Source organism: Carya illinoinensis, chromosome 11, assembly GCF_018687715.1.
Source record: "Carya illinoinensis cultivar Pawnee chromosome 11, C.illinoinensisPawnee_v1, whole genome shotgun sequence".
In the NCBI taxonomy this organism is placed as follows: Eukaryota; Viridiplantae; Streptophyta; class Magnoliopsida; order Fagales; family Juglandaceae; genus Carya; species Carya illinoinensis.
This window is the reverse complement of record NC_056762.1, coordinates 20,316,141-20,388,229: the sequence shown is the minus strand read 5'-3', so window position 1 is coordinate 20,388,229 and position 72,089 is coordinate 20,316,141. Positions and strand designations below refer to the sequence as shown.

General features: G+C 36.3%; 2 protein-coding genes across 8 annotated transcripts in view; both read left to right on the top strand.

Moving 5' to 3' along the window:
* LOC122282092 (calcineurin B-like protein 9) overlaps window positions 1–2,014 on the top strand; it is a 10,028-nt gene extending 8,014 nt beyond the window's left edge. For all 5 annotated transcript variants that reach the window (XM_043094037.1, XM_043094035.1, XM_043094034.1 and 2 more), the window contains exons 7-10: window positions 33–85; window positions 205–285; window positions 1,418–1,530; window positions 1,625–2,014. In XM_043094037.1, the coding sequence (XP_042949971.1) occupies window positions 33–85; window positions 205–285; window positions 1,418–1,530; window positions 1,625–1,688 (311 nt within the window). In that variant the 3' untranslated portion in view covers window positions 1,689–2,014. The remainder of the gene's footprint in view (window positions 1–32; window positions 86–204; window positions 286–1,417; window positions 1,531–1,624) is intronic.
* A 41,842-nt stretch (window positions 2,015–43,856) lies between these two features.
* Window positions 43,857–52,535, top strand: LOC122280358 (sister chromatid cohesion 1 protein 3). Of its 3 annotated transcripts, XM_043091217.1 has the most exons (16): window positions 44,222–44,504; window positions 44,670–44,926; window positions 45,295–45,465; window positions 45,815–46,076; window positions 46,161–46,207; window positions 46,293–46,342; window positions 46,464–46,531; window positions 46,624–47,087; window positions 47,172–47,295; window positions 47,375–47,511; window positions 47,606–48,114; window positions 48,491–48,530; window positions 48,701–48,749; window positions 48,832–48,955; window positions 51,444–51,587; window positions 52,130–52,535. In XM_043091217.1, the coding sequence occupies exons 3-15, from the start codon at window positions 45,342–45,344 to the stop codon at window positions 51,540–51,542; spliced, it is 2,097 nt and encodes a 698-aa protein (XP_042947151.1). In that variant the 5' UTR covers window positions 44,222–44,504; window positions 44,670–44,926; window positions 45,295–45,341; the 3' UTR covers window positions 51,543–51,587; window positions 52,130–52,535. The 3 variants fall into 3 exon arrangements, with proteins under 3 accessions (XP_042947150.1, XP_042947152.1, XP_042947151.1); XM_043091216.1 differs by lacking the exons at window positions 44,222–44,504; window positions 44,670–44,926 and adding an exon at window positions 43,857–44,199; XM_043091218.1 differs by lacking the exons at window positions 44,222–44,504; window positions 44,670–44,926 and adding an exon at window positions 43,858–44,199 and having other exon boundaries at window positions 48,704–48,749.
* Window positions 52,536–72,089: the final 19,554 nt, after the last annotated feature.

Below are 72,089 nucleotides of genomic sequence, written 5' to 3'. Positions count from 1 at the left end.
ACTGAAAACTATTGGGTGGTCTTGTTCTGCAGTTTCATTTAAACTCTATGATTTGGATGGTACGGGCTATATTGAGCGCCAAGAGGTCTGTTGTTAGTTTACAATAATATTTGTTGTTAACTTTGCATGCAAATTCAGGACCCTTTTGCTTGTTTGCTATGGTTAGCCTTATTGCAAAAGAGGATTTTATATGGATTTTGGCAGGTCAAGCAAATGTTAATTGCTCTTCTTTGCGAGTCTGAAATGAAGTTGGCTGATGAGACCATTGAAATAATACTGGATAAGGTGAGTTGTGGTTGCTGACATCCTAAATTTTGAGGTATAAACTGTTACATGAATATATGCCTGTTCTAGATGAGCCTTCTTTAAACCTTGTTGAAGCCTACGAATTATATATATATATAGATATATATTATCCTTCTGCGCACGGGTGGTTATTTGTTGTATATGGCTAGACAATGAGAGCTAGCCCCCGACTGCCCTGTAGTTCCCTCATTTCCTGGGTAGGAGGGAATCCATCTGTCTTTTGTACAACAGCATGGACCGACGTGTTGGTCCAGTGGTTCAGCCTTGTAAGTCTTTACAGTGGTCTTTGGTTTGAGTTCCTGCATCACCGCTTTGCCCTTTGTTTTTACTTACGAAAAAAAGTCTTTTGTACAACAGCAAGAAATTTACTAGCTACAATAGCCGTTATTTAACTCCTAGGGGTTGGATCAAGTGGTAAGAGCTTTAGACTGCGTTTGGGCAATGAGGTAATATCAAATATTCTGTGAATAGTAGTGAAAAAATAATGATAAAATATTGAATAGTAGTGAATAGTAATAAAAAGTAATGAAAAGTAGTTGAAAAGTAAATGATAAAATAATGAATAGTAATGAAGTATCAGAATACTCTAGTACCCAAACAAGCTCATCTTGGCTGTAGGCACCCTTCAGCTCTAAGGTTTGAACCTTTGGGTATAAATAATTTCTAGGGATCACGGTGAGAAACCGATGATTTACCTGATCCGTGTAATGGGGATGAGTTAGACAAGTCTGTCCTTCAACTGGGTAAAGGCATGTTGTGTTTGCACTGTCTCTTGGATTTTTTACCTTAAAAAAAGATAGTAAGAGTCTAGGTTTAACTCTTTTCTTTTTTCATCCTACACTCCAATACCACTCTAGAGGGGTTGGATAAGACACAGCAGGACATATTTCGTCTCCTCAATATGTTCCCAATCATCCATTAAAGTTTCATAAAGCACCTAGATTGTCAAAAACAAATGTAGAAAGATTCTGCTTTGTGATTTTCTGGGATATTTATGGTATTAGAATTAATGATTTGCTTTTTCACTTATTATTTTTGTCTTTGGTTTTTATTTTGTCCATTATATCATGAACAATGATTTTACCATGGAGCTCATAATGTTTATGGACAGACATTCTCGGAAGCTGATGTGGACCAAGATGGGAAGATAGACAAGTCCGAGTGGCATAACTTCGTTATTAAGAATCCATCATTATTAAAGATCATGACCCTCCCCTATCTGAGGTATGAGACCAATTATTTTTGTTGGGTATTAATCTATTTTAATGACTATCTAGTTCTCATCTCACTATATATATTTTTGTTGAATTAAATGCAGGGATATAACAACGACATTTCCAAGTTTTGTGTTTAATTCTGAGGTTGATGAGATTGCTACGTGAAAGAAAGGAATAAATAGCTTAGGAATACCATGAATTTAGTGTGGTAGATATTTCGATGTAATTCTTTGAGCAATTGAACAACAAACATTGTGAGAGGCAAAAGAAAGAAAGAGTTCATTACTCCTTTTCAGAACGAGTAGGTAAGGTTGATGTGAAGCCGAGGAAGCTTATATGAAGCTGAGGAGGCTTATATCCACCAGCAGAAGAAGGGTGTAGTCGCAGCATTCAGATGGCTAACTCTGGCGATTGTAAAACGTTATATTAGTTTGGAAATTCGTAGCCAATTTTCTTTTTGATAGTATTAATTAAAATTGTAAATTTTTTTTTTTTTTTTTTCAATGGATCATTGCAGGGCCATGATTCAAAGCTTTTACTGCCTTAGTCTGTTTGCAAAGGGCAATTTTTAATTTTATTTTGTTTTCCTTATGAGATCTATTGGAATGGTATGGCCATCAGATTTTATAGAGGAAAGTGAAGTTACAAGCAAATGCATTTATAGTTAATGTGTCAAGAGTAAGGGGTAGCACTTATAGAGCCCAACATTGCAAAAAGGCCCAAGCAATTGTATCACTATCCACGGTCCAATATGGCCACTACAACACGGGCTGCACAGTAAGCAGTTTCATTTTAGGACATGATATAAGAACAACTAAATTACAATTCAAATACAAATTTCATTTAAAAATGATTTTTCTTCACGTTGATACAATCTTTTTTGAAAATACAATGGCTCAAAACAAAAGAAAAATCTAAATTTTAATGCTTAATTGTAATTTAGTTGTAATTTTGTTGTTCTAACAAAATACTTTTTTTTTATAAAGGGATTTTATAAAAGTAAACTTAAAATTAATGTAGCATGTTAGATTGTAAAATTACTTTTATTATAAAGAAAATTTAACGTAATATATGAAGTCATATTTACTTTTGCGGGATATTTTTGTATCCATAGCTATTTTCCGATTTGACTTTGACAACCAACTAAGACTAAGGCTTGGTTTAATTATATAGATGAGATATAATTAGATGAGATAAAAGTTAGAAATTAAATAAAATATTGTTAAAATATAATTTTTATTTTGAGATTTAAAAATGTTAAATTGTTTATTATATTTTATATAAAATTTTGAAAAAATTATAATGATTAGATAAGATCTTATCTCCCAAACCAAATCAAGCCTAAGTTTATATCGAACCCCATTTAATATATAAATGTAAGTTGAGGTATTAATAACATATCTATAATAAAAAGCTTCATTTATGTAAAAGATTATAGGCATCAAACAAAAAAATTGTTTTCAGAAAAATATTGTCAAGTGACAACTGAATACCATAAAAAAAATTATTTTCTTGAAACATAATTATAGGCACCAAGAGTTTTCTGTAAAATATTTGTTTTAAATAGAAAGAAACTAATTCTAAGGCCTTGTTTGGTTATACAGATAAGATGAGATGAGATAAAAGTTAAAAGTTAAATAAAATATTATTGTAATATTATTTTTAATATTATTTTTATTTTCAAATTTGAAAATATTGAATTATTTATTATATTGTATGTGAAAATTTAAAAAAATTATAATGATTAGATGGGATGATTAGATAGTTTGTATAATGAAACGAGAGGGCTAAAAGCCTAAAACTAGGCCTGTTCATTCGGGTTCCGACCCGGGAATCCGGGTAGACCTAAACCGAAACCTGGATTGCAAATCCGGACCGGATTAGCCCGGGTCAGAAACGGGCCGGAACCCGTATGAATCCGGGTATTCTAGGTTCTAGATTGAAACCGGGTTTTTGTTTTTTTTTTTTAACCCATATAAAAGCCTAAATGTATCCAATATTTTCACATATAGCTCTGATTTTTTTATAAAAAACAAAAGAATAAATTTGATTGTGCACTTTAGAGGTTGAAAAATATCATCAACTCCTATATCTAAGTTCCACTTAATTTGCCACACAATAAAAATGCATGTAAAAAAAAAAAAAAATCCAATATTCATCTATGCAAGTATGCATGCATTACAATACAATCCACTACATAATATATTATTTGTTATTTATACATTACATTACGAAATACTAAATTACAATATATGAATTACAAAATCAGTAATTTGATTTCCACACCAAATAGCAACTTCAAAGTGATTGGCCTGAAAGTGATCCTGCAAAAAATGCAAAAAATAAAATAGAATGAAAATGGCATAAATCTGAAAGCAACACATCCTACAAATCCTATTAAATTGGGGAATAATAGATTAGCACAAGTTATGGAAAGAAAAAATCTGCTCAAAGAATAAAAAGGTCTTAAGCGGCTCTTTCTTGAACATTTATATATACCATATACATATATTACTTATAAACCTTCAGGTCAAAACTAAATATCCACATTCAAAAGTAATTCCTGAAAAAGTTGGACACAGTTGATACTTACTAGTACTGATTGTAAAATGTTACTGAATCTGTCTCTGTTTTTTTCCCATCATCATTTCAATTCCAATGGTAAAACGCGTGGGTCCCACCACAAATCTTAGTCCTTATTCAACAAGTATTTTGAAGTCAATAATTGATACAGTTTATTTATTCATCCAAGAACTATTATCTGATATGGGTTTCACTATTAGCAAGCATGAAACAGCACTAATTGAGGAGCCAAAATAACAATATTATTTTCATTATCTTTTCCTTTTTGGTGAAGGGGTTGGCTTGTATGTCCAAATTGGTACTTGCCTTATAATTAGTTCCCTAAAAGAACTACTCTATTCCACAACCCCATTAATTCATGGTCCTTTTCAACTTGCCTAACAGATGAACAGCCTTAAATCCTTTTACACAACCTTCACCTAAGAATATTCTCAAGCAGCTGCTCTATCTCTCCACAACCAAGAAAGAAAAACAACCCATACAGATCTATCACGACAGAGCAAAAAAAAAAAAAAACAATATGGCAGATAACAAATATATAAAACCATGACTATATTTTTTCTTACAACTCCTCCTCAGATGTGTATAAACTCCTAATCATTTGTTTCTTTAAATTTTCTGGTTTCTATGTGTGTTCTTTTTTAAGAAGCATGACCCTCCTTGCTTCCCTTCAAGAATTAGAACCCATCAAAATTCAAGATTCTATGTTTGAGTATACAGCAATATTTCGATATGTAGTTAAAATAACTACTGATAAACCAACAAAAACATTTTGAGTTATTCAAAACAAGACAAAACAAAAGCAGAGAGACCCAGTTCACCAGATCTGCACAAAACTAGCACACATCGAAGTTGAAGGTTACGTTACAGAGCAACCAAATAAACTAGCAAGAAAAACCCCATAGTGCTGTTTTACATGCTATAAAGTAGCTTTCCTTGTCTGTCAGAGTACAATATAAATCATTGAGTTGTGATTTTAAAAGATAGGAACTAACTCATGATCATCTTAATTAGGATCTTGCATAAAGAAGCTGCCCGGGACAAATCCTAGCTAAAACACATATTCTTCTTCTTCTTCTTATATATATATATATATATATATATATATATAAGTGTTTTTTTTTTAAGTGGATCACAAAAAAAAAAAAGAGAAAAAGAAACTTTTACAAAACTTTGCAACCAGAGATTATATCTAACATTATTTTTAACTAGTCTCTAAGAGTCCATGTTGAACAATCATCTTAATGCATGACCGGATCACTAGTGGTCATGAAGCTGTTGTACAAGTACTCAATATTCCCCATCATGTGGTGATGTTCAATTTAACTTAAAAGTTTTATGTAATCTAATTAGCTCTAACTGATTATATCTCAAGTGTACAGATTTTTTAATTCAAGTAGTGTTCTGTAATATATAGACAATCAGATTTGGTCTGTCCAGGATCCAAAACAAAACAAAACGTAGAACAATATATGCTAATGGATCGAGAATCTATCATACTACAGATAAATTAGGGCATGAATATGCTACTGATATTCAGGGATGTCCCATTAAAAAACTGAACAAATCTTCTCAACCAAAGAAAATGTAAAACTTATTAAAACAAATCCAAAATCAACAAACTAAGAAGAAAGAAAACAAACAAAAAATGCTAGCGGCAGTCTAAGCTAAACAAACCCATTTAAATTTTTCGAATGGGTAACCATAGATGCAGAAACTATAGACACGAAATGAGCAAAACAAGATAAATCAACTAACAAAAGCATCTAGGATGAAGACGGTGGAATTACAAAAGCATCTACTTACATATATCGGCACGAACGAGGATGAAGACAAGGCACGAGGATGAAGACGACGGCTAGAGTTTCGGAGAGATTGAGAGAGGGACAACAACTAGGGTTTCAGAGAGATTGAGAGTGTTTTCGGCGCAGAGATAACAGATAGGGAGGGGGAGAGAGTGAGAATAAATCGCGGGTAGGGTTTTTTTTTTTTTACTTTATATATAAACCCGGTTAACCGGGTTATAATACGGAACTCGGGTTTCATACCCGAGTCCGGACCAGGTTATACGGTTTTTGTAAATACGGGTTTCGGCCTGGATTTGACCCGAGCCGAAAACCGTAATCGGAAATCTAGATTCCGGGCCGGGCCGGATTTTATCCGGCCCGTATGAACAGTCCTACCTAAAACCCTACAAATATCTAAATAATATTTTTTAAAGAGTTTTGCTACTCATCATCCCTATACACCACACTTATTTTTATTTTATTTTTATAATTTGTTGATTTTTTTATTTTTTTTGGTTTTATTCTTCTTAAACTAATTAAACTCTTCTACCCATCATCCATACATCATACATTTGTATAGAGAAAAAATAAAAATAAAAATAAGTGTAGTGTATATACAGTATGTAGCGATGATGAATAGAACTTTTAATTTTAAAAGTATATCTACGGCCTTTGATGGAGTGATTTATATTTTTCTTTTAAAAATTCTTTTTGACAGAGTTCTAAACAATTTCTAATTTGGTTTGTGATGATTTGAATTACTCGAATCATGATCAGCCGTACCGAGATTAAGATCTAAGGAAACAAAAAGTTACTTCGGTATACTTAATTAAACTCATATTCACGTAATCTTTTACTTATCAATCCTATATGACTTGGTGAATGTGTTGTAAAGAATAGTTTAATCTGGTATCGTGTTTTTGTAGGCTTCTAATTATCTTTTGCAACTCTCGTGCAAATTCTTTGAAAAAAAAAAAAAATAGAACTCATACGAGAATCTCACATTTTCATAATAGGTCTCACATTTTCTTCAAATGGTCTACATGAAACTTGTACAATTTAAATTTGCATATTGTATTACTGATTAAAGAAATGCAATCAATATCCATTTGTCCATCATTATTTGTTCGAGAATACTTCGTGTTGGCGTATGCATTGCTTTGATAAAAAGGAGACCGAGAAAAAAAGAAGATAGAAATAAAAGAAGAATAAGGTTAGAAAAAATTGTAAAAAGATACCTTAAGAGAAGAGAAAAAGCCCAACAATAAAAACTTTAGACCTCGGATCCAATCCTCCATTTCTCTCTAAAATGTGTCATCGTCTCTCCAAACCCATACTTTCAATCAATCTAGTAAAAGTGTCCATGAGTGGGGGGAGGAGTTTCGTTTCCTCCCTCCCTCTCCTCCCTTCTAAGCCATGGGTGAAAAGTTTTGGTATTTTTTTTCTTCTTTTGGAGAAAAAATGGTGTATTTATCGCTTTCTAGCATCCTTGAACTACGCCTGCCATACCATCCAATTCTCAGGCCACCGATCTATAAGGAGCAAGAAGCGGAGTTGAAGAAATAAGGGGTTAAGTGTGCCTCATGCGTTGCCCCAAGTGGAGCTGGAGCCTTCCACACGTGAAGCTCCACAATTCCTGGGCTTTAGTTCTTCAAGATTTGACCATCTACACCCCTCCACAGGCGTCATGTGGGCCCCAAGTTTCGATACAATTCTTCGTATTTCTCGAATGCCTATGAAACTATCATCAAGTCATCCATCCGTTCTCACTTTTCTTATTGTTGTCCCTAAAGTTTCGAGTCAAGTTACTCACCTATCCAAGTATGTGGAGTAGGATACAAAGACATTCTTCACTTGCAACGATTGATCCAGAAGTCGGGTAACTCCATCTACGACAGCTTTTCACAATTTTAGTAGATACCTTGGACAAACCTCTTAGAGGACTACAAAATAACCATCTTTATAGTTGGTCTTCTCTTGGAATACCATATTGCAATCTATTGGCCACGAGAACATGCCACATATACTACTCTGTTAGTCCCAATTTCATATCCCTATATGGAGATGTATTGGCAAAAACTAGAGTAGGAAGCCGATTGATGAGATAGGTGGCAGTTAAGAAGGCATCAACCCAATACTTGAATGGGAGTTTGGATTGTGCAAGAAGAGACAAACCAGTCTCAGTGATATGCCTGTGCTTTCTTTCAGAGATCTCATTTTGTTCAGATGTATATGGACAGGTTAGACGATGGAGGATACCATGTGTTTCAAGGAATGTTTTGAATGAGGTTGAAGTATATTCTCCTCCATTATCAGTTTGGAACTTTTTTATTTTGTAAGAGTATAATTTTTCAACCAAACACTTGAACTTAATAAAACACATAGTAACATCTAATTTGTAATGCAAAGGAAAGAGCCATGCAAAGCGAGAGAAGTCATCAATAAAAATTACATAGAATTTGCACCCACTTACAGAAGAAACAGGGGAGGTCCACAAATCCGAATGGATTAATTCCAAAGGAGATGTAGACCTACTAGTTGACTCACTAAATGGAAGTTTGTGACTCTTGGCCACTTGACAAGATTCACAAAGTTTAATAAACCTAAAGGAACTTGAGAGAGATAACATAAAACTATTAACTAATTGATGAAGAACAGGTGCAGAGGGATGGCCCAATCTTGAGTGCCAAACTTTGATTGGTGCTTTGACTCCTAGCAATGCAGTGGAAAAGGGAGGAGAGACAGGCCTTGTGGAGGTTTTATTGAACTGAAAATGCTACAAATAAATGGGGTACAAGCCAGCTTCACTCGATCCTTGGAGGAGTGTCTCCTGGGTCTGCAAGTCCTTAACAATAAAGGAAGAGGCAGTAAGAACAAAATAACAATTGTTATCTTGACAGAAATTATGAATGGATAATAAGTTAGAAAAAGCATGGGGACATCTTAAAATTTTCTAGAGTAGAAATTTGGACTTGGAAGAGGAAAAGAAGGAAGAACCAGTGTGTGTGATATGCAAACCTCCTCCATTGCCAACTTTTACTTTGTCTGCACCCTGATATGGCTGATGTTGTATTGTTAAGTTGTCAAGATCAGCTGTTATGTGGTTGTTGCCCCACTATCCAAATACCATGGTTGTTCAACCTCTTGAGAAACATTGAACTGGGCTGCTAGTGCTGCAAGCTGAGATGGAGGATGGCGGCTTTGGTATGAGAAATTCATACGGTGATAACAATCTAATGATTGGTGACTTGATTTTCCACATATCTGACAAGGTTGTCGATTTGTAGAAAAAAATCTTTCATTGGTAGAGGACTTGGAACCTTGCTGATTGGTTGGTGTTGAAGAGTTGTTGGAAGGCTTGACTTGTGGGTTAGAGTAGTTCTGCTGCGGGAAAAACTTCTTCTTATTGAATTGTTGCTGCTTTGGCTTTTGTGTGAAGAAAGCAATGCTGCTGTCTGTTGCAACATGCTTGGTTTGTGATTCAATGAGTTGCTCATAATTAAGCAATTCAGCTTGAAAATCATCAAAGCTGACAAAAGAATCATCAGTTACAAAATTCAATGAAGTAATAAATGGATGATAAGTATGATTGAGACCTCCCACTATATTAGAAATCAAATCCTCTTCATCTACTTGTTTACCAACAGCAGCAAGTTGGTCAGACCAGCTCTTAGCTGTTAATAAGTAGTTAGAGCAGTTTTCAGATCCTTGGTGCAAAGTTTGAAGTTGCCTCTTGAAATGAGAGATGAGAGATCGAGAGTGTGGAGCAAATTGATTGGCCAAAGTGGTCTAGACTTGGCGAGATGTGTTAAGTCCATAAATTGTGGACAAAACCTTCTCAGATAAAGTGGCATTCAACCATGCCAAAATAAACTGATCATTTTTCTACCATAACAAATAGGCAGGGTTGAGATTAGATGTGGGCTTCCCGGTATCATCAATAATAAACTGGGAAGGATAGGGTTCTGAGCCATCAACAATGCTCAAGAGATCATGACTGCGCAGTACATGAATAAATTGAGTAGTCCAATTAGGTAGTTGGATCCATCGAGTTTGACAGAAACTAATGGGGTAGTGTTGAAATCAAGATTTCAAGTTTCGTGTAATTATATATTTACACATGGATTTTGATAATAACAAATGAATTTAAATAATAAAGGAATCTCAAACTCAAGTTGTCTACACAATAGAGTCAAGCACATCAAGGAACCAAGCATGAGCAAGAAGCTTGTTCACATTAAAATCAAAGTAATGTTGTAAATATCTTAAAAATTTGAAATTAGGATTAAGGCTTAAAATTAATATTTTATCATAAAGCATTAAAATAGATTTTCAACATATGCATGAATATTTTGAAAATTAAATTTGAAAAGTATGAAAGATAATTAATTGTCATCTTTCACATGTGCATTACATGATTAAAGGTTTGTACTTTGAAAATATTAAAGATGATTGATTGTCATATTTCACATGTACATGTTTTATTTGAATATTTTCAAAAGTGATTGTTCCTTTTTTTGACTTATGTAAAATATAGATGTTTTTGTTTGAAAATTTTGAAAAGTAAAGTGTGCTCCTTTTGTCATATGCAAAAAGTAAAAAGATTAGGTTTGAAAAATTTGAAAAGTAAAGTGTGCTCCTTTTGTCATATACCAAAAGTAAAAGATTAGATTTGAAATTTTTGAAAAATGAATGATGTTGTCTTTGACAATTGAAAATGAAGAACCTTTTATTTAAATTTTTTGAAAAAGTGAATGATGTTATCTTTGACATGTGAATCTTTTTAAATTTGAATATGAAGTCTCATATGCCTATAAATAGATCATTTGAGAGCTTCACATTTACAACATCCAGAGCATATAACATTCATTCAAAACTTTCATTCTCTCTTCTCTAAGCATTGAGCCTTAATCCTTGTTCATTTTGAGAGATATATAGTTTGCACTTTATTGTTCTTATTTCACTCATTGAGGAGTGTTTTCTGATAACCCACCTACTATCAGCTCTTATATTAGTAAAAGGGTGTGTATAACCATTATACGTGTAAAAAGTGTTCTACACAGAGAATAGTTGAATCACCACGTGTAAAGTGATTGCAAATGTAGAGGGTGTTCTACACGAATCCTTTGTAGCAGTGTTGTTCAAAGGTGTAATAGGTTTCTATCTCCACTTAAAGGAGTTTGAATAGTGAATTTGAGAATCCTCAAGGGGTAGCTTGAGGCGAGTACGTAAGCAGTGGAGCCGAACCACGTTAACATACTGAGTTTACTTCTTTCTTACCCTTACTTTTTATATTTATTGATGTTTCGTATTTTATTTATATTTTATATTGTATATTTGATTTATAATTGTTATTTTTCTTAAATACAACTCAATTCACCTCTCCTCTTGTGTTAGTCATCTAGGCAACAATTGGTATCAGATATAAGATTAACTATCTTCTGAGTTAAGATTTTATGGTTAACATTACAGTTTCATTTGGTGAAAGTCAATCTAGCAGTCGGTCTCCACTCTTTTGTGGAGACAATTACTGATTCTGGAAAGTTAGAATGAGAATATTTCTTCAGGCTCAATGTCAAGAAATCTGGAAATGCATTGTAAATGGACTTTATATTTCAACAAAAGTGGTTGATGGAGTAAAAGTCAAAAAGGAAGAAGAAGTGTTTGATCGTGAAGACGATAGACTTTATACTTTGAATTTAACTGTTATGAATTTATTATTTAATGCTCTCAATGAAAATGAGTTTAATAAAATAATGATTTGCGCTACGGCAAAAAAAATTTGAGATAACTTCGAAGTTACTTATGAAAGAACTTCACAGGTCAAGGAATCAAAAATTTATATTCTTACTTATGAATATGAAATGTTTAAGATGAATGATGATGAATCTATTTCTAGTATGCACACTTATTTTGCTAACATCATAAACAGTTTGACAGTTCTTTGTAAAGTTTATTCCAAGGTGGAGATAGTAAGAAAAATTCTCAACTCTCTATCAAAACGCTGGGAATCAAAAGTGACAGCGATTCTTGAAGTTAGAGACCTCAAGAAGCTCGAAGTGAATGAACTCATCAGGTCACTTATCACCCATGAGTACACATTGAAAAGAAGAAAAGAAGAAGGAAAGCCAAAGAAGAGCTCGGCACTTAAAGTTGTTTCTCACGAAAGTGAAAGTGATGAAGATGAGGAAAATGATGATAAAGATAAAGAAGTTGCGATAATAACAAGAAGAATTCAGAGGTTCTTAAAGAAAAATAAAACTCCTCTAAGAAAATCTTTCAAAACGTTTTTCAAGAAAGATTCAAATTAAAATGACACTTTAATTTGTTATAAATGCAATAAGGCTGGTCATATCAAGCCAGATTATCCTCTGCTACAAAAAGATTGAAACAAGGGTAAGAAAGCAATGAAAACTATATGAGATGATGATTCAAATAGTTCAGATAGTGAAGCAAGCAATGGAGGATAAGCAAATATTTCTCTTATGGCTAAAGATGACATTAAAGTAATAAATCTTGATAATATTGAAAATTTTTCATTTGAAGAATTACAAAATATTTTAGAAGAGGTATATGAGGAATTTGAAAAATTAGGTATCAAGTATACTGCTTTGAAAAAGAAAAATTCTTCTTTAATAAACGAAATTGATATTTTAAGAAAAGAAAGCATTGTTTTAAAAGATAAAAATCTTGAATTGAAGAAGAAGAAAACTGATTTAGAAAATATTGTTAAAAACTTTACAAATGGAAAAAGAAATTTTGAAAAACTTATTGGTAGTCAAAAATGTGTTTTTGACAAGGCAAGTTTGAGATATATACCAAAACAAAAATATAAACTTTATAAAAACTTCTTTTGATAATCCTTCTACATCAAATTCTAATATTCAAAATTCTTTCCATAAAAATAATTTTGTCAAAAAAAGATACTATTATAATCAATTAAGTTCTTTATATATGCCAATGCTATTTGCAATTTTTGTAATAGAAATGGTCATAATTATCATAATTGTTATATTAAAATAAAGCATACAATGACTATTAAAGCCATATGGGTACCTAAAAATCTTATTTATTCTAATACTAATAAATAAAGGACCCAAAGAACTTGGATACCAAGAAAAATCATTTTAATTATTTTTATAGGTATGCATGAAGTCATCCACAAGCAAAAACAAGTGGTTTTTAGATAGTAGATGTTCAAAATACATGACGGGAGATAAGACTAAGTTCTTTGATTTTAGATCTAAAGAAGAAGGACACCTAACATTTGGAGACAATTCAAAAGGGAAGATCGTAGGAACAGGTAAAATTGGTAATGAATCTTCTCTCATAATTGAAAATGTTCTACTCGTTGAAGGTCTAAAATATAATCTTTTGAACATAAGTCAATTATGTGATAAAGAATTTACAGTTATTTTCAAAATAGATAAGTGCATTATTTTAAATGATCATGATTGTAATATTTGTTTTATTACTTTTAGAAGTAACAATATTTATACAATCAATTTTGAAGAAATTACCTCATAAGATGCTATTTGTTTTTCAGTCCAAAATGAAACTAGTTGGTTATGGCATAGAAGACTAGATCATGCCAACATGAAACTTATTTCCAAACTTTCAGAAAATGATCTTGTGAGAGGTTTATCAAAAATAAATTTTCTTAAAGAAAAAATTTGTGAAGCATGCCAATTTGGTAAACAAACAAAAACTTCTTTTAAAATCAAGAAATATATTTCCACTATTAGACCATTGCAACTGATACATATGGATCTTTTTGGACTAAATAGAGTTGCAATCTAGGAGGAAAATATTATGCATTTGTTATTGTTGATGATTTCTCTAGATATACTTAGGTCATCTTTCCTACTCATAAATATAAGACACATAATGTCTTTACCAAGTTATGCAAGAGAATTCAAAATGAAAATGACTATACTATTTTAAATATCCGAAGTGATAGGGGAAAAGAGTTTGTTAATAAAAATATTGAAACATTTTGTGATGAAAATGGTTTTGTGCATAATTTTTCTGCTCCTCGAACTCCTCGACAAAATGGGATAGTGGAGGAAAAATAGATCTCTTCAAAAGATGGCAAGAACAATGCTCAATGAGAACAACTTGCCTAATTACTTTTGGGCCAAAATGGTAAGTACTGCATGTTATATTATAAATAGAGTTATGCTAAGATCTAAATTAGATAAAACCCCCTATGAGCTTTGGAATGAGAAAAAGCTCAATATTGGTTACTTTCATGTATTTAGATGCAACTATTTTATTTTGAATGACAGGGATAATTTAAACAAGTTTGATGCAAAATCTGATAAAAGTATCTTTCTCGGGTATTCTACTAATAGTAAAACTTATAAAGTATTCAATAAAAGACTTTGACTGTACAAGAATCTATGCATGTAGTATTTGATGAATCTAATTCTCTACTCTCCAATAAATCTATTGATGAAGAAACAGGTGGTATAAATAACACGGAAAGTCTCAATCTTAACAAAGAGAACACAATAGAGGAAGTTTAACATGGAAATATCAGGAAAGATCATCAAAATTTAATATAAGATGCAACCAAACAGTGAAAATTTATGAAAGATCATCCAGTTGAACAAATTTTAGGAGAACCTTCACGAGGTGTAAGTACTCGATCATCTCTTAGAAATATTTGCAATCATACTACTTTTCTATCTCAAATTGAACCCAAAAATATTGATGCAGCACTTCTTAATGAATCTTGGATTCTAACTATGTAAGAGAGTTGAATCAATTTGAAAGAAATGATATTTGGACACTTGTTCCTAAACCCAAAAATCATACTATCATTAGAATAAAATGAGTTTTTAGAAACAAAAAAGATGAGTCCGGAGTCATTATTAGAAATAAGGCTCAACTTGTAGCCCAAGGTTTCAATTAAGAAGAATGAATCAATTATGATGAGATATATACACCAGTCGCAAGATTAGAAACTATTTGAATGCTACTTGCATATGCTTGTTATAAAGATTTCAAACTTTTTCAAATGGATGTTAAAAGTGTTTTCTTAAATGGTTTTATAAATGAAGAAGTATATATTGAGCAACCTCCAGGTTTTAAAAATCATATTTCCACAAATCATGTTTTCAAACTCACAAAAGCACTATATAGACTCAAACAAGCTCTTAGAGCTTGGTACGAGAGACTAAGTAGTTTTTTGATTGAAAAAGATTTTTCAAGAGGAAAAATCGACACAACTCTTTTCATTAAATATGAAAATGATGATATTCTTTTGATTCATATTTATATTGATAATATAATATTCGGTGCTACTAATAAAAATATGTGCTAAGTTTTTGTTAAAATTATGCAAAAAGAATTTGAAATGAGCATGATGGAAGAACTTACATTCTTTCTCGAATTGTAAATTAAGCAAGTAAAAAGTGGGACATTCATCAATCAATCAAAATATATTAAGGAATTACTGAAAAAGTTTAGGATGGAAGGTGTTAAGGAAATTGGAACACTAATAAGCCCATCAACTAAACTTGATAAATATGAAACCGGTAAGCCAGTTAACTAGAATGTATATCGAGGTATGATTAGTAGCTTATTATATTTGACAGCCAGTAGATCAGATATTATATTTAGTGTGTGCTTATGTGCACACTTTCAATCATCTCCAAAAGAATATCATTCAATTGTAGTTAAGCGCATTCTTATATATCTTAATGGTACAATTAACCTAGAGTTATGGTACCCTAAACACACATCTTTCGATCTAATCAGCTACACAGATGCTGGTTATGCTGGTTGTAAAATAGATCGAAAAAGCACTAGCGGAGCATGCCATTTCTTAGGTCATGCACTAGTTTCCTTGTTTAGTAAAAAATAAAATTCTGTTGCACTATCTACTGCTAAGGCAGAATATGTTGTTCGGATAGTTGTTGTGCTCAAGTTCTTTACATGAAGCAACAACTTGAAGATTTTAAACTCATGTATAATCACATTCTAATCAAATGTGATAATACAAGTGTTATAAATCTTTCAAAAAACACAATATAACATTCTAGAACTAAGCATATTGAAATAAGATATCATTTTCTTCGAGATCATGTGCAGGCAGACGATATAGTACTAGAGTTCACAAACACACACGATTAGTTAGTAGATATTTTCACAAAACATTTACCAAAAGATAGATTATGTATGATTAGAAGAGAAATAGGTATGATGCATGCTATGAATATTTCTTAAAAGATAGACCAGAGTCAATAAAAATAGAGAAATATTTTTTAAATACTTTTACATAAACTTGAAATTCTTAACCTCATGTTTGAGACGCTCATTCTCTTCATACAATATCATGTCATTCTTATACATAGGAACTGGCAAGCGGAATAAAGAATCTAGTAGAGATTTCAACTATTTATTCTTCTGCCGAATGATTCCTTCCCTTGTGTGAGACTTTTGAACAATTAGTTGAAATACAACAATTTATTCTTTAAGCTTTTCAATCTTATGGTTTCTAACTTGTAGCCGCTGGGGAAAAGCAACAATAGAGGAGGAGTAGCGAGTCTCAAGACTCACCAAGTCGTAGATAGTATTGAAATCTGACTTATTAACCAAATTATTATTTTCTTGCTGTAATATGGCACCAATGGCAGCTACAGAAAGGACAAGAGGTTGAGGTGCAGAATACCTCATGGATGGATCTAGAGAAATGTTAGAAGAATAAGCCATTGAGAAAAGAATTAAAGGCTTAAAGTGAGAATGTTGAAGGAATGCAGATGAGTTATAGAGATGAAAAAAAGATTTGATGCAGATTGAATGAACTTTAAGACTGATTTTATAAAGATAACATAAAGAACAAGACGAGCTATTATCCAAGTCAAAGAGCAATGTAATTTTTTTTTACCGATTGGTGAAAATGACATTTTTTTAGAAACTCGGAGCCCTTACTCTCATTTTTCAACAACATCAAACGATTTTTTCAAATCTCCAGCCACACTTGTTGGGTCACAGACGGATCCATTTTTTTAATTATCTACAGTTTCTACTAACATACCATTTTCTTCAGTCTATTTACTTGATGTGAATCCTTTTTAATGATGCCAAAAGGGGGAGAAGTGTTAGATGAGAACATTAACATTGTTTGAATTGCTAAACTTGTTATATATGTTTGGAATTATATTTATACTTTTGCTTGAAAAACTAACGCACATTCTCAGGAGGAGCTTAAGTATTAATATATGCTTCAGGTTCTATCAAGTATTTATCATAATAAAAAAGAGGGAGATTGTTGAATCCAATGTTTCAAGTTTTGTATAATTATATATTTACACATAGATTTTGATAATAACAAATTAATTTAAATAATAAATGAGTCTCAAGCTCAAGTTGTCTACATAATAGAGTTAAGTACGTCAAGGAACCAAGCATGAGCAAGAAGGGAACAAGTTTAAATTAAAGTTGTGATGACCCGCTTTTGCGTGTATTTTCACTGAAGGGTTGTTTTTAATTTAATTAATATCTTGGTTTATTTATTTTAAATTATTGCGTTTTAAAATTGGTTTTTATTTGTTGCATGTTGTGTTTTATTTAATTAGTCGTTTTACGGTTTTTTAATCTCGTTTTCGGCGGATTTGTTTTGCTTTCTGGAGTGAGGATTGGACCTCATTTATTTCCTACATTTTTCCTTTTTCTTTTTTTTTTTTTCTCTTTTCTTTCCTTTTTCTTTTTCCTTTTCTTTTTTCTTCTTCTTTTTCCTTTTCTCTCTCCCGTGCGTCGACCCTCTCTCTCTCTCTCTCTCTCTCTCTCTCTCTCTCTCTCTCTCTCTCTCTCTCTCTCTCTCTCTCTCTCTCTCTCTCTCTCTCTCTCTCTCTCTCTCTCTCTCTCTCTCTCTCTCTCTCTCTCTCCTCTCCCATGCCGGATTCAGCCCCAGCCCCGACCCACCGCCGTGGTCGACACCATCCCCGCCGGTCGAACCCCCTCCTGTCGGCTCACCACCCCACCGAACCCCAGCCCCATCCGGCCAGCCGTTTGGCCGGAAAATGCCCAAGAAGCCCCACGGTTTTTGCCCCGATCCGCCGCCGTCACTCCACCTCCGGCCACCATCTCTTCATCACCGATTTCTTGCCGTCCTAACCCACCCATTTTTGGCCTCTAATAGCCACCGGAACAGCTCCCACGAGCTAGCTTTCCATTTTGGAAAATCCGGCCATCAACCACCGTTTTCGCCGCCACCCACGGCCAAACTTCACTTCCACTAGCTTCATAATCATCCTTAGACCATTCCCTATCAATCTCAAGCCTTGGTTTGTCCCCGTTCAAAAGTGGGTATTTTACAACCCACGACCACAGTGAATTTTCACTGTTACGTTGCTTTTTCTCCGCCGTTTGCAACGCCGCAAGCTTTCTAAAAATACCGTATAGCGCTGTAAGTATTTTCCAAACCCTACTTTTAGATTTAAATATATTTTACTCATTCAATAATTATTTATCTGTTGGTTGGCTGATTCCGGACTGAGTCCGAGGAGTTCGAGGGTCGGATGAATGGAGGACGGAGTTGCTTGTTTTATTGATTTATGGTTGGTTGATCGTTTTGTGCATTGAAATCGCATTTACATAGTGCATGCCCGTGCGTTTTATTTAATTTGAGAAAAATCTGTTTTATTGGCGTAAGTGGATTTTCGAGTGCGTGTGTAGCACGACCCCAAGCAGGGATGGGGTATTATCTCGGTGGAGCTCCTCTGGTCACTCGGGAGCGGAATAAACTGAGTGACGTCCCCTGAGTTGTCGCTGGGCAACAACGGGAGCGGGGATGCTTGGCTACGAACGAGCCGGGCGCGGAACTGGACATCGTTCTACACACCGACTCCATGGCCCTTTGCTGGCGAGGGCTAGAGGATGCTTGGCTATGAACGCGCGGGGCACGGAACTGGGCATCGCTCGTTAGGTGTCACATGCGTAGTCGTAACCTGCGGTGTGGCACTGGAGCCAGGGTGTGCGGATGACCCCTAGGGGAGGTCGTGGTGCATACGGATTAATTGGATAATGGGTTGAGATAGATATGGGCCAAATGTGACTTTTGGCGTGATATTTGGAAAGGGTTTGTTTTTAGGTCAAATGAGATTTTTGGCATGTGTGGAAAAATATGATTTTATGGATTTTGCGCATTGGCATCACTTTATGCATATTGTTTGAGTTCTATATATATTTATCTGGTGGTGTTTGGATTTTACTTACCTGCGGCACCATTTTGGTTCCGTAGATTTTGGTGCAGAGATCGAGGATGAGGAGGAGGAGGCTGAGCCCGAAGACGTGGCTCCGCCGGGGTGCTGAAGTTTATGTTTTGTATTTTGTTTAAAAATTATATTTGTGTCTTGTAATATTTATTTATGTATGTTTTGAATAGCTTTGTATTAAACAAGAAAAATTCTGATACTTAGTTATTGATTGGCTTTTCGCTGCGTATTTCTTGTGCACATTCGTCGCTTTTTCACACACTTGGCACACGTCGATAGGGTGATGACCCGTGATGTCATCATCCGGACGTTTCGATTTCCCCGTGTCCGTGCATGGGGATTTGGGGGCGTCACAGGTGGTATCAGAGCGGTTTGGCTCTGGGTAAAACCACATATCCCGTAGGTAGTACCAGAATGCTTTTAAAGTTGTGTTTTAAAATTTGTGTTAAGTAAAGTTATTTAAATTGTTTTATTTGTTTGAACTTGTTTGTTTGTTTTTATTTATTTAGTTATGTTTTTGCAGTTGGTTTCTTCTGTTTTGTGTGATGTGGTGTTGGTCTTTGGTTTTGTTTTTGATGTTGTTGGCTTTATTTGTTTTGTTTTTTGAAAGGGGGTCGAAGGTTGTGGTGGCAGGAAAATGGGGAGGCCAAAGAAATCTACTCAGGAGCCACGGGACAATACGTCAAGAGATGACTCCATAGCCCAAGCCATACGGCGGATGACGGAGTTTATGCAGCAAAATTTTAGGCCACAGCAGACAGGGCCTTAGCCACAACCAGGGGGACCTTGGCCACAACAAGGGGGTCCCTGGCCGCCACAAGGAGGGCCTTGTCCGCAACAAGAAGGACTTTGGCCTCAACCAGGAGGTCGTTGGCCATATCAGGGAGGGCCTTGGCTTTACCCGGGAGGATCTAGCAGCATGGTGCAAGCCGGATGCACCTATGAGCACTTTCTGGCGCATAGGACCCCACACTTCACTGGAGAAGAGGATCCGCTTCAAGCTGGAAAGTGGATCAAAGACCTGGAAAGAACTTTTGAGGTGTGTGGTTGTACTGAGGCGCAACAGGTACTCTACGCCAGCTATCTCTTGCAAGGCACTGCTTTTGATTGATGGGATACCAAGAGGGTGATGTTAGAAGCTGAGTTGGGATCATTCGCCGCTGTAACTTGGCAACGCTTCAAGAAAGAATTTAACGACCGCTTCTTTCCTGCATCGGTAAAGAAGCAAAAGGCAAGAGAGTTCTCAAATTTGGTCCAAGGAGGCATGACAGTGGAACAGTACGCCAGAAGGTTTATAGAACTTGAGCGATTTGCTCCCCACCTTATCGCCACAGAGGAGATGCGAGCTGATCGTTTTCAGGAGGGACTACGCCCTGATATACTCCGTATGGTGGTTAGTCATTGGATATCCACTTTTCAGGAATTAGTGGATGTGGCCACCCTTGTGGAGCGAGAGAATAATCTGAGTATGGGCTCCCCTCCGGGTCATAAGAGGCAGAATTTTTCTGGTGAAAGAAGCAGCTCGGGTTCGCCTCAGAAATTTATTCAGCGGATCAGAACCAGACCTCAAGCCTCCTCAGGTGTTCGTATGGGAGGACGGGTGCCAATTTGTGGAGCATGTAATAGAGCTCATGAGGGCGAGTATCGGCTGAGTGATGGACCCCAGTGTTACCGGTGCGGCCAAGTGGGACATATTGCTCGGGAGTGCCCCGTCAGAGTTCAAGGAAGCCGTGGAGGTAGACGCGGTGGAAGAACAAATCCAAGGCAAGCAGTGCAAGCCCGGGTTTATGCTGTCACACCCGGAGAGGTGGATGATGAGGCACCAGCGACCCATGATGCTGGAGTAATTACAAGTATGGATTAATTTAATTTAATTTTATGTTGGATTTAATTTTGGTGTATTTGGTTTCTCCTTTGTTATTTTGGATTTCATGGGTTATGTGTTTGGTTCAGGGAGAGTCCATCTGTATGAGTTTTATGCTTGCACTTTGTTTGATTCCGGTGCTTCACGGTCATTTGTATCTTCCATGTTTGCGCGGATGTGTAATTTGGTCACGGAACCTTTGCCAAAGTCATTGGTGTTGGCTTTACCCGATGGTGAAATGGTATGGTGCTCCAAGGTTGCGTTGGGATGCCCGTTAAATTTTGATGGAAGGTTCTTGGATGCTGATTTGGTTGTGTTTAAGCTGTTGGGTTTTGATATCATCCTCGGGATGGATTGGCTATATCGATATTCTGCGAGTATTAATTGCAGAAGTCGGGTAATTACCTTTCAGCTTCCAGATGGTGATTGTCTGGAATTTGCAGGGAGTAAGTTAAAAGAAAAGCCGGTAATTATATCGGCAATTCAAGCAAGAAGAGAGATTGCATGGGGAGCGGATGCATTCTTAGTTCAGATGGTGTCCACGCCGTCCGAGGAGAAGTCTTTAGTAGACATTTCAGTTGTGGAAGAATTTCCCGATGTGTTTGTGGATGACTTGCCCGGACTACCCCCTGTTCGGGAAATGGAGTTTGTTATAGACTTGGAACCTGGAGCGGCTCCTGTACATAAAGCTCCTTATCGCATGGCACCGGCTGAATTAAAAGAATTGAAGACTCAGTTGCAAGAGCTGGTAGATAAGGGATTTATTCAGCCTAGTACTTCGCCGTGGGGTGCGCCAGTATTGTTCGTTAAAAAGAAAGATGGGACCCTCCGTATGTGCATAGATTATCGGGAATTAAACAAGGTGACCATCAAAAATAAATATCCTCTCCCGCGGATAGATGATTTATTTGATCAGCTTCAAGGAGCAGCCGTGTTCTCGAAGATTGATTTGAGGTCGGGATACTACCAGCTGAGGATCAGAGACAAGGATGTGCCTAAAACTGCTTTCAGGTCGAGGTATGGGCATTATGAATTTAAGGTGATGTCGTTTGGGTTAGCTAATGCCCTTGCTGCTTTCATGGATTTGATGAATCGAGTATTTCGACCTTATCTGGATTCCTTTGTGGTAGTGTTTATTGATGATATTCTGATTTATTCCCGAGATGTTGAAGAACATGTGTATCATCTTCGTCTGGTACTTGGGAAATTGAGAGAACACCAATTATATGCCAAGCTCAGCAAGTGTGAATTCTGGCTGGAGGAAGTCAGATTTCTTGGACATGTGATTTCCCGAGACGGAGTGGCTGTTGATCCTAATAAGGTGGAAGCCATTTTGTCATGGCCGCGTCTGACTACAGTGCGCAAGATCCGGAGTTTCTTGGGGCTTGCTGGTTATTACCGAAGATTTGTGGAGGGATTTGCTTGCCTATCTGGACCTCTCACAGCTCTGACTCAGAAGAATACAGAATTTGTTTGGTCAGATAAGTGTGAGAGAAGCTTCCAAGAATTAAAGAACAGGTTAACGACGGCACCAGTGTTAGCGCTTCCAGAACCGCATAAGCCATTCGTAGTCTTCAGTGATGCGTCTAAGTTCGGTTTGGGTTGTGTCCTTATGCAGAAAGGACGGGTTGTTGCCTATGCATCTCGTCAGTTAAAGGACCATGAGAAGAATTATCCGACGCACGATTTGGAATTGGCTGCGATTGTTTTTGCACTCAAGATCTGGCGGCACTTTTTGTATGGGGAAGCATGTGAGGTGTACACTGATCACAAGAGCTTGAAGCATTTATTTTCCCAAAAAAATCTGAACATGAGGCAGAGGCGATGGCTAGAGCTAATCAGTGACTACCAGTGTGAGATCAAATACCATCCGGGGAAGGCTAATATAGTTGCTGATGCTTTGAACCGAAAATCGCACTTGGGAGATGAAGCCGAGCCATCGGAATTGAATTCGTTGCTTGGTGGGATGAGAAGGCTCCTTATTGAGAGTTCGCAGCAAGAAGAGATTTTATCTTCAGTTCTTGATATTCAGGTAACTGATTTTGAAGAATTGAAGACTCTTCAAAGGAAGGATCCAAAGCTACTGAATATCAGAAAAAGGGTCAGAAAATCTCGAGGGTCGTTGCATTATAGCATGGATAAAGATGGGATACTTCGGTTCCGAGATCGCAGAATGGTCCCCAAAGATTCGGAATTCAAGGAACGGATCATGGCAGAAGCTCATGTGGCCCCTTATTCAGTTCATCCCGGCAGTACCAAGATGTACCGGGACTTGAAGAAAAATTACTGGTGGGATGGAATGAAGAGGGATATTGCCTTATATGTTGAGAAATGTCACACATGCCGTCAAGTGAAGGTCAAGCATCAAAGACCCGCTGGTATGCTTCAATCCCTCCCTATTCCTGAGTGGAAATGGGATGACATCACGATGGACTTTGTAGTGGGTTTGCCGAGAACGCCTAGTGGGAAAAATTCTGTTTGGGTGATTGTTGACCGGTTAACGAAGAGTGCTCATTTCTTGCCTGTTAATAACACCGACTCCTTGGGTAAGTTGACCCACTTGTATGTTAAGGAGATAGTGCGGCTGCACGGCATACCAAAGAGTATAGTGTCGGATCGAGACCCAAGGTTCACGTCGCAGTTCTGGAAAATTTGCAGGCAGCTTTGGGTACTAAGTTGAAGTTCAGTACTGCTTACCACCCTCAGACAGACGGTCAATCAGAGCACACCATTCAGACCCTTGAAGACATGTTGCGAGCATGTGTCATGGAATTTCAAGGGAGTTGGGAAAACCATTTGCCGCTCATAGAGTTTGCATATAATAACAGCTTCCATGCGACCATTCAGATGGCTCCCTATGAAGCTCTTTACGGGAGGAAGTGTAGATCGCCCTTGTGTTGTGATGAAGTCGGGCAGAGTAAGATTATTGTACTCGAAATAATTCAAGAGATGCAAAGCCAAGTCCGGATCATCAGAGATAAAATGGCGGCAGCTCAGAGTCGCCAGAAAAGCTACGCTGATACCAGGAGGAGAGAGTTGTCTTTTGAAGTTGGTGATTGGGTTTATCTCAAAGTCTCTCCCATGAGAGGTGTTAAGCATTTTGGTAAGAAGAGGAAACTGGATCTACGGTATGTCGGCCCTTTCCAGATTCTGGAGAAGGTAGGGTCCGTCGCCTATAGAGTTGCTTTGCTAGAGTATTTTAGGGATATTCATGATGTCTTCCACGTATCGTCCTTGAAGAAGAGCTTTGGACAGCAAGAGCCACGCTTGGTCGACCCAGAGGGTATTCAGTTGCAATTGGATCTCACTTATGAGGTTGTTCCGTCGCATATTATAGATTGGAAGGAGCAACAGTTGAGGTCCAAGATGATACCTTTGGTTAAGGTGGCGTGGGGAGATCCGTTAGCTCAAGACTTCTCTTGGGAGCAAGTAGCGGACATGAGGGAGCAGTACCCATACTTGTTTGAGTAATGAAGGTACGTATCTTAATCTTGGTCACAGTTGGTTTATGTGATTTTATGTGGCTTGCTTTAAGTTGGTAGTTGATCTTGCAAATTTCGAGAACGAAATTTGTTTTAAGGGGGGAGGATGTGATGACCCGCTTTTGCGTGTATTTTCACTGAAGGGTTGTTTTTAATTTAATTAATATCTTGGTTTATTTATTTTAAATTATTGCGTTTTAAAATTGGTTTTTATTTGTTGGATGTTGTGTTTTATTTAATTAGTCGTTTTACGGTTTTTAATCTCGTTTTCGGCGGATTTGTTTTGCTTTCTGGAGTGAGGATTGGATCTCATTTATTTCCTACATCTTTTCTTTTCTCTTTTTCCTTTTTCTTTTTTTTTTTCCTCTTTTCTTTCCTTTTTCTTTTTCCTTTTCTTTTTTCTTCTTCTTTTTCCTTTTCTCTCTCCCGTGCGTCGACCCTCTCTCTCTCTCTCTCTCTCTCTCTCTCTCTCTCTCTCTCTCTCTCTCTCTCTCTCTCTCTCTCTCTCTCTCTCTCTCTCTCTTCCACACCGGATTCAGCCCCAGCCCCGACCCACCGCCGTCCGGCCACCATGGTCGACACCACCCCCGCCGGTCGAACCCCCTCCTGCTGGCGCACCATCCCACCAAACCCCAGCCCCATCCGGCCAGCTGTTTGGCCGAAAAATGCTCAAGAAGCCCCACGGTTTTTGCCCCGATCCGCCGCCGTCGCTCCACCTCCAGCCACCACCTCCTCACCACTTCATCACCGATTCCTTGCCGTCCTAACCCACCCATTTCCGGCCTCTAATAGCCACCGGAACAGCTCCCACGAGCTAGCTTTCCATTTTGAGAAATCCGGCCATCAAACACCGTTTTCACCGCCACCCACGGCCAAACTTCACTTCCACTAGCTTCATAATCATCCTTAGACCATTCCCTATCAATCTCAAGCCTTGGTTTGTCCCCGTTCAAAAGTGGGTATTTTACAACCCACGGCCACAGTGAATTTTCACTGTTACGTTGCTTTTTCTCCGCCATTTGCAACGCCGCAAGCTTTCTAAAAATACCGTATAGCGCTGTAAGTATTTTCCAAACCCTACTTTCAGATTTAAATATATTTTGCTCATTCAATAATTATTTATCTGTTGGTTGGCTGATTCCGGACTGAGTCCGAGGAGTTCGAGGGTCGGATGGATGGAGGACGGAGTTGCTTGTTTTATTGATTTATGGTTGGTTGATCGTTTTGTGCATTGAAATCGCATTTACATGGTACATGCGCGTGCGTTTTATTTAATTTGAGAAAAATCTGTTTTATTGGCGTAAGTGGATTTTCGGGTGCGTGTGTAGCACAACCCCAAGTCGGGATGGGGTATTATCTCGGTGGAGCTCCTCTGGTTACTCGGGAGCAGAATAAACTGAGTGACGTCCCCTGAGTTTTCGCTGGGCAACGACGGGAGCGGGGGCTAGGGGATGCTTGGCTACGAACGAGCCGGGCGCGGAACCGGGCATCGCTCTACGCACCGACTCCGTGGCCCTTCGCTGGCGAGGGCTAGAGGATGCTTGCCTACGAATGCGCGGGGCGCAGAACTGGGCATCGCTCGTTAGGTGTCACATGCGTAGTCGTAACCTGCGGTGTGGCACTGGAGCCAGGGTGTGCGGATGACCCCTAGGGGAGGTCATGGTGCATACGGATTAATTGGATAATGGGTTGAGATAGATATGGGCCAAATGTGACTTTTGGCGTGATATTTGAAAAGGGTTTGTTTTTAGGCCAAATGAGATTTTTGACGTGTGTGGAAAAATATGATTTTATGGGTTTTGCGCATTGGCATCACTTCATGCATATTGTTTGAGTTCTATATATATTTATCTGGTGGTGTTTGGATTTTACTTACCTGCGGCACCATTTTGGTTTCGTAGATTTTGGTGCAGAGATCGAGGATGAGGAGGAGGAGGCTGAGCCCGAGGACGCAGCTCCGCCGGGGTGCTGAAGTTTATGTTTTGTATTTGGTTTAAAAATTATATTTGTGTCTTGTAATATTTATTTATGTTTGTTTTAAATAGCTTTGTATTAAACAAGAAAAATTCTAGTACTTAGTTATTGATTGGCTTTTCGCTGCATATTTCTTGTGCACATTCGTCGCTTTTTCACACACTTGGCACACGTCGATAGGGTGATGACCCGTGATGTCATCATTCGGACGCCTCGATTTCCCCATGTCTGTGCATGGGGATTTGGGGGCGTCACAAAAGTCATATAGTAATATTGTAAATCTCTTAAAAATTTGAAATTAGGATTAAGGTTTAAAATTAATATTTTATCATAAAGCATTAAAATAGATTTTCAACATGTGTATAAATATTTTAAAAATTAAATTTGAAAATTATGAAATATGATTGATTGTCATCTTTCACATGTGCATTACATGATTAAATGTTTGAATTTTGAAAATATTAAAGATGATTGATTGTCATCTTTCACATGTGCATATTTTATTTAAATATTTTCAAAAGTGATTGATACTTTTTTTTAGGGGTGAGTTCGGTCTGGTCCGAAGAGGTTTTGCAGACTGGACTGGACCTATTCGGTTAAGGGTTTTCCCACCCTGAACCGGACCGAACTCCCTAAGGGTCGGGACGGTCCGGTCCCATTTGGTCCAGTCAGTCCACGGTTGACTTTTTTTTTTTTTTTAATCCTATGGCCTTTTGTTTAATACTTACGTAATTATATTGTGATATATTTAATATATATAGTATACTATTATATATATTAATATATATTAGTGATATACTAATACTATTAGTCTATTAGTATATAGTAAATTAGTAATAGTTATTAACTTATTTGCTATAACTAATAATACACTAGTACTAATATTATAACTAATAACTATATGTAATAATAGTAATACTATATGTAATATACTAGTATTACTATATCTCTTCAAACACCACACATTTATTAATACTTTATGTCATACTATATTAAATAATAGTAATACTCTTATTACTAATACTCTATGTAGTTATATTAAATACTATATAACTAATACTCTATGTAGTTATAGTGATTTAATACTAACATATTACATATTAAGTTAACTATACTAATACATTATAAATTTATACATATATGATATATTATAATTTATACCATAACTCTTATAATATGTTAATATATTAATATATACTAGTACTATATATTATAGTTAATAGTTATACATTAAATAGTATAATAATACATTGATACTAAATATATATAGTTATAGACTTATAATGATTTAGTTATAGAAATACTATAGTCTATGGTTATAGACTTATACTAGTATTAATAATATTAGTTATGTTGAATTAATCAGTTAGTATAACTATCAGTAATTTGTATTAGACTATTAGTAATTTAGTATAGCTATATCATATCAGTAATATTAGTTATATTGAATTAATCAGTTAGTATAACTATTTTCTACATTATTAGTATTAATAATATTAGTATTAGTTATAGCCATATAGCTTATATCAGACTTAAGAGTCTTAGACTATATACTAGACTAATAGTATTAGTACAACTATATAGATATATATTAATGCTAATTATAGTGAAAAGTATAACTATATAATAGTATTAATAGTGGACTAATAGTATAGCTATATATTAGTATTAGTTATATTGTTATAGTGATTTAGTATATTATAATTTCTATATTATAATTTATACTATGACTCTTATAATATGTTAATATATTAATATATAGTAATACTATATATTATAGTTATACATTAAAGAATATAATAATACATTCATACTAAATATATATAGTTATACAGTTATACTTATAGTGATTTAGCTATATATTAGTATTAGTATTACTTATAGTATTTAATATAACTATATAGTCTATATTAGTATAAGTATAACTATAGTATATTATAATATTAGACTATTAGTATTATTTTTTTAATACCATATTAGACTATTAGTATTAGTATAGATATTAGTATTAGTATATAATTATAAATATTAGTATTAGTAAAAAATGATATATATTTTTTATTTTTTTTCATTCGGTTCGGTCTGGGATGGAAAACCCTTGGACCAGGACCGGACTGAGTGAGTTCGGTCCTCTTAAAATTGGATAGGACTGGACCCAATTCAGTCCGGTCCGGTCCGGTCCAAAAATGGCCGGTCTGGTCGGTTTGGTTGGTCCAGACCGGTCGATTCTTACCCCTATTTTTTTTGACTTATGCAAAAGGTAGATGTTTTTGTTTGAAAATTTTGAAAAGTAAAGTGTACTCCTTTTGTCATATGCAAAAGGTAAAAAGATTAGGTTTGAAAAATTTGAAAAGTAAAGTGCTCATTTTCTCATATGCAAAAAATAAAAAGATTAGGTTTGAAATATTTGAAAAGTAAAGTGTGTTCCTTTTATCATATGCCAAAAGTAAAAAATTAGGTTTGAAGTTTTTGAAAAATGAATAATGTTGTCTTTGACAATTAAAAAAGAATAACTTTTTATTTGAATTTTTTGAAAAAGTGAATGTTGTTATCTTTGATATGTGAATCTTTTTAAATTTAAATATAAAGTCTCATATGCCTATAAATAGATTATTTGAGAGCTTCACATTTATAACATCCAGAGCATACAATATTCATTCAAAGATTTCATTCTCTCTTCTCTAAGTATTGAGCCTTAATTCTTGTTCATTTTGAAAGAGATATAATTTGCGCTGTATTGTTATTATTTCATTAATTGAGGAGTGTTTTCTGATAACTCACCCACTATCAGCTCTTGTATCAATAAAAGAGTGTGCATGTAGAAAGCGTTCTACATAGAGAATAGTTGAATCACCACGTATAAGGTGATTGCAAGTGTAGAAGGTGTTCTACACAGATCCTTTGTAGCGGTGTTGTTCAAAGGTGTAATAGGTTTCTATCTCCATTTGAAAGAGGTTGAATAGTGAATTCGAAAATCCTCAAGGGATAGCTTGAGGCGAGGACGTAGGCAGTGGGGCCGAACCTCGTTAATATACTGAGTTTGCTTCTCTATTACCCTTACTCTTTATATTTATTATTGTTTCGTATTTTGTTTATATTTTATATTGTATATTGAATTTATAATTGTTATTTTTCTTAAATATAACTCAATTCACCCCTCTCTTATATTAGTCATCTGGGCAACAGGTAATATTAGAAAAAACGAATGTAGTGGAGGAAGGACTTGAAGATGCCATATAGGATCGGATGGGGTGGGCCAAATTGCTCTGATACCAAGTTAGAAGAATTGAGAAGGCTTGTGACGTGTGATGACCCGCTTTTGAGTGTATTTTCGCTGAAATAATTGTTTTTATTTTAATTAATATATTAGTTATTTATTTTAATTTATTTGTGTTTTAAAATTGGTTTTTAATTTAATTTAATTTATTTGATGTTGTGTTGTATTTCTTTTAGTTCTTTTGTGGTTTTAATCTTTTTCGGCGTTTAGTTTAGTTTTCCCGGAATGAGGATTAGATCTCCTCTTTTCCCTACATCTCTTTTCCTTTTTTTTCCTTTCTTTTTCTTTTTCCTTTTTCTTTTTCCTTCTTCTTTTCTTTTTTCCTTTCTTTTTTTTTTTTTTTTTCTTTTTTCTCTCTTCTCTCCCCCGCGTCCGAACCCCCCCGAGCTCTCTCTCTCCTCCCTCTCCCTCACGCCGGAACACTCCTCAGCCCAACCCATCGCTGTCCGGCCACCGTTCAGCCCCCCACCGGTCCCATTCTCTTCCCCTCCCTCCGGCGCACCACCCCTCCAAAGCCCACCCCCAACCGGCCGGCCGTTTGGCCGGAAAAGCTCCAAGAAGGGCGCACGGATTTTGCTCCGATCCGCTGCCGTCGCTCCACCTCCGGTCACCACTTCATCACCAACTCCTTGCCGTCCTAACCCACCCATTTCAGGCCTCCAACGACCACCGGAGCAGCTCCTACGAGCTTGCTTTCCGATTTGGGTATTTCGGCCATTTTCCGGCGATTCCGCCGCCACCCACGGCCGTTCATCACTTCCAATAGCTTCACAACCATCTCTAGACCATACCCTATCAATCTCGTGTCCTAGTTTGTCCCCGTTCAAAAGTGGGTTTTTCAAACCCACGGCCACAGTGAATTTTTACTGTGACGTTGCTGTTTTTCCGCCGTTTGCAACGCCGCTTGTTTCCTAAAATTACCGTATAGCGCTGTAAGTATTTTCCAAACCCTATTTTCAGATTTTAATATATATTGCTCATTCAATTATTTACTGTTGTTGGTTGTTGTTTCCGGACTGAGTCCGAGGAGTTTCGGGGGTCGGATGGATGGAGGACGGAATTACCTGTTTATTTGATTTATGATTGTTGGATTATTTTATTATGCATTGTTATGGCATTACATGGTGCATGCACGTGTGTTTGTGGAATTGTGTGAAAAGCCTGTGTGATGGCGTGAATGGTTTTACGGGTGCGTGTGTATCACGAGCCCAAGCCGGGATGGGTTATTATCTCGGTGGAGCTCCTCTGGTCACTCGGGAGTGGAATAAACTGAGTGATGTCCCCTGAGTCGTCGCTAGACGACGGGAGCGGGGGCTAGGGGTTGCTTGGCTACGAACGCGCCGGGCGCGGAACCGGGCATCGCCCTACGCACCGACTCCGTGGCCCTTTGCTGGTGAGGGCTAGAGGATGCTTGGCTACGAACGTGCGGGGCACAGAACTGGGCATCGCTCGTTAGGTGTCACATGCGTGGTGGTACTCTGCGGTGTGGCACTGGAGCCAGGGTGTGCGGATGACCCCTAGGGGAGGTCATGGTGCACGCGGTTAAAATTGGATAATGGTTTGAGAGGCCTAATGGGTTTTTGGCGTGTGTGGAAAACGGGTGTTTTATGGGCCTTGTGCATTGGGCATGTTTCATGCATCTTGTTTGAGTTTTATGTGTTTTTATCTGGTAGTGTTTGGGTTTTACTTACCTGCGGTACCATTATTGGTTCCGTAACTTTTGGTGCAGGAGATGAGGATGAGGAGGAGGAGGCTGAGCCCGAGGATGCGGCTCCGCCGGGTTGCTGATGTAATGCTTTTCTTTATGGTTTTAAGACTGTATTTGTGTTTTGTAATATTTTATCTATGTACGTTTTAAACAGCTTGTATTACGTTAAGAAAAATTCTGGTACTTAGTTATGACTTTCGTTATCCGCTGCGTGTTCTTTCGTGCACATTTGTTGCCTTTGCACACACTCGGCACCCGTCGATAGGATGGTGACCCGGGTTGTCACCATCCGAACGTCTCGATTTTCCCGTGTTCGGGCGTGGGGATTGTGACGCCCCCAAATCCCCACGCCCAGACACGGGGAAATCGAGACGTCCGGATGATGACAACCCGGGTCACCACCCTAACGACGAGTGTCAAGTGTGTGTAAAAGCAACAAATGTGTAAAGGAAACACAGCGGATAACGAAAGTCATATAACTAAGTACCAGAATTTTTCTTAATATAATACAAGCTATTCAAAACATACATAAATAAAATATTACATAACACAAATATAGTTTTAGAAACAGCTACAAAACATTACTTCAACTCAAAACTCCGGCGGAGCCGCATCCTCGGGCTCAGCCTCCTCCTCCTCCTCGAATCCTGCACCAAAATCTACGGAACCAAAAATGGTACCGCAGGTAAGTAAAATCCAAACACCACCAGATAAAAACATATAAAACTCAAACAACATGCATGAAGTGATGCCAATGCGCAAAACCCATAAAACATAATTTTCCACACACGCCAAAAAAACTCATTTGGCCCAAAAACAAACCTTTCCAAATATCACGCCAAAAGTCACATTTGGCCTTTATTCATCTCAAACCATAATCCATTTTAACCCGTATGCACCATGACCTCCCCTAGGGGTCATCCGCACACCCTGGCTCCAGTGCCTCTCCGCAGAGTACCACCACGCATGTGACACCTAACGAGCGATGCCCAGTTCCACGCCCCGCGTGTTCGTAACCAAGCATCATCTAGCCCTCGCCAGCGAAGGGCCACGGAGTCGGTGCGTAGAGCGATGCCCGGTTCCCCGCCCGGCGCGTTCTTAGCCAAGCACCCCCTAGCCCCCGCTCCCGTCATCGCCCAGCGACAACCCAGGGGACATCACTCAGTTTATTCCACTCCCGAGTGACCAAAGGAGCTCCACCGAGATAATACCCCATCCTGGCTTGGGGTCGTGATACACACGCACCCGTAAGTCCACTTACGCCAATAAACAGGCTTTTCACAATTAAACAAAAACACACGTGCATGCACCATGTAAATGCTATATCAATGCACAAAAATAATCAACCAACATAATTCAATAAAACAAGCAACTCCGTCCTCCATCCATCTGACCCCCGAACTCCTCGGACTCAGTCCGGAATCAACCAACCAGCAGATAAATTTATTGAATGAGCAATATATTTTTAAATCTGAAAATAGGGTTTGGAAAATACTTACAGCGCTATATGATATTTTTAGAAAGCTCGCGGCGTTGCAAACGGCGGAGGAAGAGCAACGTAACAGTGTAATTTACACTGTTGCCGTGGGTAATAATTACCCATTTTCGAACGGGGACAAACCAAGGCACGAAATTGATAGGAAATGGTCTTGAGATATTTATGAAGTTAAAGGAAACGAGTTTTGGCCGTGGGTGGTGGTGGAAATGGCAGTCGAAGGCCAAAAAGGGGCTGAACGGAGTTGAGCTTGTGGGAGCTGCTCCGGCAACGGATCGAGGCCGAAAATGGGTGATTTAGGTCGGTAAGAGGTAGGGGAAGAAGCTATGAAAAAATGGTGGCCGGACGTGGTGCGACAGGGCCGGAAACGGTGAAAAACTGTATGGCTTGGAGGAGCTCGTGGTGGCTAACGGTGGCTCGGATGGAGGTGAAACTTGGTGGGGATATTCACCGGTGAGAGGGGAAGAAAACTGGGTGGATGGTGTAGGCCACGCCGCTGGCGAGCGGCGGTTCTGGGCTGCGAAAGCAACCGGCAACAGGGGCAAAAACAGAGCAGGTGCAGTGACTTCCGGCGGCTCTTGAAGGCTAACGGCTGGTCTGATGGCTCTGAAAATTGGTGGGATGATCTCTGGTAGAAGGGGAAGAGAATGGTGGTGGCGGTGCACTAAACGGTGGCCGGACGGCGGAGAAATGGGCGGTCAAAGGGGCGGCGACGGGAAGGGGTAGGAGAAGGGGGCTGCGCGGGGAGAGAGAACGGGAAGAAAAAGAAGAAGAAAAAGAAAGAAAAGAAGAAAAATAAAAGGAAAAAGGGAAAAATAAAAAGAGGAAAGAAAAGAAATGAGATCCAATCCTCACTCCGGAGACCAAAAACCGATCCGCCGAAAACGATATTAAAAACCGTAAAACGACTAAAATAAATTAAACACAACATCAAATAAATTAAAACCAATTTAAAATACATTAATTTAAAATAAATAAACTAATATATTAATTAAAATAAAAACAACAATTCAGTGAAAATACACGTAAAAGCGGATCATCACAAGGCTGGTTTAAGTGATCACAGCTTGATATGCATTGATGTATTTATAGTGATCTTTACAGATTTGAATACAGAGATAAGATAAAATATTTGAAATACAAAATTAAAGATTACAATAACTGGATAAAATACAAACTGTAATTCTTAGATTCTCAGCATAGCTTTCGGAACTGATTGAAGTTGATCTCTAGAATTAGATTCTGTTATGCATTGTTTATCCTATCTAACAATTTCCTCTTTAAACTTCTTTAACTGTTTAGCACCTCGGTTACTTTGGATTTTTTGGGCGATGGGAGGGGTCCCCAACACCTACCATACTTTGAATTATTGCAATGGAAATGTTTAATTATAAAAAAAATGAATCAGGGTTTATTTGAATATTTAAAATATTTCAGTATATTTATGATGAATAGTAATGAATGATTTGAGTTAACATATTTTATTAGGTCTTAAGAAATGAGAGAAAAAATGAATAAAAATATTATAAAGTTAAAAAGTTGTTTGAATATGATTTTTGAATATGATTTTTATTTTAAAATTTGAAAAAGTAGTATTATTTTTTATGTTTTGTTTGAAAGTTTGAAAAAATTATAATGATTAAATAATAATTAGATGAAAAAATTGAATATTTAAAATTAAAAATTATTTTATATTTAAGTGATATTTGAAAAAGAAATATAAGAGAATCTATGAAAATATTAGTTGAGAACATTTTTATTGCCAAACAATCCCGAGTCACTCAGTAAATTAAATAAGTATAAAAAATAAAATTCAGAGTGTAGAGGAAAGAGTATATTAGCAAGCGTATGATATACAAATATTAAGAAGTAGTCCCACATAGCTTAGAGTAAACTCATTCTAGACTTTATAAGAAGTTATCATACTCCTCTTATTAGACCTTTTAAAGGGATAAATGAATATTTCTATATGGTATCGGAGCCAAGTTAACACTATGACTGATGATGGGCTCCTGCGACCTACCCACGATGATGGTATCGGAAATACCGGCCTACATGTGAGGGGGCATATTGAAAAGTAGTCCCATACGGTTTAGGAACAAACTCATCCTAAACTTTATAAGTAGTTACCCTACTCTTTATATTAGACCTTTTAAGAGAAGAAATTGGTGTTTCTATATAAAAGACCTACCAATTATATTTATAGAATCGTCAAGAAAAAATCTTCACAACCTTCCAACACCCCAACACCCCACATTTTTTTTTAATTTTTATTATTTTATCTTTTATCAAATATTTAATATATAAATAATGACTAAAATAATTAAATTAATTTAAAAAGAATAAATTCAAAAAAAATATTAAAATTTTGAAAAAAGGTGGGGTGTTGGGGTGTTGGAAGGTTGTGTAGCAAAACCCAATCGTCAATGGTCAATTCGTTGGCCAACATCGCAATATTTTTATAAGAAAAAATATAGTTGCAAGCATAATTGTGCATTAGTCTGTGCACCAATGTGATGTGATTGGTCAAAAAGTAAGTTTTATTGAAAACAGTGTTAATTTAAATTTTAAGTATGAATAAATCAGTATTAGTACACAGATTAGTGCACGACTGTGCTTGTATGTAGCAAAACTCTTTTTATAAATGGTACACGATCTCTCTCTCTCTCTCTCTCTCTCTCTCTCTCTCTCACACACACACACACACACACACACACACACACAAAAGCGCAACAGGCTCCAGCTGATTGCTATAAATTCCAGTCATAAGACTAGTGTTAGTCGTACAAACATGGACAATACTAGGGTAAATATGTTAAATGTGCATTTCAAATATGCACATCAATGAAAATGGTTTTATTTTTTCTTTTCTTTTTAAGTATTTTTAAAATATCTTTAATCATTAAAAAAAAAATACAAATTCACTAATAATTATTTTCTTAATTAGTAATATATATTATATATATATAAATTGACACATTTAATAAACATATTTAAAAATCATTTTATCATTTTCCTACTAATATATATTGGGACAGAGATCACTCAGAGCAGGCCGGAAGGATGCAATTTTTCGTCGATTTAAGACGTATTTGTACCATTACCATACGTAGGCCTGTCCTCAGGTTTCTAATATCCCAAGCTAGCTCTTGGGCTCAAAATGGTGTTCTTCATTGAATTCCTTGCTCTTCCCGTTTTGATATTTGTTATTATTGTGGCTATCATATTGGTTTGCCTCTCTTGATCTCAGTGAAGTTTCCATTCACCGTGGAGAGAATCTGGTTGCAAGCAGGAGATACGTCGCGCTACAAGAGAATGAAAATTTTGTCTAAAAAAATGGCATTTTCTTTCCAAAAGGGTATTAGAGACGAAAATTGTCTCTATTTCGTCTCAAAAGTTCCGTCTTAAAATATTTTTAAAGATAAAATTTGAATTTCTTTCTAAAAAATATTTTTAGAGATGAAACTTGATGAAACCAGACGAAAGCGTTCAAACGAGAAAATTCATTTCAAAAACTCGTTCGAATGGAATATTTACTCTTTGAACAGTCGGGTATCCATTCAAACTCAATCAAAATTTGATTTGAATGAAGCGGTGGATATTTTAGGGCTGGCCTCACTCACATTTCCACTTCTACTCTTCTGGCTTGCCATATCTGTGTATACTCTAACCCTGTCTCCTTTTTTGGGATTATTTTTGTTCAGTCAGAGTGCTTTTTGAACTGGTTTTCTCACACTCATCGAGCCATCCCTGCTCTTAATTAGTAGCCTTGCATGCGTTGCCTTCAACCAAGAAGAATCAGGACCACCGCCTTCCCATATTGAGATTCAGTTGACGGAAAGTGAACGGAGCAATACTGCGTGCGTAGTAACTAACTGAAACCAGCATGTCGGTCCTTTGGTTCACTCTATGTTTCAAATGTACGTACGTGATCAATCTTTGTTGATGGCTGATGGCTTGTAAAATTTCATATTGCAGATTTTACAAGTTCGCTCGAGCGGAGGCTTTTGGCCGCTCGAGCGAATTCAGGCAGATTCAAACGCTCGACTGCCGCTCGACAGGGAGCTCGAGCAGGTTGCTGAAAAACGAAGATCGCTCAAGTGGAGACATTGGCCGCTCGAGCGAAATCAGGCAGAGTCGAACGCTCGATGTGCGCTCGATAGGACGCTCGAGCGAAATCAGGCAGAGTCGAACGCTCGACGCGCGCTCGACACCCCGCTCGAGCGAACATCGTATTTTGACAGATTTTAGGTTTTCCGCCGTGGGACCATATAAAAGGCCATTCTTCACTCTAGAGCCGCGAGTTTTGACTGGAGAACACTCTTTGGGAGAGCAAAACATAGCTAGAGGGATTCAAATCATTTGTTTTGGAGACGGAATTCCAATTTATTGCACGTATGTTGGATTCATACACGAGCACGGACGGGAGAAAAGTGTTGAATCGTTCCCTTGAGCTTTTGACGACGAGTTGAGGCTGCAAGGAGGATTTTTCAGTGTTTATTTTCTTCTTCCCATCTTCTCAGAACAATTATGGTGAATTCGTTTATGTTGAATTCCATTTCTAGCATGAGCTAATTTTTCCTTATTCTAGGAAAACGATGTAACCTATTTCCGAACTATGCTTGTTTGTCCATGCTAATTTAATGCAATTCTCTCTTTGTTTATCTGATTTATTCTGAGTTTAATGCTTCTAATTAACTGGCCATTGATTAGATGATTATTAATCTTGTGATTTGCTATCGAAAGAGGGAATCATAGGGTAGATCTTGGATATTTCAGCATAGGTAAGTATAGAGATTGAAAGACTTGTATGAACCTGTGTAGTAATTAAATCATTGGTCTTATTGCGTTCTTGATTATTTAATTTGCATACTCTTGTGTGAATTGATAAACTAGAATCACTTCCAATTGACTATCGAAATAGGCTTTTGGATGAATTAGAGATTTGCTAATAGACAAAAGAGGTTTAAGTTAAATTAGCTGGATGAGAAAAGCATAGTGAAGAATTATGGTGAAATCGATTTCCTAGAAGTTTTCTTCCCCATTGAATTTGATCTTTGAAAGTCAGTTTTATTTTCTTTGCTTATTTCTCTTTGAGTTGATATAAGTTTGTTTGCAACTACAAAAACCTTAGCGATTCCTCTAGATAAAATTGAGATTAGTATAATTTTGGTATTTGGCAAGAGTAAGGTACCAATCCCTGAGGACGATACTCTACTTATTACTTTACTATAAAACTACGATACTGTGCACTTGCAGTTTTGCACCGGTCAATGGCCTTTTGCATTTTTGTTTTTTTTTAATAAAGAGATTCTTATTAGAAAAATAAAATACAAACTGATATATTTGAAGTGAACATCAAATTTAGTTTAAAATAAAAATAACTTTATAATTTCATGACTAGCTACGTGCAGTATCAAGTTATGACAAATACTTCTGAATTTATTTTTGTGAAATCTTTTTTTAGTCTAACAATTCTCTTCTTATTATTCATTGGATGTCGTAATCAGCTTACGACCTATTGACATGGTTATCATATTGTAAATTCTTCACGCATGTCACCATTTTGCTCAATAAACATATCTTGTGTTGAAGATAATATCAAATTAATGTAATTTGATAATTATGAAAATCAAATCAAAATAATATTAAATTAAAATATTGATATGTGAAATAAAATTCATATCAAATCAAAGTGATTTCATGATAATTATGAAAATCAAATCAAGATAATTATGTTTAACATCGGGAGCAAAAAGACATGCATGCAATGATGCATGGAATGGCATGGGTTTCTGATCAGAGCCAGGCGCGCGTGCAGGGTTTATATGCATGTCATCACAGAAGACGGCGTAGACAATGATCTAACGATATTATAAATAGAACGTAAATTACAGACTGCCGGATTAACATTTGCCAACCAATTCCAAATTACAGACTTGCTTTAGTGTCATGCATTTGGGTACCGTAGTTGTGAATTTTTCAACTTTTAGTGTGCGGAATTTGTTGATTAATTTGGGTGACTTGTGACGCAATTAAATAACATATTATCAACGAAAAAATGAACTTTCTGTAAAGTTACTGTCAAAATTAAGGGAGATCGCCTGCCTTATCTAAGACGTACATATGTACCATAGAATTATGAGGTAGCTCGAACACCAGCAGAGGTAAATTGTAGCATTGTGCCCAGCTGCGCATGCCCCGGCCGTTGTTTCTGTTAGGACTTGTTAGGAAATAATCTAATCTCATTTTCAAATATAATTTAAATATTAAATTTTTAAACTAATTATTATAATTTTTTTTCAAACTAATCATTACAATTTTTTTAAACTTTTAAATCAAAAATAAAAAACAACTCAACCTTTTCGAATTCTCAAATAAAAATAATATTATAAAATTATATTCTAACAATATTTTAATTTTATAATATTTTTATTCAAATTTTTATCTCTCATTTCTTAAAATCTAAAAAATACTCAACTATCTCAATACTATTTATAAACTATTTTATTACTATTTAAAAAATTCTCATCTCAACTTACTCCCCAAACTAGACCACCATAGTGGCACTTAGGTTATTAATTTCATGATTTGGCTACATCGACATTTAAGGACAAAGATTCTCCATAATTTCTTATCTCAATTTTTTAATAATTCTGAATCTAAATATTTTTTTAATTTAAAAAGAGATAAACACAGACAACACATTTCATAATATCAAATGCTATCCGTTTATAATTTTTATTCCAATATTAAACATGGTGGGAAGTATATTGATCCTAGATCTATCTTTTTCCAAATTATAGAGGGAGGAGTCAATATTGGTCTAGTCCAAGCTAGGGGGGTCTTGAGGGCTAGCTATTCAAAAGAGTTGTGAATTGTGGACTCTAGCCGTCCTGATTGTTAGGGCGAATAGACCCTTGCATTGTGGATACAAATAGAATGATGATCAGATAATTCCATCATATTAGGGACAAGACTTATTGTGGCTAAGTCTTATGCAAAGTTGATCAGCTAATAGTAATCATCCAATATTCTCTACGCTTATAAATAGAGATAACAGGTAACTGCTTAACACATATGATTGAGCATTAATCTTAAATTATTTTCTCTCATTTGTTGCTAACTTACATATTGGAGGTGTCTCAGGCACACAGTATCGTAGATGTTACTATTTCCAGGTGAACTATCATAGCTGATGGTGAAGCATGTCGTTTATAGTGGCGCCATATGTGAAATGGACTTATTATTTGCATTAGAAATGGAAGAAGGACGATTACTCCCCAATCATTGTCCACTGTTGTCTCAAGTGGAGAGACCCAAAGAAAAAGTGGTGTCTACATCCAAGTTTAGCTTACTGCCTCCAGCCTATAAATCAGAAACATCAAAGCTGGGGAACTCAAAAGCTAGGCTAGATATTAAATCAAGTCTCTGAGGAGGAAGGTTGAAGTCAAAATCTGTCGTAGGTCAGAAAGGGCTTGACCCATCAAGCTGTTGAGGTTGTCGAGGGTCAAAGAAGTTGTATGGGATGGAGAGTGTGGGTGGCGTTGAAAGCAGGTTGCTACGAGATTGGTCAACCATAGTGGAGGCACTGTCCCTAACACCCACTTTGGCTTTAGGAGATCGTGTACCTATAGTAGCAAGGGGATGACGTTTCCTCAGAGTCTTCCATTCAAACTCAGAGGGATGCCTTTTTGTTGGGGATGGCACGACGACCTTGGTTAAAAAAAAGGCCACCACAAATGTTCGAATGGTCGGGCATCACCAAGAAGTGATCAATGTTGGCATGTGTAAGAAGGACCTTGGTCCAAATCTCATCCTCATGTTCAACTGCCTAGGCAGCGACCATGTCGACATAGGATTTTGCTCTCGTTCAAAAAAAAGGGGTAAAGCCACTGCTAGACCATTGTCATCTGGGAGCTTACCCCAGGTGGCTCTAATAGAGAACTCCCATCGTGCAGTCTTTGAATGAGGAAATTCACTAAGTAAATAAAATTAAAATAATTAAAATAACCGAGCAGTAACTTTGAATGGTAACATTGAGGGGGATAAGTAAGCAGCATTTTCCTTGGTGTTAAGCTTCTTTTCCTCATTCCCGATGAGCATAAGAGTGACATATTGACAACATAAGCATGTGCATCTCTAATGCTTATCCACATAATTTAGAGGCCGGTAAGGTATAGGTGCGAGGAAACTTAAGCTAAAGAAAATACCTAACTAAAAGTTTGCTTCAAAGTGCATCACAATGTCGCCTTCTTTAAGACAACATTCGCCCCCACCAATAACAGTATGCACATGGGTTATAAGCGAATTTGCCTCTAAGATACAATAAAATCTAGAAAAAAAATTTTTGTCTGATTGCATTGTGCACACATGAAATTAGACAATAAATACTCTCAAATTTTACCATTCAACCAAAAAATTAAATGTCTGTTCTATATAGAATAAACAGATCCTAATGATAAGTTTTGAATAAATGAAGATTGTTGAGATAGAGAGAAGTCTTCATTTCTAAATTACCTTTTGTATTCTGTCAATTCTTTATGTTAAAATTCGTGGACCAATGAGTCTATTTATAAGGGCTAACGGATGTGAATGAAAAGTTGTAATATGATTCAGGCACATTTATTGCACCTGTTGCTAAGTGTAAGTGACACAAAGGTTGGGCTGGCGCTACTTCCCTACCATCTTTCTCGCATGGGTTTGAAACCCAATAACTGCGCCTTTTCCATTTTAATTGCAAACGCAATTGAGCCTTGTGCTAGTTGGGTCGTGAACCCTCATTGTTGGCTCGGCTGCACACGCTTATGCCGGTGAAAGGGGCCCATCTTTCATTATTGGCTCGGCTGCACATGCTTATGCCCGTGGAGGGGCCCATCTTTTCAATAAAGGATTAAAACTCCTTTCTTGTCTAGGGTATGGTTTGAATCCTCCCCTTTGGGTTAACCTTAGTCATCAATACCACTAAGCCACCAAATGGCTTTTATTAGATATAAAAACCCAATTTACTATAGCCATAAGCAATGGCTTATAAACTTTTCTTAATTTCTCTCTTTTCAAAATAATTCATAACTTTAAAAAATAATTATTATAAATATAATATATATTTTATTATGAAAATATTTCCAACAATAATTTTACAAACGAGTTCTTTATTATATTAACCCAAGTACAAAACCTAATAACAACAAGAGAAGAGCATAGATAACGGATCATTACATAAACTTCACTAAAGAGTAACTTATTTGAATAAAAAGAAATGTCTTAGTCATGAAAAAACTTAACCAAATTAAACTCACAAACTAAATTCGCTCGATGTGGTACATCGGATTATAAAATTGTTTTTATTAAACAATAGATCTAACGTACTACATGAAATCACGTTATCTTGTAAGTTTATTTTTATAAAATAATTTTGTGGTTGAAGTATTACTCTCGAATAAATAATGATAACAACACTCTTTTTTGGAGGGGGGAGGACCTTACCTCCATTAACCACAAAGGCATCGATCTTTGTCACCTTTGGACATTGCTTTGTCAACAGAAGCTCCAAGCAACGACATATATATATGGAAAAATATAGTTGCAAGCGTACTTGTGTATTAATATGTGTATCAATTTATTGTAATTAGTCAAAAAGTAGATTTTATTGAAAACAGTGTTAATTTAAATTTTAAATATGAAATAATCAGTATTGGTATGTAGATTAGTACGCGACTTTATTTGTACGTAACAAAACTCTATATATATATATGTTGGATCGTTTGTAGGTACGTGGTGGGGTATTAATTTCATTGAATGTATCACTGCCTTAAACATGGTAATGCATACTTCAATGACCTCCATTAGCAAGTATGTATGCTATGAACACAGCAAAAAAGGAAAGGGGAAAGAGCGACTGTTAGCTTATATGCTAGCATGATGATAACCCACATATTTAGGAAAATAAATGCGAAAAAACAGCTATATCTCAACTATTCAATGGAGCAGATGGAATGAAACGGGCTGATAACTCTAGAGCATAAGCAAAACAAAGATACTGATCAATACAAGAGGCCCACGGCAAAACAGATCTAACTCCAATTCATACATCCGAGCCAAAATAATAAAATGTTTAGAGAAAAATAAAATAGTTAAAAAAAATTAATACTGAGGCAAAAAAGAGAAGAAGAGAAATATAAGATTCTAAGAACTAAAATTAAAAAACAAAAATAAACGACAAATGAGAAGAATAAAGCCAAACAATTCAAAAATAAAGTTAGAAAACCAACATCTTTTGAATTTTAAGTTTTTCCCTTTTTAATTTTTAAAAATGTTTTTATGAATTATACTTCTTATCTTTTTATGTTTTTTAAGAGAAATTCTATTTACAGTCCTCATTTGAAAACTGTATGTGCAGATCCTTTATTAAATGATAACAAACATTATTTTATGAGAAATATTTTTGTAATTTTAAAAAATTTTAAAGATAAAATTGCCTAGATTTTTATTGCAGTCTCCATTTGAGAATTGTATGTAGCATTGCTCGTTTTTTAAGTCCTTCAAATTTTTAATTTAAAACCAAAATTCATTTTTTATGTTATTTTTCTTATCTCGATTTCTAGACTAGAGAAACTAATAAAGTGGCACATCAACCAGCCAAAAATACAATTTCATTGCGTCAAGAAATTTTTTATATAAGCTATGTAGACTCTTGTATTATGCCTCTTGTAATGGCTGAGGGCCATAACTCTGATTGAAAAAATAAGATCTTTTCTTTAAAAAAATAAAAAAGAGAGAGAGATTGAGAGCAGTAATATATTTAATATATATGTATGGCAGGCCTCTTATAAATGGGCTCAAAACAGGCCCAGAATACCGCCAAATTCGGCTCCAAATCTCCCAAAACTTCGCCCAAGCACGCCACAACACAACTTTGTTTAGCGCCACTTTGATTTTCCCGCGGCCACTACCCCCAAAATTAGCTTTCAATTTTGTTTTTGCGCCACATCCCTTGCCCCCATTTGCTTACCTCTCATTGTTCTCTGAATCTCTTTCTCGAAAAAAACTAAAGAGGTGGTAATTATAACACTGGCATTGGATTAGTCAGATGCTTTCCGCGGCTTGGTTCTGTTCCCTTCCTCCTATGTTTTATCTCTTCAACTCCTCCCCGTTGCCATAAACACTTTGGTCGAAGACAATAGTTCAGAGACATAAACAACATCGTCGCCACTTCGTCCTTGTCGGCAGCCCGTTCCCATCGAGCTCCTCCATCAAAGACAAGTGCTCGTCGCTATTTCACAGGTGATTTTTCTACTCTATTTCGGTATTTCCTTTTAGTTTGGGTACTGCCATTTCAAGTAATGAATCCCGACTAGATATGGTCTTTGGAGAGAGTGTGCATATCTCTAGTTCTTCTACCGTCGCCCGTCGCTCTTTCTTTGCCGTTACCATCCAATCGTCTCCACAACACAACTCCCTTAATGGCCCCTTGCGTCAAGCACCACTCCCCATCGTCCAAGAAAACAAGCCAAACGCCTCAGCCCCAAGCCGTTCATCCACTGTCCTTGCTGCGCCGTCCTCTGTTCCTAGTTCCATCACCGAAGCCTGTAAGTCTCTCTCCTTCTCTCCTTCCGTGTCTCTCTCTCTCTCTCTCTCTCTCTCTCTCTCTCTCTCTCTCTCTCTCTCTCTCTCTCTCTCTCCGCGTCACTCTCTCGATTTCGGTCTCCAGCCCATCTTTTGTTCTTGAAAGTTGAAATAGAGACACGTGACAGGATTAGAAATCCCAGATTAATCCTCATGTAGCCGCACACGAGATTTGAAATTCCCAAATCGATTCACCCCCCCTCTCACACCAAGTCACATGGAAAGAAAATCTCCAGAGCATCCTCTTCTCCAGACCAACGCACGGCCTTCTCCACCGCAAGCCTTCTCTCCAGAGCATCGTCTTTCTCCAGTGAGCTTGCCCCCCGATGGTGCAAGAAAATCGCCTTCTCTGCTTGTCTGTGATTGGCCAAATCGAGTTATGCATGTATGTTTCTGACCTATTCTTATATGCCCAAGATCGACATCCTTCTTTGCTTGTGTTTTATCGCAAGTGTATTTTATGCCCAAAATTGCAGTAAGTGTATTTTATGCTTAGGATCGTCTACTGCTTGTTTGAGTGCAGGTCTCTATATATTATACAAACATCATCTTGCAAGTCTCTTTATATCATGTTCTGTATTATACAAAATTTGTTAATACCAGAAAATTGTAAACGTATTTTGTACATGAAAGCTTATAGAGGACTATTTGAAGCAAATTGTAAGTGTTTTGGTAATGTCATTTTATTTTGATTTTTAAGATATTTGATTTTAGAGAACTTTGTATTTAAGTTCTCATTATTGTGCATTTCAGGTTGAAGAGTTGAACCTCGGGTCCAGGTTGTGACCACAACAATAACAATGTTTTACTCTCAAACTTTTTTGGCGCGAAAGGGGCCGCTGGGAACAGTGTGGTGTGCCGCTCATCTTCAACATCGCCTCAAAAAGTCTCACTACAGTTCCACCGATATCCCCTCCACTGTTGGTATGTAAACCCCCCCAACCAAAAAAGAAACCCAACTCTTCATTTTCACTTTTTCACACACCCACCAAATCAAAGTTTATTTAATTTTAAATCTGTGCTAAACTTCATCTTCATCGCTTCGTAACTTCTTCAAAATGGCTAGTTTAAAGGTGTAGTTTTTATTCTTATTTGGTGATAAAATGATTTGATAAATTCTATTTTTTTTTCTTTTAATTTCTAATGATTGTGTATTGGATTTGTTAATTATTAACTTCAACAGTATGCCTATCCTCCATAAAAATGTTTCATGGTAGATGCAGTTTTTAATAAATTTGGTAAGCTCTTTTGTGATCCAAATGTCTCTTTATAGATCGAATCATGTTTCCAGAAGTTCCCATTGCCCTCAGAATGTCGGGCCACCTTTTATTAGGTGTTGTTCGGATATATTCGAAGAAAGTGGATTATTTGTTCCAGGACTGTAATGCTGTTTTGAATGGCTTAAGAAAGGCCTTTGCGTCCATAGATCTCAATTTGCCGGAAGATGCTAGACAGGCACCGGTTCAATCCATCACTTTGCCAGACACGTTTGACCTCGATACGTTGGATTTGGACCATGATATTTATGATGAGGGGTAAATTTCTTGAAACTTATTTCTTTCACTGTTTTTCTCCACCTGCAAACCTCCATTTAACAAGCTTTTGAATTTTTTTTTCAGGTCCCCAGATAATAACCTCAAGAGTCGAGAGGAGATTACGTTAACAGGTCATTAACATGCTACACTTTTTCTTTTTAATTGTATGTTCTTGACTCATCAATGCCTAAACAAGTGAAAATTTCTGTGCGACAGATCAAATTCCTATTGGAAGAGACCCGTATGTTGCTATTTCTTTTGATGAGGTTAGAGTCCTTTTTTCTGTTACATCAATGTTTACTGTCATTGCTTTCATCTTGCGTTGACCAAATTCTGTGGTATTTCAATTGCATATTTTCACCACCAGTAGTTTTCTGATCTGTTTAGGATTTCATGATGATGGATTACTCACGTCCAGAAGTGTTTCCTGACTCTGATGTCCGACTGATGGAGGGGTATGTTTCTGAATGCATTTAAGTACTTTCACTGCCTTTTCCTTTTAATGATGGATGCTAAAGTAATAATTGCTCTTCTTGCTAATTTACAGGATTCTCTCTTCACCTCCGGTGAATGGTAATGATGGATTTCAACATCCCGATCCAAGTAATCAGAGGGAAGAACTTAACTTGAGGCTTAGCAATGACGAGAACCCTCAAAGTTATCCACATGATGTGGAATCTAGATATGAGAGTCCAAGTAATCAGACAGAGATGCTCAATAATGATGCCAGTATCCCCCAAGATCTTCCAGAGAGGGAAATACTACGTGATTCTGTTCATGGTTTTGGCTTAGAAAACCTTCCTCCAATATTTCCAGATCGTGGGGACGACCTTGGTGGAAACAACAGATCCTTAGACCAAACAATGTATGAGAAGGAAACCTTACCTCCAATCATGGATGAAAATTTATTGTCTGGAGGGCAGTCTTTACCATTTCAGCAACATTCAGAATCACCACCTTCTGCAGCTTCCCATCGGGCTACCGAGATTTTTGATGCACATGTTTCATTGAGTAAGTGTATTTTTCTCGTTGTTGGATGTATTGATGGGATATGAGGACTCTGGTTGTTTCAAGTCTGAGCATTTGTCTTTTTAGGTGTGCCAATGGATATTTCTCCTGGGCTGGGAATTATTCGATCAACTCCACCTGTTAAGCAGCCAAAAGCAAGAAAGAAGAAGAGAAAACAGTTCTTTGATGAGTCCACAGTGTTGACTAACAAGTATGGCTGGTCATGTAATCCTTGGATTGATTTTTTCTCTAGTACTAAGTTTACTGATGTAAGGATGTAAATTTTGTAGACTTATGAAGAAGTCTCTTGAAGATTCTAGTGATTTATTGCGGAAGAAAAGGGATGTCCCTTGCTCTGCTTTGGGCATCTGGAAGTTAAACAACACTTTACGAAAGGAACAAGTTTTTCACCAGCCTTTATTGACAGGTGAGTGGGCCTTACTTTTTGCTGATCTTTTTATTGCTGCTAGCCATGTATTTTAAAGATTCTCTTTTCTAAGAACTGGGGCTTCTACATGCAGGGCTGTGTTTGGATCTTTGTGACATTTTCAAGGACCTCATATCTACAAAACCCCATCTCATTTTCTCGGATGAAACTTTTCCAGATCCTAAAATTGCAGCATCTCCTGCTTCAACAAATGAAGCTTTCCAAGAGCCGAGGGTTTCACAATCTCCTGCTGCTACAATTGTAGCTGTCCCAGTATCTAGTGATGCTCAATCTCCTGCTCTTGTGCCTGAACTTGACATGGAAATTGAATGTCCTCGAAATATCGAAGCCTTTGATGGTGAAAGTTTCTTACCCGAATTTGTGCCATCCCAAGCTAGATTCACGCCTTCTCCTATTAGAAGATGTGACTTTACTCCTGCAACAACCATCGAGACCAGGGTATCTACACCCCATCTAGCAGCATCCACCGGAACTGGTGGGTCTGAGAAGAGAAGAAAAATGACATTTTCAGAGGAGCATCTAAGTCTAAAGAACACTGGTCTCTCAAATATTCCTGGTTTGATGAATTCTGCCGAAGCAGATGTAAGTCCTTGTATTTAAAGAATGCTGAGAACTGCCTTTGTGTTGGGTATTATTAAGAGATTGCGACAAAGTTTTGTCCATTTAGAAGTAGACGGCTCATCCCTTTTTTTAGAGAAAAAAAAAAAAAAGAAAAACTTTAAGGGTTTTTACATCATGGCTAAATCACCTGTCTTATATGTCTTATCTTATGAGCTATACATTTGTTGCAGATCCAACTTCTTTAAGATTGTGATACCATTTCAAATATATAAGATGTTTAATATTTTTATTACTTGTTATTGAACGTCTTTTTGTTCCTCTTCATTCCCCTTGAGAACTACTTGCGTTTAAACTTTAAGTTGAGCAGTATTTGACTTGTTGAATTGTTTCATTATAGGACCTTTACTTTTTGGAAGAAGATAACAATACCCCAACAGGTAAGCCAAGTAAGGATTTATATTGATGTTTGATTTGGGTGGTTGTGTAAATTGTAGGATGTTCCCATCTCAGTTACCTAGTAAGAAATCTTAATGGCAGTGCATGGGAAGTTTATATGAACTCCAGTTTTCATAAGCAATATATGGATAATATGTGTCTTTGCTTATAGCAGGATCACAAGGAACGGGAAGAATAGATTCATTATCTGCAAGAACCAGGTAATTAAAGAAGATTTTGTTAGTTATATAGTATGTGAACCCCATTTTGAAGGACAATTAATATGTTGTCTTTAACATACAGGGCTGTTGCTCAATATTTAAAAAGACATTCTCCTTTCAATGCAAGTTCTGGAGATCTCATTTTGAACAAGACTTTAGAAGGAAGGACAAGAAAGCTATGTGCCCGCATGTTTTTTGAGACACTTGTAAGTTTCTGAAACACTTCCACTGTGCCATATTTTTTGAAGACGTCTGTATAAGGTAGGTGTTACCCCTTGGAGATAATTAAGGATGAGGCAGGTTATTATTTTGTGGTGCACCAGCATGAATCAATGTTTTTATATGTTTTTTTTCTTCGCAAATAGACTTCATAAGCATAACAAACAATTACAAATATTCATTACAAGCCTTAAGCAGAAAAGAATATACAAACTAGGCAGAAAATTAAAGGGGAGGGTCTTTTCCACTATGGAAGTCCAATAAGCATTGGGGGATCTTGATGAGTGGGATATTTCCATACATTTTGTAGGAATGAGCCCATTTCGTAATGGATTGAACGCATCGATTTTGAGATTGACGTATTTTGACTGCTTCCCAAATTTCAAAGTCTCTGAGAAGGAATCTTGTGTCCCTAGCAATTCCTTCCATAACCTAGTCTGTAGCTTTTTGGGGATTGTTTATTGCTGAGATTGCCAATGAGGAGTTCCCTTCTATTAAGATATTCCTGAGTTGTTGTGAGTGTGCTTCTTGAATACCTATGACTGCTTCATTGCTTCTCCTTGGTTTGGATTGGTGCTGGTTGTGAAACAAGTTATAACAAACTTGAGGGATCCATCTTGATTTCTGCATATTCCTGCAGATGTACTACTGTTGATCTAACTGCCACATCAAATGTTGTAGAAAATCGATTGGGGTTGGCTTCCATATGTGACTATTATCAGAGGATTTCTTGTCCCAGGCATGACAATTTTTTTTGTAGCATCCGATGGTTTTAGAAACAAACTGCTTTATCGAAGGACTTTGTCACCAATAATTTGGTTTCTGGTGAACCAAAGGTTATCCATAGCAAGAAGAGCAAATAAATGGAAGTATTGTATCTCATCAAACGAGATGTTCATGTTACTGGAAGGGCTGAGAATCAGATTTATCCTATTGATGATGCCTTGGTCAGCTAACAAGGAAATGTCAAAGGGGCCAGGGTGATTGCCTCCAAATAATCCTCGAGTATGGACAATTCAGAAACAGATGGGTTAGAGTTTCATCTTCCATATGACAGATGGGGCAATGTTTCTGATCCCCTATGAGGGATACAAATGCTAAGCAAAGTCCTGGTAGGAAAGATGTTGTTTATAACATTCCAAAGGAAAAGTTTTAAACAATCTTGAATTTTAAGAGACCAGAGCTTTTTCCAGATTGTGTGACAGAATTTCCCTGAGGAATGATGAAGCCATTTGGGAATGTCATTCTGTTTATGGAATTGGTATTGAGCTAGATGGAATTTTCAATTTCATGCATAGATTCTTGAGAGGAAAGAGATTGGTGTGTGTTCCATGTTCTAGGTTCCTTAAGAGTTAATTCCAAGACCTTCAAGAGAGGGTCTTCAAATATAGAAGAGCACTGGGGAGTTGGGATTGCTAGACTGAATAGGGATCAGACCACACTTAAGTGTTGGTCCAATTGTTAATCTGGAGGCAGAAGCTGGATGCTAGGATTTTTTTTATTTTTTATTTTTATTTTATTTATTTGTTTTTTTTTTCAAGAGGCCTTTCCAGAATCTAGCTAGAGTCCGAAGGTTTAGCGGTAACAGAGAGCCAATTAGAATTTCTCAGATATTTGGTTGAAAGGATGGTGTTCCACATGCGGGTTTCTTTACTAATAAGGTGCCAACCCAACTTGCTTAGCTGCTCTGTTGAAATTAGTGGATAATCTAATCCCTAGTCCACCCAAGGATTTTGGTTTGCAGATGGAGTTCCAGAATTTGGCATTCATCTTTCTAAAGGCACATGCATGTATCCTTGTTAGCCTTTGATCCAGGGCTTCTGGAAACCATGACAAGAAAGGATTGCTACTAGAAAGTTCCATTCCATTAAATCAAAGGCCTTTTCCATGACTATTTTGATAGCCATAAGCCCCTTCCTTTCTTTTCTTGATCACAGAATAACGGTTGGGTCCCTAGCCCAAAATTCCTTAAATTTCAAGGGTTTGGAGCCAAGTCCTTGCCTAAAATATTGAGTACAGGGGGAGAGTGATCAGATGAGTGGATTGGGATATGAGACACTTTGGCATTTGGGAAAAGAGTATTCCAATGTTTTTATATGTTATTTAATGATACTCATTTGTCTGGATGTGTATAACCAGCTTCTTTTTATTGAAAGTTGCATCCATAGGAAATTCACTCTTGAATATTGAAAAATCACGGGATTGTGTATCAATTTGTTAGCATCTGGTTAGTTTCTTGTGTTGCAAATGTGACAGTCATTGATCTTTTGTCCATCTTCATGCCCTTTTCTTGAGTTTGTGGAACTGTGAGTTCACTTTGGTTAAATTATTTATCCTGCTTCAGGCATGTCAAAGTGAGAAGTTAGTGATTGAACTTTCTGTCCACGTATAGTAGATATGATGAATAGTCTACCAATCAAGTACAGTGAATAAGATTTAATTTTCCATCTCTTAATTCATTACTGTCGATTTCAGGTTTTGAAGAGTTATGGACTTGTCGATGTTCAACAAGAAGAACCTTTCAGCGATATTCGTTTGAAGTTGACGCCTACACTTTCGAAGACTCAAATTTGAGTTACAAAGTTGGGCCATGTGCTTACAGGGCCTTCATGTATAAAGGTAAGATCTAGCTACTATTGTACAGTTACAGTGCAAAACTTTCTGAAGTGGTCAAAGCTTCACCAATGCGTACAAATTTTCTACTACCATATTTTTGTATTATACCATGCCTGATTATGGTGACCAATGTGTATTATTATTTGGTGAATGTTGTCTGATTTTGGCCAATTAGGCATTCACTCAAGCACGGCTATGCTCAGCTTGAGATGGATTCACGCCCCTTCCCCGCTTTTCTTTCATACCTTTAAACATTGTTCGTCTTTTGCCCAGTGCATTATGGCATTACAGAAATCTATCTCCAATGGCAGAATCGATTTCATGTAAGTTTAGGCACAGATTAGACAACCAAAATGAAGCACCAAAAGTATTTAACATTCATCTTTCTAAAGGCACCACATGCATATATCCTTGTTGGTAAATTGCATCTACATGAGATACGAATATTTGGGATTACTAAAGCGTAGTCCATGCCTTCGTTTGATTTTCCTTACTCTGTCAAAAAGTTTACAACTCCATTGACTGATTAGCTACATCTATGGCAGATACTGCAATTCGTAAATTGCATCAAATTTTTTTTATTTTAATTGGGTGCCAAGCTGCAACAGAATTAAATCTGCTGAGAAAGGTAGAAGGGTCTTTGTCGGCCAAGAAGTGAATGAGATTGGCTTTATTTTTGGGTGCTTCCGATATGAGCTTCTGAAAGACACTGAAAGGTTTGATGCAGTGGCGTCCAACACCTTCATCGGCATTTTTTAGGGCTAAGGGTTTTATGGAGTGGATTATAGGTTCGTTTTTGGTTGGGGAAGGATAGAAGAACGTGTAATTTATAATCGAAAGGGAAGTGAAAAGTGTTTGCTAGTCTTGTGTGCGTGCGTCCCCCATGCCCATTTTATTGCGCAGCACGTTTCGATCGATTTGGGCCATTTTTAAACCACCCCCCCCCCCCCCCCCCCCCCCCCCCCCCCCCCCCCCCCCCCAAAAAAAAAAAAAAAAAAAAAGGCCCAGCTTTCAGTGTCCGCGTTTTAACCAAACTATACCTGCTTTGACTGTGGCCCCGGGAAGGAAAATAAAATTGCGAAGAATTTTTTTGTTATTTTTGATAGGTAAACATCAATATTATTGAAATAAAGAGTATTACAAAATAGGGGTGTAGAATCAGATTCAGATTTGGATATCTGGCCATAATTGAATTCGGCATTGGATTGTATAAATTGGGCAGCTATCTATCAGATAAGCTTGTAAAAATTTCGGGCTATATTCGGATGTAAATCTAGATGTTTGGTTACAAATTAGATATTCGGTTTATTACTTTTTCTTTTTTATTTTTTAAAAAAAGGCTTTTTAAAACTTTAAAAAATGCCGATCTTTTTAAATACTTAGATTTTTTTGAAAAATCATTTTAAAAACTGATCTTTTTAGTAATTCAAAAGTTGTGTTTGTTAAGAGTTTGGTTGTACTTCTTGGATGAAGATCAATATTAACCATTTTATGAGACTAATTATTCTTCAATATGATCAAGAAATAGCTAAGCTTTTAAAAAAATACAGAAGGAATCATGACTATTCCAAAAATAGATGTCCAAAATTCTGACAAATTTTTTTTTAATTAATTTAATTTTTTTTTTAAAATTATGTTAGCAACCAGACCACCCACCAAATGCCATTCCAGGGCGGTGACCATCAAGAGGCCTTTGTGATCACTTTTGTATTGATGGCTATCATGTATGGGGTGGCTTGAGCCACCTCAAAGGCCACAGTGATAGTTGTCTCAGGGAACTCTTTTTGAGGGTGGCATGACTATTCTCGTGAGGGCTAAAGAGTGGCTTGAGTTCACCATGGGCAGGGGTGGTTGGACCATACTTGGAAGAGGTTTTCGAGAGTGGTCTGGCCACAACCTCCACTTTTTTTAATTTTAAAATTAAAAATAAATATAATAGTATTTTGATATTAAAAAAATCATTTTATGATATTTTAATTGACTCTTTTTATTTTGAGATTTGAAAAAGAATTATTTTTTTGTATTTTTTTAAAAATAAGACACGATTATGGATAATCTGTTACATAATCTGATTCGTAACATGAAACTGGATCCATAACCAGATCTAGTTTATCTTACTTGCCTAGATTCACCTGAGTTTCTAAGTTCTAGATGGATCGGAAAAACATCTAGCCAGGTTGCACACCCCTATTACTAATTGTTCTTATCAAGCCAACTATCTTGAGAAATAGACATTGGGACTTGATACCACCACATTTCAATATCTTCCCCATTCTATGCATATCTACCTAATCGATATGCAACTTCATTTTCCATTCGATGAACATGTAGCACTTTGCACTCTTGGAAGCTCTCCAACACTTGTTGTATTTCTTTCAATAAATGTCCTAAAGTTGAAAAATCTTCTCGAGATAAATGAAGTTCATTAACCAATAATAAGTAATCACTTCCCATAATAAGCTTTGGGATTTCCCATTGAGCACAGAACTATAGCCCTCTAAGCATAACTAAGTTTTAACATATTTTGGATTTGTTATCTCATTTTTTCACCTTACTACATGCTAGGATAACTTCCCCTTTTTCATTTCTAAGGACAACATCCACACTAGCTTTCCCTTGATAAAAAAACATGGTGCCATCAACATTCAGCTTCAAATATCCAGATGGAGGAGGTATCTAACAACACATCTGTTTTGACTCCTTATGCATAGAGACCTGCACCTCTTTGTGAGATTTCTACAAAGATCCAGTATGCACAATCACATATTTTGGTTCATGATACACATTTTCATAAATTACTTTATTCCTCCTGAACCAAAATCCCCATGTTATTAAGAAAAATATGGACATATCCTCATGAGAGCCTACTTACTTAACATAATCTGCCAAATCCCAATAGGACAAATGCTACTCAACCTACTGTAGAATTGGGAGATAAGTATTCCAATACTTATGGATTTCTTCGAAGAAAAACATAGCATGTGCAAGGTCATTTGTTCTTTTTTTTTTTTTTTTTTTTTTTTTTTACAAAAACGACATTTATCTTCCACAACAAAATGTTTCTTTTTAAGATTATGGAAAGTTGGAAGACCATAACAATAGGCACTCCATATAAATATCTTTATTTTGTTTGGAAGTTTCATTTGCCATAATCTCTTCCAGAAAGACCTCTTTTTGGACTCCATAAAGCTTTCTCCTATGTGCATCTTTGAAGTATTATGAAGAAGTTTATAAGCACTTTTGATAGAGTAGATTCCTATGTGCATCTTTAATATTGTTGATGCTATATTTGGATTTAAAAGAGCTCTAATTTTTCCCACATTCCACCACTAAGTATTATCACTAATAAGAGAATCAACAGTTATTTCCCATTCTTCAACAATAATTTGATCAGTGAGTTGATTGGCAATAAGGCTAGGTATCCAAGGGTCTTGAAACACCTTCATTGATTTACCGTTGCCAATTCTCCATAGACAGCCTTTTTTAGTAGTTTAGTAGCTTCCCATATTCCTCTCCAGGCAAAAGAATGATTTTGGCCCAATTTAGAATCAAAGAGGGTTGTTCTAGTGAAATATTTGGCCTTATACATTTTGTGGAGTAATGATTCCTTATTCTGCAAAATTCTCCACCCTTGTTTTGCTAAGAGGGCTAGATTAAACATCTTTAAATATCTTAATCTTATTCCTCCTCTAAACTTTGATTCACACATCTTACCCTAACTGATCTAGTAGATTTTGTTTTCCTCTGATCTCCTCCCCCACCAAAACTGTGTCATCATCCTTTCTATCTCATTACAAAGCGATCCTGGTAACTTAAAGAAGCTCATTGCGTAAGTTGGGATGGATGTGATATTGCTTTAATAAGAACTTCCTTTCCACCTTGAGACAATAGACTACCTTTCCAGGTTGGAAGCTTCTGCCAAACTTGTTGTTTTATAACTGAAAAAGCTTGATTATTTGATCTGCCAACAATAGCAAATAAGCCTAGGTATTTTTTATATTGTTGAGTATGACTCCCACCCCATAGAGACATGATCCCTTCTTTCAACTCCCCTATCACATTTATACTAAAAGCCATAGATGCTTACTGTCGATTGATTTTATATCTTGAGGTTTCTCGTATTTGTTCAACAACAATTGAATGTTTCTATTTGTTTCTTTATGAGCCTTATAAAATATGACACTATCATCAGCAAACAAAAGATGATTCGCTTGAGGGGCACCACTACAAATTTTGATTCCTTCCACAGATTCATTTCCTTCACAATTCCTTAGTAAACTTATCAAACACTCAATGCACAGAAAAAATAAGTAAGGGGATAAAGAGTCCCTTTGTCTCAAATCTCAATTAGGTATAATAGGGAGTTTTGGGACCCCATTAACCAACACAGAAAAAGTAACAGTTCTAACACACTTCATAATGAGCTTAATCAGACTTGTAGCAAAATCAAGCTCAGCCATAATTGTTTCCAAAAAATCTCACTCTACATTGTCATAAACTTTGCTCATGTCTAACTTTAGGGACATATGCCATTTCTTACCCGTTCTTCTTCTTTTTTTTTTTTTTTTTTTTCCTCAGGAAGTGTATAAGCTCCTAAGCTTTAAGAACATTATCAAAAATTTGCCTTTCTGAGACAAAAGCATTTTGAGAATCAGATATAACATGAGGTAATGCCTTCTTAAGTCTATTAGCAATCACTTTAGAAATAAACTTGTAAATGACAAAAGCACTTTGCAAAGACTTATTGGAGGAAAATTAGCAACTTCTATCAAAGATTTGTTTCCTAGGAATCAATGTAATAAAAGTGTGATTTAGGCCACCAGCGAACTCACCAATATTGAAAACATGCATAACAACATCTGTGATTGAGCTCTCTATGATGCTCTAATTACTTTGAAAGAAGATAGGAGCCATACCATATGGACCAAGCGCTTTGGTTGGAATCTATTTAAGGGCTTGATTCACTTCTTCTACCAAAAAAGTCTATGATAACTCCTCATTCATCTGAGTTGTTAACCTTGTTTCAACTTGGGATAGAATATCAACATAATCCACTTGACCAGCAGAAGAAAAAATAGTCAGAAAAATAACATGTGTATCCCTTTGCTCCATTTCTTTCCAAACCCTAGAATCATCTTGCAACCTTATAATCTTTTATTCTTTTTTCTTCTAATAGAAGCTTTTGAATGAAAATACCTCAAATTTTGGTCACCCTCATTAGGCCATAAACCTTGGATCTTTCTCTCCACATGATTTCATCTCTCTCCAGCCATTTTTGCACGTTATCTCTAACTGATTGGTGTTTTATAACCCTAAAATATGTAGGATCAGGAACTTGAAGTTCTTGTAATCTCAACTTAGCCTTTGGTAGTTGCTTCTGCAGATTTCCAAATTTGGACGTATTCCATATATTCAACTCTTCACTACACTTAGAAATCCTTGCCATTACCTCACATATAGTGTTCTGACCCCAAGTATATCTTCAAGACTTCTTAATTATATCAGCATATTCTCACTCCTCTACACACATAGTTTCAAATTTGAATGATTTCTTTCCTTGATTGTAAATCCTACCACCATCCGTATCAATCCACAAGGGAAGATGACTTGAGTAGGCAACAACTCCATGTATAACCATTGTCATAGGGAATAGATCATGCAAGTTAGAATTAGCCAGAAACCTATCCAACCTTTTACTAATACAATCATTACCTTCCTTTTTATTACACCAGATATGGAGACATTAAACCCAAGTCCCTTAATTCATATCCAAACAGAACAGTTCGAAAATTAGCCATTTGTTTTTTTGATATGTTCTTGCCCCCACATTTCTCAGATAAACTGAGAATTTCATTGAAATCCCCAAACACTAACCGATGATGCCCTCCTCTACGACAAAGTGATCTAATTAAACTCCAAGTTTATGTTCTGTAATTTGTATCAAGTTTTCCATAAACACCCATGATAAACCATTCCATTTTGTTGTCATCCTCACAATTAATCTTGGCATGAACATAGTATTTCAAAAAATTCAAAATAGAGAACTTAATCTCATCCTTCCACAACATTGCAATTCTTTCACTACTCACAATCAACAACAAAACAATGTTGGAACCTAATTTATACATATAGAATTCCATTTGACAAGCTTTCAACTTTGTTTCTTGAAAAAAGAGGACATTGGGATCTTCCTTCTTGACAACGTCTCGAAGGGTGTGAATTCCACATGGGTTCCCAAGCTCACGAGAATTCTAGCTCATAATTTTCATTGATCTTGGTGGGGTTGTGGAATAGCCTCAACCGATATCTTTGAATTGTACTCCATCTATCCGTGTGCATCTCTTCTATTAGACACCTTCTTCCTCCTGTCGTGTTCATTTGCTTCTTCGATCTCTAAAACTTCCATTTTTCTTCTTCGTTGTCTCCCCCCTTTTGGAAAAACACCCTAGGCCATCACATTTGCTTCTACCTTCCTTCTTTTCCGTTTTCAGCCTTTTGCAATTGGTCTAATGAAAAGCGACATAAGTGGGCTCTCACCCTGAGATAAAGTCTCTGAATGGCCCAAGCCCATAGAACGCTTTTCACATTTATGGGCATGACTTCATCTTCAAGAATTTGTAATTGATTCATCCCCAGTGTATTGGAATTCTCCTATATTTCCATTACGCCTGATTTCTTGCTTCCATTATCCGTTGCTAACTGAATTACAACGGGTATCATGCCAGTACTAGTAACTTGAGGATTACAAGGATCATGCACAATCACACGATTCCCTCCCTCCAAAATTTCCTGCACAATCCCACCATTTCAACCCTTCAAGCTATCCTTTGAATATGAACAATCCAAGATTTTTGCCCCTCCTACTTGTTTCCATTTATGACTCATCGTAGTAGTTGTTAAAATATGATCCATTTTTGTTTGTTGGTGCCGCTTCTCCCATCTCCAATCATTGGAACTTCTAGCATGAAGCCATTGTCCATAGGGAAAACCTTTTGTTTCATAACATTCACTGGCTACCTTCCACTTTTCACACTCCCAATGGTTGTATCCTAGTGTTCCACAACAATAGCAAAAGTCAAGAAATCTCTCATATGTGAATCGAACCCAACAATAATTATTTCTTCTAACATTAATTTTTTTCTGTCACTAGAGAGGTTTTGTGACATCAAGATAGATTCTAACTTGCATATATTCTCCCCATTGCAATTCCCCTTTATCCAAATCCACTTCATAACTTTGCGCAGTGAACTCCCATTGAGATGGCCAATAAACTCGTTGCAAGCCATAAGAGGTAGATCATGAATATGAACCCATAATAGAGACTCCGTTATTTGAATTTGATGAATCTATTGAGTGCCATCAAACTCCTCAAGCAACACTAGGTTTTTATCAAAAGTCCATGGCCCCTCACGTTGCACCATTTCTTTATCTCGAACATTCTCTAATTCAGCAAGTATGAACACCGACCCTAGGTCTTGAAACCTGATAGGCTTCCTAGATCCCCATATATTCTTCATTGTTTCCTTTAAAGCCTCCCTGTTGTAGTATTTTGTGGTGAGAAGCTTAATAATCAAATAGTTTTCTCCTCTCGTTATTGTATCTTCCAACAGACTTGTCTCTACATGAATCTCTTCCTTCTCTTGTTCTGTAAGGGATATCTTTGCATACAGTACCTCCAATCCATCCTCCATTTCAAAACACTTCTATCAAACCTGTGCACTAATAGGAAGAAACCTCTACTCAGGGGAGATCCAGAGAGGAAAACCAACCAAACAGACAGAGTAAAATTACGAAGACTTTTAGTATTATAACTCTTACTCATTTTATACATTTATTTTTCAATCCCTGACGGTTTTTCCAAATAGGTTCACAATCACGTTGTTTTAATTACACTAATTGAAGTTCGGCGTGTCACGTGGATGTATAAAATGTTTAGAGAAAAATAAAAAGTGAAAATAGTTAAAAAAAATTATTTCTAAGGATAAAAATAGAAGACGAGAAATATGAAAATTAAAATGAAAAAAAAAATGACACGTGTGAAGAATAGAGCGAAAAAATTCAAAATTAAAGTTAGAAAACTAACGAAAGTAACATTTTCTTGAACAAATAAAATTAAATAACTGAAACCTAGGATTTTTTTATCTTTTAATTTTAAGTTTTTCTCTTTTCTTAATTTGATTATGAATTTTATATATATTTTTATTATGGATTTTTTAAAATTTTTATTTTTATTTTTTTATTTTTTATAAGCTCAGCACTTCTCATTTTTTATGTTTTTAAGATTCTTAAAGATTTTTATTAATTTTTTGTTTTTTATTTTCACTTTCTTCTCACGGTTTTAGACCAGTTAGGCACATTGGTGATGATGGCGGGAGAGAAAGAGAGTAGTCTTGAGGCACGGTTTTTTCCTATATGCATTAACTCATATTAATTAACAGTCTTAGGTGATTTGGTATAGTCTTGATATGGTTCTAGCCATTTTTTCTAAAAGAAAACTCAGATCATGTACTGGTTGTATCAACAACATAGAACAACGTAACATTCCACACTATATATATGAAAATGAATAGAGCAACTCAATTTGGTTAGTGAAATGAGATAAGATTGTTTTAGATAAAAATTAAATAAAATATTGTTAGAATATTATTTTTTTAATATTATTATTGCATGTTTTGAGATTTGAAAAAATTAAATTATTTATTATATTTTGTGTAAGAATTTGAAAAAATTTTAATGATAAGACGAGATACGATAAGAATTTTTCTCAATCTAAATGAGGCGTAGTTTTTTAAAAAAATAAGTTCAAAATTGATTAGCAATAAAAATTCATAACATTGGGAGAAGTAGGCAGCAAAACCATCCTTTGGGTTGGGACATCTTCTCCCAAAATTTTCGAAAACTACAAAATAAAATAAAACAAAATTTGATAGTATTTATATGAGTAAATCTTTTTAGAAACTTTACCCCACAAATTTTAATGCCTATAATGTCCTCTCTTATTTATCAAAATTACAAGATTGCTCACAGTCGCATGATTTAAATTTATGAAAGCTCTACTGTTTATTTATCTTTTTTATTAGAAAAATCTATCTATCATTAATTTTATCATAATTCTCTCGATATTTCTTGATGTGACATTAAATAATAGGCTCATAATTGAAATATAATAAATAGTCTCTATTAAGGATAGTGAAGACTCACCACAAGAGAGGAATGGCAACAATAAGGACATGGCATACTTGCATGATAGCGTACAGTAGGAAATAAGGCCACTGATTATTCCCATGATAGAGTGAAGGAATTGAAGCAGGACCACGTCTGTGATAGAGGAGGCTAGGAGAATAAAACAGAGAATTAGGAATATTGGAATAATAGGACAGGGATAGATGTCATAATATTAATGGATTAGGTTGTTGTAAATTGCCTATATATACTAATTGTAAATGCACTGTAAAGCACACGGAAAACATATTGAGTAATAGAGGACTAAGTTTTTCTTTCTGGACTTTTGTAAAATACATTCCATGCTTGAATTTACATAAGTCAATATAGTAATTAGAGACTCGTAAAGACTAACGTCTACGTCTCTTTTTTTTACTTTCTCTCCATTCCCTCATCTGTGCCTGTGCTTACTTCCATGGCAGACCTAGAAGTTTTAGAACCCGCACCTCACAATACCTCCAATATTGCCCCCCCTCCCAATCACACAATCTAGTACTGTTAATCCTAACATTTTCAAGTCTACAAATCATTCTATCAATATCAAACTATCTATTAATAATTACCTTTTGTGGAAGGCTCAAATGGTGCCTTTCCTCAAAGGTTATCAACTATATCATCATGTGGATGGCTCTTGTGAAATGCCTCCCCCTATTGTTGATGGTTTTGAAAATTCTGAGTATACCCAGTGCGTTTTGATTGACCAACTAATTCTCTCTACACTAAACTCCTCTCTGTCCAAACAGGTGCTAGCGCAGGTCTTGGATTGTTCTTCCTCTCGTGAAGTTTGGTCTCTCTTTCAGAGTCTCTTTGCAACACAGTCAAGTACTCATATAATGCAAACACAATATCAACTTGCGACTCTGAAAAAAGGTCCTGAGACCAACCTCTTTTGGACTCTGAGTTCTCCATGTTTCTCCTAGCCGGGCTTGGCAACGATTATGACTCTCTTGTGACATCCCTAACCACTCGAGCTGAAGCTCTTTCTCCTCACTAGATACATAGCTTTCTTCTCAACCATGAGTCCCGTTTAGCTCACCAAACATCCGCTCTTTTGAGTACTAATCCTCTCATGACCCATGTCACCACTACTAAATCCTCGACATTGAATTGCCCTGTTTATTCTCCTTCTCAGCGAGGCAGAGGGGGTTGCAATTTTAGGGGACGACATGGTTAGGGTTGTGGTTCCTCTTTTAATTCTGGTCATGTCCTGTATGTCAAGTTTGTCACAAGCCTGGGTACTTAGCTCTCAATTGCTATCATCGTTTTGATCACAGTTACCAAACATCTCCGCCTTCACACTTGTCAGCAAATATAACTACAACTACCCCATCTCCTGCCCATATTCACTCATGGTTTCCAGATACTGCAATGACCTCTCATTTAAGACCATACGTCACTAATCTGAATTTGGACTCTATCTCATATCAAGGTGCTCTACTATGCCCATTCAGCACACTGGAGCTGCCAACCTTCATGCCTCTTCTGACAACTTCTTACTCTCTTAACTCTTACATGTTCCTTCTCTTACTAGAAATTTACTATCTGTCCGTCAGTTTTGTGAAGATAACAATGTCTATTTTGAATTTCATTCCACTTTTTTCTTTCTGAAGGATTCTTATACCAAGGTGGTCCTTCTTCAGGGCATCGTTAAAGATGGCTTGTATGTCCTATCTGCTGACTCCATACCATCACTAGTTCCTCTTCAAGCAAACATTGGTGAACGCACGTCAACTAATCACTAGCACACTCGGCTTAGTCATCCTTCATCACGCATCACCAACCTCACACTTAAGAGTTTTCAGCTTCCCTTCAATTCCAACAAAACCATGCAATCGCAATCATGTTCAGTATGTTTTTAGTCAAAGCCCCATTCCCTCCCTCACCCCTCGTCTCCTTCTCAGTCTAAGCAACCCTTTGATTTAATGTTTCTAGATGTATGGGGTTCGTCCCCAATGTTATCTTTGAATGATTGTAAGTTTTATTTTGCTATAATAGATGACAATACCAAATATATTGGGTTGTTTCCCATTCAGTCCAAATAAGATGTCTCGGCTATTTTTCTTGCATTTATGCAATTTGTCAACAATTATTTTTCAACTAAAATTAAATTTGTGCAATCAGATTTTGTGGGTGAATTTTGACCTCTTCAAAAAATTCTTCAAACTCATGGGATTATACATTGTCTCACTTGTCCTTACTCACAAGCTTATAATGGGATAATTGAGCGACATCATAAGCACATAGTTGAAACCGGTCTTGTTCTTCTTGCTCACTCCTCCATGCCCCTTAAATATTGGTTGGAGGCTTTTAAAATTGTGGTTTTCTAATTAATAGAATGCCTACCCCCATTTTACAAAATAAATCACCCTTTCAAGTCTTATTTCATAAAAATCCTAATTACAAATTTCTTCGTGTCTTTAGATCAACCTGTTGGCCCAATTTAAGTCCACTTAATAGACATAAAATGGATCTACGATCCAAACTATGTGTCTTTTTGGGCCATAGTCTTGATCATAAGGCTCGCCTTGTAGCCAAAGGGTTTCATCAGCAACCCGACGTTGATTATAACGAGACTTACTCTTTAGTGGTTAAACCCACTACTATCTGCATTATTCTTTCATTGGCTGTTTCATCTAACTGGTCTCTGCAGCACTTGGACATACAAAATGCCTTTCTTCACGGTGATCTCGAAGAAGCTATTTATATGCAGCAAACTATTGGGTTTGTGCATCCTGAGTATCCTTCATATGTTTGTAAGTTCAGAAAGGCTATTTATGGTCTTAAATAGGCTCCTAGAGCATGGTTTTCAAAACTTAGCAATAAACTGCTTTCTTTAGGTCTTCAAGAATCTAAATCTGATACATCACTGTTTGTTTATAGAAATGCCTCTAATGTTATCTTTGTTCTGATTTATGTGGAAGACATCATTGTTACGGGCTAAGATTCTACTTTAATTTCAGAATTCATTTTGGCTCTTGGCACTGCTTTCCCCGTCAAACACCTAGGACAATTGCATTATTTAATTTGTCAAAATAGTGATGGTCTATTTTTGTGTCAATCTAAATATATTTTGGATTTGCTACAAAGAACAAACATGCACAGTGTGAAAACAGTTTCAACTCGTATGTCTATCACCACAAAACTTTCAGCCTTTGATAATTCTTCTTTTGAAGATCCACTCACTTACAGAAGCGTAGTTGGTAGCCTTCAATATTTGTCATTTACTCATTTGGACATATCTTTTGTTGTCAACAAAGTCTATCAGCATGATAGCATACATCAGGACAATAAGGCCGCTGATCATTCCCATGACAAAGTGAAGGAATTGAAGTAGGACCACATTTCTGACAAAGGAGGCTAGGCGAATAAAATAGAGAATGGAATAACAGGATAGGGACATATGTCATAATACTAATGGATTAGGTTGTTGTCAATTGCCTATATATACTGATTGTAAATGCATTGTAAAGCACATGAAAAACATACAGAGTAATAGAGGACTGAGGTTTTCTTTCTGGACTTTTGTCAAATACATTCCAAGCTTGAATTTCCATAATCTAATAGTCTCTAATCATTTAATACTAAATCATGGAATGATGAAAGAATGATGATAAAATTGATGATTAGTACTAGCATTACTCAAATGAACTCTAGTTACAATGCGACGCCCCCAAATCTCCACGCACGGACATGGAAAAATCGAGACATTTGGATGATGACAACCCGGGTCACCATCCTATCGACGAGTGTCAAGTGCGTGTAAAAGCAACAAATGTGCACGAAGAAACATGCAGTAGATAGCAAAGTCATATAACTAAGTACCAGAATTTTTCTTGTTTAAATACAAAGATGTTTAAAACATACATAATAAAATATTACGTAACATAAATATTATTCAAAGCAACAACAAGATATTACTTCAACTCAGAACTCCGTCAGAGCCGTATCTTCAGGCTCAACCTCCTCCTCTTCCTCGAACTCTGCACCAAAATCTACGGTATCAAAAATGATGCCGTAGGAAAGTAAAATCCAAACACCACTAGATAAAAATATATAAAACTCAAACAATATGCATGAAAAGATGCTAATGCTCAAAACGCATAAAATCATATTTTTCCATGCACGCCAAAAATTTCATTTGGCCCAAAAACATATCATTTCCAAATATCACGCCAAAAGTCACATTTGGCCCATATCCAACTCAATCCATTAACCGATTAATTCGTATGTACCATGACCTCCCCTAGGGGTCATCCGCACACCCTGGCTCCTGTGCCACACAGCAGGTAATGACCACACGTGTGACACCTAAACGAGCGATGCCCAGTTCTGCGTCTCGTGCGTTCATAGCCAAGCATCCTCTAGCCCTCGCCAGCGAAGGACCACGGAGTCGATGCGTAGAGCGATGCCCAGTTCTGTGCCTGGCGCGTTCGTAGCCAAGCATTCCCTAGCCTCCGCTCCCGTCGTCGCCCAGCGACAACTCAGTGGACGTCACTCAGTATATTACGCTCCCAAGTGACTAGAGGAGCTCCACCGAGATAATAACGCATTTCGGCTTTGGCTCGTGAGACACACGCTCCCAAAATCCATTTATGCCAATAAAACGAGATTTTATCAATTTAATTAAAATGCACATGTATGCAATATGTAACGCATGCCTCATGGCACAAATAACCAAGCAATCACAAACAGTCAAAACCAAGCACTCCGTCCTCAATCCATCCGACCCCCGAACTCCTCGGACTCAGTCTGGAATCAACCAACCAGCAGATAAATATTTATTGTAAGGGCAAAATACATTTCAATCTTAAAGTAGAGTTTGAAAAATACTTATAGCGCTATATGGTATTTTTTGAAAGCTCGCGGCATTGCAAATGGCGGAAGAAAAGTAACGTAACAGTGAAATTTCATTGTGGTTGTAAAATACCCACTTTTGAACGGGGACAAACCAAAACTCAGAATTGATAAGGAATGGTCTAGGAATGTTTATGAAGCTAAGGGAAGTGGAGTTTGGCCGTGGGTGACGGCGAAAATGGCGGTAGGAGGCAAAAATACCCAAATTGGAGAGTTAGCTCATGGGGACTGTTCCGGGGATGGATTGAGGCCAAAAATGGGTGGGTTAGGATGGCAATGAGTCGGTGATGAAGTGGTGAAGAGGTGGTGGCCAGATGTGGAGCGACGGCTGCAAATCAGGGCTAAAACCGTGCGGCTTGATGGTGACTTTCCGGCTAAACGGCGGCACGGTTGGGGATGAAAGTTGGTGGGGTGGTTCACTGGAGGGAGGGGAAGAGATTGGTGGTGGTGGTGTGCTGCATGGTGGTCGGTAGCAGTGGGTCTGGGCGGTTGGACGGAACGGTGTGAGGGAGAGGAGAGAAAAAAAGAAAAATGCACGGGGGATAAAGGATAAGCACGGGGAAGAAGGAAAGAGAAAAAAAAAAGAAAAAGAAAGAAAAAGAAGGAAAATGAAAAAGAAAAAGGAAAAGGAGAAAAGAAAAAGAAAAGATGGGGGAAAAGAAATGAGGTCCAGTTCTCACTCTGGAAACCAAAACAGATATGTCGAAAACGATATTAAAAACCATAAAAAGACTAAATAAATTAAATACAACATCAAATAAATTAAAAAATCAATTTAAAACATAATAATTTAAAATAAATAAACCACTATATTAATTAAATTAAAAACAATCATTCAATGAAAATACACGTAAAAGCGGGTTATCACATACCATATTTTACCTTTTCCTATGCAACATCCGTTATGCATTGCTCCTATTGAATTTTTGTCACCTTCCCTCCACGATTTCTAGAGATTCTAATATTATATATAGTTTTCATTCGGTTAGCTAATTCTACGGCAGGGGTACGGGCTCTGACTTTAGTTTCTTGTTTCACACTCTTGTTTTGTTGTGGATGCTTGGCGCTTTTTTGCAGAACTCAACTCTCTCCTTTCATTCTAGCAAGTCACATTGTCTTATTTGATCCTAGGATTTTTGTTTGGCAAATATAAATAAAGTAGCACAGAATATTACATATATATTAACGATAAAAGATAGGGTGAATGAGTCTTTTCCAAAGTGAACAGGAGGAGATGGTATAAGGGACAAGGTGACGAGACACATCTTTGGGGTCAAAATGTGACCCTTGTTAGTGTTTGCACTTTGGGAGATTATGTTTGGGTGTTGATGAGATGAGTTGAGTTGAGTTGTGAATAGTAATATTTTATGGTTCCTATTGAGATGGGTTTAACTTTTTCAGGTTCAATAATATTTTAAGTTATGTTTAACTTTTTAGATTGAAATATATAAATTAAGCTGTGATGAATTTAACTTTTTTGAGTAATGCTACTCATCATCCATTTGCTCATCATCCTATGATGTAACATTAGATGATTGGAGACTATTTATGATGTTTCATTTGTAAATTTATCATTTAATGTCACACCAGAAGATGATAAAAGAAATGATGATGAATAAATTTTTTCTTAACTTTTTTATGAGAAGTTAAAAAAATAGTGGATCCTATCAATAATTAGTTTGAGATGAGTTAAGATAAGTTGAATTTGGTTCAATAACCAAACACAACTTAAAGAGAGTAACCAATCTTTTGCAACCCAACTTTGCTACTACCTTGTAGACAATCTCAGAGTCCATCCCCTTCCAGAATAATCTATTGTTTCTTTAGATTTTTTACTTCGGTGGCTGCAAGGAGAGCCACCATTGCATTTGCATGCAATTGTAGGGTCATATGTTGAACGTACGAGAGCATCATAGTTGATTATCTTGATGAGGAATCCTTCTTGTGTTGGTTGCCATATATTGAGGGATTTCATTGTAATGTTTGACCCCTATGCCTTTGGTCATGTGCTGTGATGATAACGTTACGGCCTATGTAGCTACCTATTTAGGGTTCTGGTGAGTTTGTCTTTGTATATATGGTTCTATTTCTTTCCATTCATGTGAGGTCTAGAGTTAATTACATGAGTAGCAAAGCATCTAAATGAATATGAATCAGTATTGGGGAAAAAAAAAGATTTTATTAATAATGATTTTAATTTAAATTTTGAATATGAATGAATCATTATTGGTATGTAGATTAATATACGACTTTGTTTGTATGTAACAAAACTCTTATACGAAAATGTGGGTTAGGTCTTGATCTAGTTCTGTACCACAGAGAGCCCAATTTGCAATTTCTAAGCAATATTTAAAAAAATAAAAAAAAGTACACGCAATTTCCTCAAACTATCATCCGATTCGCAATGATTACCCCTCAAACAACTAATGTCAACAAGTTCCCCCAAACTACCAAAAGGTTGCAATATATATGTTAAAATGCTGACAAAAATACTTCTTATTAAAAAAATTAAAAAAGAGTCAAAAAGAAAAAATAAAAAATGTATTTACTTTTGTGTCACTTTTTAAACTTGAAATGGTTATGTTGTTTAATTGATCTTAAACTTTTGGGGGGTAATTTAAGACTTTTTGAAGGAAAATGTATTGACTTTTGGTAACATAGGGAGTGATTATCCAAACTAATAGTTTCAAGGGTACTGATTGCAAAAGGTGTGGCAGTTTGATGGGGTTATTTATAATTTGTTTTAAAAAACTTGACAGAGTTCTAAGATCATTTGTATTAATATGCTTAGACTCACGTAAGTAGCTAGGGTCATTCATAGGTATATTGAGGCCGTGGACAAATTAACATAATCTTACTAATCATCAATCCTAGTTGATTTGCATGGTATAGTAGTCTTGATGATATAGTTTTAGTCCTTTTTTTTTTTTAAGGACCAAAAAAAAAAAAAAAAAAAACCCAGATCATGTCGTTGTATTAACAAAATAATACCAGTCCATTATGCAACATACCACACTACATACTATCTCACTTTATAAATGTTATTACTAAAAGAAATTTGATCTTTAGAGATGAAAGTTTTTAGATATGAATTAAATTTTAACCCTAAAAGTACTTATTTGAGATGAAAATTAAATTTCGTTCGAAAATATGGAAGAGTTTTTTACAAGTTTGAATAGACAAATATCTGTTCGAACTAGGCTTTTTGGGATGAAATACAACATCTAAAAAAAACCATTCGAACGTTCACAAATATGTTCAAACAGTATTGCAAATCACATTTGAATGTTCATATAACTGTTCAAATAATAGTTGTGGAGGGAAAGTATAGACAATTGTGCCAAGGAAAAGGTATAACCTGTTCGAACGTGATATTTAATCTTTTGAACTAATTTTTTTTTGTGGGAAGTTATAATTAAATTTGGTAGGGATGGTTGATATACAGTTCGAATGTACTCATACACATTCAAACAGTATTGTAATTCACGTTCGAATAATAGTCATGGCGGAAAAGTATACAAAATTGTACTTGGGAAAATTTAGAAACCATTTGAACGCAATATTTAATTATTGAAATGAATTTTTTGATGAGATGTTATAAATAAATCTAGTGGGAATGGTTGCTATATCATTTGAATGGTCTTTTTATGTTCGAATCGATTCATAAACCTTTCAAATTCTTGTAAGGGTCGTTCAAACAGTAGTATAGACAATCAAAATAAGTTTAATTATAGAAATTTATACTATAGAAATTTATTGAAAGACATTCAAATATTTTTAAAATAATATTATTTAAGTTTATTAATTATCATTTTCAAAAAATGAAAAATATACCTATTTGGATTAATTATTATTATTATTTATCATAAACTAAAATATATCATATATGTCATCCTAGGAATTTTATATAATTAATTTAAAAATTAATTAATGATTTTTTTATGGTAAATAAGAGTTTGCAATAATAATAAAAAAAGTACCTTCTAGGGAATGTCATTTTTATATTGTCAACTGGTAAGTAAAATAAGGAAAATAATTTTTGATAAGAAACAAACTAACTACTATATATAACAAATAAAAACGATATAGTAATTAAAGTGACAATATTCGATACAAAACAAAAAGTAAGATCCATCTTCAAGCAGGGATCAAATCTCCATAGTAGTAGCCCTTGCCTCTATCAACACCGACATCAGTAGAAGTTGGATCACGCTCTGTTCTACTATTTTATGCTGGAACATTAATGCGAGTCTTCCGTAAGTGGCCGTCACTCTTGCTAAATGTGATATTGTTAAGGGGTTCGATCTGTGGTTGCATCCGCTCTGCTATTAGCACATGAACCTTTGATTGGACTAGGAGGTTAGAGATCATTAATGCATATGGTAAACTACCTCTACTAGAATACCGTGACTCAGATTGGATGTGGATGAAGAAATATAGAGGCAGATCAATCGGCTCTCTTCATGCTATCCGTAACATAAATCAAGCCTGTTCGATGCCAAAGTTAGTTTGGTGTTTTCTCGAATCAATATTATGGGAGATAACCAAATTTAGCATTTAAAAAAATGCCATACAATCAACTTGTTTGATCACATTGTTGCTATCATATGGAGGAGCTGAATCGTCATGCATCAATTGACAATTCAGTTCCTTCTGACTAGTCTTCGTTAAATATTAACATATTAAAATTTGTGATTGAAATTATAATATATATTTTTCTTTTGTAGGAACAAGATAGTCCTACTGACTATAATTTGACCTAATTGTGTACTAAATCATATAGAAATCATGATGGTGTTTGGACTAGTTTCGAAGTAGAAGCAAATTATGTGAATTTAAGTTTTTTATTTATATTGTCTAATAATATTTTTGTTATTTATACTAACTCAAATGATTTATTTTTATAGGACAAGATGGTATCACTAATAGAAAATGTTGCAGCTCCATTTGATAAATCATCTGTAAACGATGTTCAAATCTTTTCTTAGGTTTTTGGACCACGTTTTAGATATTTAAGAGGCTTAGAACTTTGCGTGAATGCTTCCTCAACATCATCTTCTTCTCAAGTCATATCTAACAACTTTCGGGAATTAGAGGAAGCAAGACTTGAGCTCAACATTTGAGATCCAAGCAAGGAGAATTGCAGACTCAATTAAATTATGCAGCGGATATAGATGCGAGATTAGAACAAAACATGCAGAACAAGTCGGAGATTCAAACCCATAAAATGTTCGAATAGTGGCAATTAACAATGTCACAAAACTCTATGCCACCATCATCCTAGAACTTTTTTATTTATTTATGATTTTTGACTTATTCTGACTTGATGCAACATTTGAACAATTGTGATATTTTAATTACAATATTCAATATTAGTTTCTTATTTTGAATTTACAGCTAACTGTATCATGAGTACCATGCGAACGTAAAATACCTAGTTTGAACGGTAATTTAATACTTTTTTACCCTTCGAACACATTTTCGCTTTCATTCGAACGATGTAAGACCTATACACGCTACTTAAACCTAGCCCAGGTCCAATTTTACCTAAGAGCCAATGGTGTCGTTCTAAGTAAGGCTTTAAGCCTTCAGTTTTCCTTTTCTTCCCGTCGGTTTTTTTTTTTTCATTTCCCTCTCAGATTTTCAATTTCCTTTTAGCTCCGCATTTCACTCTCTCATCTCCTCAACCTCTCAACTGCATATCTTTTCTTCTTTCTCAGAAATTTTTGCTCATTAGACTCTCTCCCTCTCTTGCTCCCTTCATTTCTTCTATGTTTTTCTTGCTGCATTTTTGGAAGTTTCTGAAGCCTGGTTTCATTCGTCCACTCCACACAAAGGTAACCTTCCTCTAAATCTCTTCTCTTTCTTTCTTCTTTTCAGTTACCACACGGTTTCACCTTCCCAATTTTTTCCTTTCTCTGTAAAGTGATTTTTTTTTTCCTGGATGAACAACTCGTGCTTTTGCCCATTTTTTTTTCTTGGGGCTTAGGTGCTACTTTTTGGGTAGTTTTTCATTGAGTTGCGGAGTTGAGTTAGGGTATTGTAGCTATAAGTCTCTTGATCGCGTTGTCACACGTGATTAGGTGTGAAATCCAGGATTTTAAAGCGCACCGTAGCATTTTTTTTATGTGTTTGCTGAATGGTTGGAAATTGCTGGATATTTTTTTTTTTGGGCTTATGTTTGGATGATTGAATTTATAATGTTGTGGTATTATTTGTACGTTACGGACTGAGTGAAAGGTTGGGGTGTTGGAGTTCGTTTGTGCTGGATTTTATTTGAGAATAAATAGTGGTGAATCTTGTTGGGTGCCAATTAAAATTAAGAAGTTTAGTACAATTTCATGGAGTTGGGAACAAAGGGAAGTTTGATGTGTATTGTTGTTTTGGTTGAGTTGTTGGTGATTATCTTGAGTTTTAGACAGCTGTTTT

Excerpts from the sequence above, each read along its gene's own strand:
- LOC122280358 (XM_043091216.1), top strand. The coding sequence starts at position 45,342 with ATGTTTTACTCTCAAACTTTTTTGGCGCGAAAGGGGCCGCTGGGAACA. Across the intron at positions 47,296-47,374 it reads TCCACAGTGTTGACTAACAA|ACTTATGAAGAAGTCTCTTG; the intron begins GTATGGCTGGTC and ends TAAATTTTGTAG. Across the intron at positions 48,956-51,443 it reads GCATGTTTTTTGAGACACTT|GTTTTGAAGAGTTATGGACT; the intron begins GTAAGTTTCTGA and ends TGTCGATTTCAG.